At 43.5% G+C, this 71,463-nt stretch overlaps 2 protein-coding genes and 1 non-coding gene across 4 annotated transcripts; 1 reads left to right on the forward strand and 2 right to left on the reverse strand.

The window, feature by feature from the left end:
- Window positions 1-12,876: 12,876 nt before the first annotated feature.
- Window positions 12,877-40,431, reverse strand: RNF168 (ring finger protein 168). Of its 2 annotated transcripts, none has more exons than XM_053565684.1 (6): window positions 39,546-40,431; window positions 30,625-30,707; window positions 28,211-28,390; window positions 22,130-22,251; window positions 19,038-19,119; window positions 12,877-17,379 (listed from the first exon to the last, which is right to left on the reverse strand). In XM_053565684.1, the coding sequence occupies exons 1-6, from the start codon at window positions 39,844-39,846 to the stop codon at window positions 16,429-16,431; spliced, it is 1,719 nt and encodes a 572-aa protein (XP_053421659.1). In that variant the 5' UTR covers window positions 39,847-40,431; the 3' UTR covers window positions 12,877-16,428. The 2 variants fall into 2 exon arrangements, with proteins under 2 accessions (XP_053421659.1, XP_053421660.1); XM_053565685.1 differs by having other exon boundaries at window positions 30,625-30,701; window positions 39,546-40,430.
- A 52-nt stretch (window positions 40,432-40,483) lies between these two features.
- Window positions 40,484-51,143, reverse strand: SMCO1 (single-pass membrane protein with coiled-coil domains 1). Its single transcript, XM_053564636.1, has 4 exons — window positions 50,976-51,143; window positions 46,802-46,951; window positions 44,701-45,140; window positions 40,484-40,704 (listed from the first exon to the last, which is right to left on the reverse strand). Exons 1-4 carry the CDS (start codon window positions 51,023-51,025, stop codon window positions 40,484-40,486), a joined length of 861 nt encoding a protein of 286 aa, XP_053420611.1. The 5' UTR covers window positions 51,026-51,143.
- LOC128568242 (U6 spliceosomal RNA) lies at window positions 40,861-40,963 on the forward strand. Its single transcript, XR_008375063.1, has one exon. It is a non-coding gene; the product is annotated as a U6 spliceosomal RNA (small nuclear RNA).
- Window positions 51,144-71,463: the final 20,320 nt, after the last annotated feature.

Below are 71,463 nucleotides of genomic sequence, written 5' to 3' on the forward strand. Positions count from 1 at the left end.
GGCTGGGTTCAAACCCACCTGCTTGGGTGTATAGCCAGCACCCTACCCACTGAGCTATTGGCGCAGCCCAATTAAATTATTTTTGAAAGAAGTTCAAAGGACTGTATATGTGCATCTGTGGCTCAAAGGGGTAGGGCACCAGTCCCATATGTCAGAGGTGGCGGGTTCAAACCCAGCCCTGGCCAAAAATAAAAAAATAAGTTAATTAAATTAAATTAAAACTTCTTTAAATTGATTATACAAGCATATCATTATTACAATACATAAAAGTTTTGTTATAATAAATGAACACTGGCTTAGTTCTAAACTAGATGGGATGTAGCCTTGAAAAATGAGGTTTTCGGACGGCACCTGTGGCTCAAGGAATAGGGCGCCGGTCCCATATGCCGGAGGTGGCAGGTTCAAAGCCCTGGCCAAAACCCTGGCCAAAAACCACAAAAAAAAAAAAAAAAAAAAAGAAAGAAAGAAAAATGAGGTTTTCAACATGTCCATAGACGGCACGATTTGACAAGGATTTGCTGATGAACACCAATACATATGTCAAAATTATCTGAAGTGGAAAAAAAGAAAGAAATCATCTGAAGTCATCCATGTGACTTGAGCAATTCTTCCTTATGCCTGAAGTAATAAGGAGGTGTAGCTTGTACTGAGTATGTGGTCTCATACTCACTGTCTAAATTTGAAATAGTGAAGTAGCTGGACACAATTACCTTCTCAATGATCGTTTCGAAAATTTTCCAAGTGTGTTTAATTAATACTTGTATTTCTGGCCAGGCCCAGTGGCTCACACTTGTAATCCTAGCACTCTGGGAGGCTGACATGGGTGGATTGCGCAAGCTCATGAGTTGAGTTCGAGACCAGCCTAAGCCAGAGTGAGACCTTGTCTCTAAAAATAGCCGGGCGTTCTGACAGGCGCCTGTAATCCCAGCTACTTGGGAGGCTGAGGCCAAGTGGATTGCTTGAGCCCAAGAGTTTGAGGTTGCTGTGAGCTAAGCCACCCAGGGCAACAGAGTGAAACTCTGTCTCAAAAAAATAAATAAAAGAAGACGTGTAAAAATAACTAATAAATAAATAAAAGAAGAAGTGTCAAACATTTTTAAAAATTCAACATTCTAACTTAGGATTTTTTTTTTCCCTTGGAGACAGTCTCACTCCATTACCCTGGGATTGAGTGTTCTGTAGTCACCATAGCTCACAGCAACCTCGAACTTTTGGGCTTAAACGATCCTCCTGCTTCAGCTTCCTGAGTAGCTGAGACTACAGGCACCCACCACAACTCTCAGTTTTTCTAGGGTCTTGCTCTTGCTCAGGCTGGCCTTGACCTTCTGAGCTCAAGGAACATAATAGTCTCAGCTTCCCAGAGTGCTAGGATTATAGGCATGAGCCAATTTGCCCAGCCTAAATTAGGTGATTTAATTTGTGATGAGGTTTGGTAAAATAAAGTTACATTTTTTGCAGATTTATTTCAGTGTTTTATTTATTTATTTATTTTTTATTGTTGGGGATTCATTGAGGGTACAATAAGCTAGGTTACACTGATTGCAATTGTTAGGCAAAGTCCCTCTTGCAATCATGTCTTGCCCCCATAAAGTGTGACACACACCAAGGCCCCACTCCCCTCCCTCCATCCCTCTTTCTGCTTTTCCTCCTCCCCATAACCTTAATTGTCATTAATTGTCCTCATATTATTTCAGTGTTTTAATACTCTTAATGAGTATTCAGGGAAATCATGAAAATATTCTCATGTCTACAGATAAAATTAATGTTTTTGAAGAAAAATTATTGCTCTGGAAGGAAAGGATTAAAAGAGAAAATGGAGTAGAGGCTCGGTACCTGTAGCGCAGTGGTTATGGAGCTGGCCACATATAGGTGGGTTCGAACCTGGCCTGGGCCAGCTAGGCAATTGCAACAACAACAACAAAAATAGCTACGTGTTGTGGTGGGCACCTGTAGTCCCAGGTACTCGGGACGCTGAAGAAAGAGAAATGCCTAAGCCCAGGAGTTAAAGATTGCTTTGAGCAGTGTTGACACCACGGCGCACTACCAAGGGCGATAAAGCATCTCCACCTCACTTGGTAGAGTGCTGTGGGGTCATAGCTCAAAAAATAAATAAATACATCAGAGGGTGGCGCCTGTGGCTCAGTCAGTAAGGCGCCAGCCCCATATACCGAGGGTGGCGGGTTCAAACCCGGCCCCGGCCAAACTGCAACCAAAAAACAGCCGGGCGTTGTGGTGGGCGCCTGTAGTCCCAGCTACTCGGGAGGCTGAGGCAGGAGAATCGCGTAAGCCCAAGAGTTAGAGGTTGCTGTGAGCTGTGTGAGGCCACGGCACTCTACCCGAGGGCCATAAAGTGAGACTCTGTCTCTACAAAAAAAAAATAAAAAATAAATAAATAAATCAGAAAAGATATACCACAGTTTATTAATCCATTCTTGGGTTGATGGGCATGTAGGTTGTTTCCACATCTTGGCAATTGCAGTAAATTAAGCTGCAATAAACAATCTAGTACAGGCCAGGCACTGTGGCTAGCACTCTGGGAGGCCAAGGCGGGTGGACTGCCTAAAGTCACAGGTTTGAGACCAGCCTGAGCAAGAGCGAGACCCTGCCTCTAAAAATCGAGCGTTGTGGTGGGCACCTGTAGTTCCAGCTACTCGGAAGGACAAGGTAAGAGAATCACTTGAACCCATGAGTTTCAGGTTGCTGTGAGCTATGACATCATAGCACTCTACTGAGGGTGACAAAGTGAGACTCTTATCTCAAAACAAACAAAAAAACCAATCTAGTGCAAATGTCCTTATGATAAAATGCTTTTTTTTTCTTCTCAGTAGATAGATGCGTAGTAATGGGATTGTGGGATCAAATGAAAGGTCTATTTTGAGTTCTTTGAGAATTCTCCATATTTCTTTCCAAAGAGGCTGTATTAGTTTGCAGTCCCACATACAGTTTAAAAGTATTCCCCTCTGAAGGAGTGAGGGGTAGTAATTATGTAATTAAATTAGGTAATTTAATTTGTGATGAGGTTTGGTGTAATAGTTACATTTTTTGCAGATTTATTTCAGTGTTTTAATACTCTTAATGAGTATTCAGGGAAATCATGTGCCACACCTTTTAGGGGCAAACACAATTGAAAGAGGGTCTTTACCTAACAAATGCAATCAGTGTAACCTGGTTTCTTGTACCCTCAATGAATCCCCAACAATAAATTTTAAAAAAAAGTATTCCCGGGCGGCGCCTGTGGCTCAAGGAGTGGGGCGCCAGTCCCATATGCCGGAGGTGGTGTGTTCGGACCCAGACCCGGCCAAAAACTACAAAAAAAAAGAAAAAAAAAAAGTATTCCCTTCTCTCCATTTTTTTTTCTTTTGAGACAGAGTTTGACTATGTCGCCCTCAGTAGAATGCTGAGGCGTCACAATTCACAGCAACCCCTCCAATTCTTGGGCTTAAGCAATTCTCTTGCCTCAGCCTCCCCAGTAGCTGGAACTACAGGTGCTCGCCACCATGCCCAGCTATTTTTTGGTAGTAGTTGCCATTGTTGTTTGGCTGGCCCAGGCTGCGTTCAAACCTTGGTGCATGTGGCTGGTGCCTTAGCCGATGAGCTACAGTCACCAAGCATCTCCACCTCACTTGGTAGAGTGCTGTGGGGTCATAGCTCAAGCAACCTCAAACTTGGGCTCAAGTGATCCTCTTGCTTCCGCCTCCCAAGCAGCTAAGACTACAGGTGTGCACCATAGGCCCAGCTATTTTTAGAGATAGGGTCTCACTCTTGCTCAGGCTGGTCTCGAACGCCTAAGCTCAAGGGATCCACCTGCCTGGGCCTCCTAGAGTGCTAGGATTATAGGCGTGAGCTACCATGCAAAGTCTCTTCCACAGATCTTAATGAGGCTTTCTCTCTCACAGGAAATTTGTGAATAAGCATCATTTCCTTATACATATTTCTTCATGTTGTCAAGACAGGAGCTTTAGGCTCAGTGCCTGTGGCTCAAGCAGCTAAGGAGCCAGCCACATCCATCTGAGCTGGCGGGTCCAAATCCAGCCCAGGCCCGCCAAACAACAATGATGGCTGCAACCAAAAAACAGCCAGGCACTGTGGTGGGTGCCTGTAGTCCCAGCTACTTGGGAGGCAGAGGCAGGAGAATTGCTTGAGCCCAGGTTGAGGTTGCTGTGAACAGTGATGTCACAGCACTCTACCCAAAGAAATAGCTTGAGGCTCTGTCCGAAAAAAAAAAGAAAAAGAAAGGAGCTTTATAGGTTTTCATCTTAGACATTTCAAAACCCCTTAGTACCAGAATTTATTAAAGCAAACATCTCTATGTTTTCTTTCCCCCTCTTCTCTTTCAGCTCCAAACCTGCCATTCTAACCTCTATGACATAAAAAAATTTCCCTAGACTCCTTTGCCAGTTGGCTTCCTATACATTCTATTGATAAGAAGTACTACAGGGCAGGCACAGTGGCCTATGCCAGTAATCCTTGCATTTGGGGAGACCAAAATGAGAGAATTGCTTGGTGCCAAGAATTTGAGACCAAGTTGAGCAAGAGGAAGACCACACATCTCTACAAAAAAAAAAAAAAAAAATAGAAAAAAATTAGACAGCAATCTAATTAGACAGATCTTAATGAGGCTTTATCTCTCGCAGGAAATTTGTGAATAAGCATCACCTGTAGTCCCAGCTACTCGGAAGCCTGAGGCAGGAAGGTCACTTGAGCCCAGGAATTTGAGGTTGTAATGAGTTGTGTTGACCCCCCACTGTATTATGCCTGGTGACAAAGCAAAGTCCTGTCTTAAAAATAAAAAAATAAAAAGAAAGAAAGAAACTAAAAAACTGGGAAGGAAAGGGAAAAGGGGGCTTCTTTCTTTTTTTTTTTATTATTTTTATTCATTTATTTATTTATTTTGAGACAGAGCCTCAAGCTGGCACCCTGAGTAAAGTGCCGTGGCCTCACAGCAACCTCCAACTCCTGGGCTCAAGCGATTCTCCTGCCTCCACCTCCCAAGTAGCTGGGACTATAGGCGCCCGGCACAACGCCTGGCTATTTTTTGGTTGCAGCCATCATTGTTGTTTGGCAGGCCCAGCCTGGATTCTGACCCGCCAGCTCAGGTGTATATGGCTGGCGCCTTAGCCACTTGAGCCACAGGCGCCACCGAGCCAAGGTTTCTTTCTTTTATTGTGTGTGTTGCCCCAGCAGCAGGGGTAGTTGACTACAGTCTCCAAATTCTTTGAACTCTTCCAGAAGTAGACTCATTGGGCCACTTCAGAGGTAGGAGCAGCAGCTGGGAGGTTATTTCCTCCTTAGATGTCTTAAGTGTGCAGGGTCCACTCTCCCCTACACCCTGGGCTCCTACATTCTAGAAACCAAAACCCTTCCCCTTTTTTTCTCAGCCTGGAAGGTGGTACCCACTTCCTGTAGTTATCTTTGAGTCATTTTAGTGTTGCCTTGATCAATCAGCACAGTATAACCAACATTTGCTTAGTATATAACTGTGCAGGGGGCAGAGCTCTCCTGATTCTGGGACTTAGGAAAGTCCATCGTCAGTCTAACCTGAAGTAAAAAAGAGACAACCAGACTTTTATGGGTCTTAGGAGATGGAGAGGAGTGATACAAATGGTGGACCATCAGACTCCGTGTATGATCCTCAACTAAGAGCTTTCTGAACTGAAGTTTTAAGCTTAATTGTAATACCTGGTCCCACAATTAAAGCAAAGCCAAGTTGAAGGGACATGTAAAGCCAAGAGAAAGACCTGGATACACCCCACTAAACACATACACACACATACCCAGTGACCTCAGGGTCCATGTTGTTCCAAGTCCTGGCAAGACAAGGCAAAATATTCTGGAAAACACAGACTCAAAATTTAAAGTTGTGATTGTTCATTACAAATTTTACACAGGAAAAAGAAATAGGTAATTACACAGTACTGGCTCAACCCCCCAGTCTCTTTCATATCTTAGTTTTTAGTGTCTGTTTTCCAAACCTTTAATCCATATCATATATATAGAACAAGTATAAGAACTTGAACAAGTCACAGGTATTTCTGAAAACTGGTTTTCAATAGAGCCAAGGTCTCTTGTGACCCGACAGCTGTGGCTATATCTGGCAGGGAAGTGGTAAGTGGAGTCTTTATCAGCAGAGAGAGGATAATCGAGATTTATTGGATGCTGTATCTAGAGACTTAAGGGACTATGAAGTCATGAGATGACTCGAAAAAGTGAGACATTTCAAAAAGTGGGACTGATGGAGCGCCTGTGGCTCAGTGAGTAGGGCACCAGCCCCATATACTGAGGGTGGCGAGTTCAAACCCTGCCCCAGCAAAACTGCAACAAAAAATAGCCTAGCTGGGCATTGTTGTGGGCGCCTGTAGTCCCAGCTACTCGGGAGGCTGAGGCAAGAGAATTGCCTAAGCCCAGGAGTTGGAGGTTGCTGTGAGCTGTGATGCCACTGCACTCTATGGAGGGCGATAAAGTGAGACTCCGTCTCTACAAAAAAAAAAAAGTGGGACCGATGGAATAGTAGAGGTACAAAATAGCAAGGAGGAACTGTCAATTAAAGATCGTTTTTGTCGGCTCGGCGCCTGTGGCTCAAGCGACTAAGGCGCCAGCCACATACACCTGAGCTGGTGGGTTCGAATCCAGCCTGGGCCTGCCAAACAATAATGAAGGCTGCAACCAAAAATAGCAGGGCGTTGTGGCGGGCACCTATAGTCCCAGCTATTTGGGAGGCGGAGGCAGGAGAATTGCTTGAGCCCCGGAGCTGGAGGTTGCTGTGAGCTGTGATGCCACAGGCACTCTACCTAGGGCGACAGCTTGAGGCTCTGTCTCAAAAAAAAAAAAAGATCATTTTTGTCAGCCCGTGCCAGATACTCTATACTTTAGCTCCCTTAACTCTAGAATGGTTACATTATGATTTCCATTTTACAAATTAAGTAAGGGAGTAGAGACCAAGTCAAGTGAGCAGGGCACCGGCCCCATATACCGAGGGTGGCGGGTTCAAACCCAGCCCCGGCCAAACTGCAACCAAAAAATAGCCGGGTGTTGTGGCGGGCGCCTGTAGTCCCAGCTACTCGGGAGGCTGAGGCAGGAGAATTGCCTAGGCCCAGGAGTCGGAGGTTGCTGTGAGCCGTGTGATGCCACGGCACTCTATCCGGGGCGATAAAATGAGACTCTGTCTCTACAAAAAAAATTTTAAAAAAAGAAGGGAATTTTCTTTCTTCCCTCCTGCACTACATGCCTTGTGATAATCTCGAATTCACATTATACTTATTGGCCAGGCACAGAAGCACATGCCTGTAATCCTAGCACTCTGGAAGCCTCAGGCAAGTGGATCACCTGGGCTCAGGAGTTTGAGACCAGCCTGAGCAAAGCAAGACCCCTGTCTTTATTAAAAATAGAAAAACTAGCCAGGTGTTGTGGAGGGCACCTGTAGTCCCAGCTACTCAGAGGATGAGACAAGAGGATAGCTTGATCCCCAGAGTTTGAGGTTGCTGTGAGCTGTGATAACCATGACACCCAACCCCAGGACAACTGAGTGAGACTCTGTTTCCAATTAAAAAAAAAAAATCTGGGCGGCGCCTGTGGCTCAGTGAGTAGGGTGCCGGCCCCATATGCCGAGGGTGGCGGGTTCAAACCCAGCCCCAGCCAAACTAACAAAAAAAAAATAGCCGGGCGTTGTGGCAGACACCTGTAGTCCCAGCTGCTCGGGAGGCTGAGGCAAGAGAATGGCATAAGCCCAAGAGTTAGAGGTTGCTGTGAGCCGTGTGACGCCATGGCACTCTACCCGAGGGTGGTACAGTGAGACTCTTGTCTCTACAAAAAAAAAAAAAAAAAAAATCTGTGGGCGGCGCCTGTGGCTCAAAGGAGTAGGGCACCTGCCCCATATACCAGAGGTGGCGGGTTCAAACCTGGCCCCGGCCAAAAAATGCAAAAAAAAAAAAAAGTCTGTTTCCACAAAACATAAAAATAAAAACAATTAGCCAGGCATGGTAGTGCATGCCTATAGTCCCAGCCACTTAGGAGGCTGAAGCAGGTTTGCTTGAGTCCTAGACTTTCAGGTGGCAGTAAACTACGGTGTTACTATTTTAGTTTGGGAAACAGGAGACTCACCCCCCACCCCCCGCCCCTCAAAAAAAAGAATAGTAACTGCTTTTTTACCAGAAGTATTCTTTGTATTCACTATTCTTTGTTGTTTTTTTTTGTTTGTTTTTTATTTTGTAGCAAAGTCGCAAGCTGTTGCCCTGGGTAGAGTGCTGTGGCATGATAGCTCATAGCAACCCCCAATTTTGGGGCTTAAGCAATCCTCTTGCCTCAGTTTTTCTATTTTTAGTAGAGACGGGGTCTTGCTCAGGCTGGTCTTGAACCCATGAGCTCCAACAATCCACTCACCTCAGCCTCCTAGAGTGCTAGGATTACAGGCATGAGCCACTGCACTCGGCCAAGAAGTTACTATTCTTATAGTTCAATTCCTTGTAGAATAAATGCTTGTGGAATAACCAAATAACTTAAAAGCCGGCTTTGGCATCTGTGGCTCAAGTGGCTAAGGCACCAGCCACATACACCTGAGCTGGTGGGTTTGAATCCAGCTGGGGCCCGCCAAACAATGACAGCTGCAAATAAAAATAGCCAGGCGTTGTGGCGAGCACCTGTAGTCCCAGCTACTTGGGAGACGGAGGCAGGAGAATCGCTTGAGCCCAGGAGTTGGAGGTTGCTATGAGCTGTGACGCCAGGGCACTCTACCCAGGGCAACAGCTTGAGGCTCTGCACCCCCCCCCAAAAAAAAAAAACACTTAAAAGCCATTTATGACCATTCTTGGCTCACAGGCCCTATAAATACAGACATGTGGGTCAGATTTGGCTCTTGGGGTACAGTCTGCAGACTCATTATTTATTTTTCTGAGACAGAGTGGTATCCTAGCAACCTCAGACTCTTGGGCTTAAGCAATTCTCATGCCTCAGCCTCCCAAGTAGCTGGGACTACAGGTGCCCACCACAACGTCCAGATATTTTTTTTTTGTTGTTGCAGTTGTCATTGTTGTTTTTGCAGGCCTGGGCCAGGTTTGAACTCGCTAGCCCTGCTGTATGTGGCCCGCGCCCTACTCATTGAGCTATGAGCACCGCCTGGCAGACTCCTGTTTTAAGGCTTTCAATTGAGACCCTGGCATGTACAATAGCGTTCCTTCTCCTGGAAGGTCCTGGATACTAATCTTACGATTCATCAGCACTACAATTTTTTTTTTTTTTTTTTGAGACAGAGTCTCACTGTGTCACCCCTGGTAGAGTGCCGAGATGTAGCTCATAGCAACCTCAAACTCTTGGGCTCAAGTGATTCTCTTGCCTCAGCCTCCCAAATAGCTGGGACTACAGGTGCCTGCCACAACGCCCGGCTACTTTTTGTTGCAGTTTGGCTGGGGCCAGGTTTGAACCCACCACCCTTGGTATATTGGGCCGGCGCCATACTCACTGAGCCACAGGTACTGCCCAATGCCAGCTATTTTTAGAGATGGGGTCTCGCTTTTGCTCAGGCTAGTCATGAACCCATGAGCTCAGACAATCCACCCACCTTAGCCTCCCAGAGTGCTAGGATTACTGGCGTAAGCCACCATGCCCAGCAGCACCACAAATTTGATGACAAGTCCTCTGTCCTTTCCAGCCTAGTTTTTAGCTCTGCTCTGAGCAGTTTCAAAACTCTGCAGTTATTTTGATGAGAAAACTAGTTACATAGTTTATGACCCTCAAATCTGTTAACATTGTCTCTTCAGCCTCAGGAGATGTCTAAGAGCTCTGCCAGTTTCTTTGTTCATCATTAGTAGTCTTGATAACTGTCTTACAGACAGGACAGTGGCTCATGCCTGTAATCCTAGCACTCTGGGAGACCAAGGCAGGTGGAATGCTTGAGCTCAAGAGTTCAAAGACCAGCCTGAGCAAGAGTGGGACTCTGTCTCTACTAAAAATAGAAAAAAAAAAAAAAAAAAAGGGCGGCACCTGTGGCTCAAGGAGTAGGGTGCTGGTCCCATATCCCAGAGGTGGCGGGTTCAAACCCAGCCCCGGCCAAAAACCAAAAAAGAAAAAAAGCTAGTCAGGCATTGTAGCGGATGTCTATAATCCCAGCTACTCCGGAAGCTGAGGTAAGGGGATCTGTTGGGCCCAAGATTAGGTTACTGTTAACTATGATGATGACATAGAACTCTACCCAGGACAACAACGTGAGACTGTCTCAAAAAAGAAAAAAAAGAAAAAGAAAGAAAATAAAGAGTAGGCTCATGCTAGCAGGGAAAAAGGTTGCAAACCTGAGTTCACATCTGTCGGTCTCCTCTTTCTAAATTGTAACCACTTTAATACTCATTGTTTTAGTAGATCACTAATGCATTTTTTTTTTTGAGCCAGAGTCTCATTTTATCATCCTCTATAGAGTGCTGTAGCATCACAGCTCACAGCAACCTCAAACTCTTGGGCTTAAGCGATTCTCTTGCCTCAGCCACCCAAGTAGCTGGAAATACAGGTGCCCACCACAACCAGCTTTTTTTTTGCAGTTTTGGGCCGGGGCTGGGTTTGAACCTGCCACCTCCAGCATATGGGGCTAGTGCCCTACTCCTTTGAGCCACAGGCACCACCCACCTGGCTATTTTTTTTAGAGAAGAGGTCTCACTCTGGCTCAGATTGTTTTCAAATTAGTGAGCTCAGGCAATCCACAGGCCTCAGCCTCCGAAGTGCTGGGATTACTGTTTATTTTTTTTTCTGAAAACAGTCTCACTCTGTTGCCCTGGATAGAGTGCTCTGGCCTCAAGCCTCAGCCTCTGGAGTAGCTGGGACTAAAGGAATCTGCCATGATGCCCAGCAGTTTTCTTTTCCCATTTTTTTTAAGCCGAGACAGGGTCTCACTCTTGCTCAGGATGGTTTCAAACTCTGGAGCTCAAGCAATCCACCGCTTGATTGCCCTCTCAGAGTGCTACAATTGAAGGGGCACAGTCCACTGCACCCTTGTGAGTCTCATTTGTGCTCCTTGAAGTCACGAGACCCTGAGAAGGGACATTTCTAGTATTTGGGCTAGGTGTGAGTTTTGGGAGATACTCTCCCCCAACTCACATAAGCGGCTTTGCTGAAAAATGCAGGCAGTCACGCCTTAAAGGAAAGAATATCCAGGAGGGCTCTTGCCAAGTCTTAGCTGGAGACAGACCATCTGCCTGGGGCAATGGACCATTGCACTTAATCCCCTACCTTGATTTACACAACTTTCAGTTAATCATATAGAGAAGTAGGCAAACAGAACAGACAACCCAGCCCTTTGTGGTTCATCTCCATTGTTACCTCTAAACAAGATATTCTTGGTTTAGAAAGGTATGTAGGTACTTTGCTGGATTAACTCTGATAAGGAATCTTTACCTTTTGTCTTCCTTGTTCTTGGATTATTTCTATCTGATGATTTTGGGTATATAAGAAAGTGAATAAGAACGGCCAATTGCTGTTGTGCCTGAGCAAGCACCAGCCATCCCTTAATAAATCATTAATTTCGTCTGCAGTGTCTGCCTCTGTGTCTCTGACTAGGCCAGTGGACAGCAACATACAATTATAGGTATGAGCCTGGCCACAACTTCGTTTTTATCTGACTTTTTCATTCTTCAAACAAATGTATGTGTGTTGCAGCCCTATCTGGAAAGTCTGAGTTTTTGGCCAAATAAAAAGTAAAAAATTCATGATGTTATTTGCTTTCATGCTGAAAAAGCTTTGACTTACAATTTCTAAAAATTAAAAAGGCTGAAAGGGCCACCTAGCTTGGTGCAGTGATGAATGCCTGGCTCAACATCTTGTTTTTAATTTAACTCTGTATTGTATAGTTTTCATCTGTGTTTTTTTAACTGCTGTATAGTATTCCATTTTAGTGTTTATTTACGGACATTAAGGGTTGTTTCTAAGCCTATTATTAAAAACAATGCCATAATAAAAACTTTTTGTACATGCGATTCTGCATACATGTGAAGATAGCTTTATGAAATTCCTAAAGATAGAAATGCCAAGTTTACTTCCACAGGGTATCTTCAAATCTATTCATACTAGGCAGCATATAAGAATGCCTACACTTCCACACCACTCTTGCCAAGATGAAAACATACTACGTGGCAGTGCCCATAGCTCAGTGGGAGGGTGGGGCTGGCAGGTTTGAACCCAGCCCAGGTCAACTTAAACAATGACAACTACAACAAAAAAATAGCCGGGTGTTGTGGCAGGCACCTGCAGTCCCAGCTACTCGGGAGGCTGAGGCAAGAGAATCGCTTAAACCCTAGAGTTGGAGGTTGCTATGAGCTGTGACGCCACTGTACTCTCTACCCAGGGTGACAACTTGAGACTGTCTTAAAAAGCAAACATACAGGGTGGTGCCTGTGGCTCAGTGAGTAGGGCGCCGGCCCCATATACCGAGGGTGGCGGGTTCAAACCCAGCCCCGGCTGAATGGCAACCAAAAAAAAAAAAAAAAAAAACATAGCCAGGCATTATGGGAGGCGCCTGTAGTCCCAGCTGCTTAGGAGGCTGAGGCAGGAGAATCGCGAAAGCCCAAGAGCTGCTTTAATAAAAATAAATAAAAAAAAAAAAAAAAAGAAAGCCCAAGAGCTGGAGGTTGCTGTCAGTCCTATGACGTCATGGCACTCTACCAAGGGTGGTAAAGACTCTGTCTTTACAAAAAAAAAAAAAACATACCACACACACATACACAAACAAGAAAACAAAACAAAAATCCACTGTTATCTTTTTTTTTATTAAATCATAGCTGTGTACATTAATGCAATCATGGCACTGTTATCTTTAGTAATCTGAAGGATGGCAATCATAATTAGTGATGTTATGTACCTTTTCACATATTTTAGAGCCATTTATATTTCCTTTGTTAAAAATAATTTTTTTTTTTTTTTTTGCTTCAGCTGTTGTTTATTGACATACAAGTAGGCTCTATAGCAACGTGCCCAGAGGCAGCTGCAGTAGAAGGGAAAATGGAAGAAAGTGAGGGTGGAATCGTGTCTGCAGCAAAAGGTGAGCGGAGTGCAGGACAGAAGAGCACAGCGCACAAGGTGGGAGCAGGGGAGGCCATGGGACTGGGGAAGCAGGTAAGGGCCAGAGACTGCTTCAACTGGAACCACTGCCCCATGCCCTAAGGCCCCTACTCTTGCTGGCTGTCTCCTGACCCCAGGCCAGGGCTGGGAGTTCTCTGGGCATCATTTTCAAAAATAATTTTTTTTAATTTTAATTTTTTCTTGAGTCTCATTTTGTTGCCCTTGGTAGAGTACCAGAGTGTCATAGTTCACAGCAACCTCAAACTCTTGGGCTCAAGAGATCCTCTTGCCTCAGTTTTTCATTTTTAGTAGAAACAAGGTCTCACTCTTACTCAGGCTGGTCTCAAACTCCTGAGCTCGAGCAATCCTCCTGCCTCGGACTCCCAAAGTGCTAGGATTACAGGCATGAGGCACTACACCTGGCCAACTTTTCTCATTTTCTGAGTTGGTCTTTTTTTCTTTCTTTATTAATGAACTGTCATACACTTTACATAAAGGAAATTAGTGTTCTATCATGAATTGCAACTATTTTTCCCACAGATTGTCATGTCCTTCAACTTTCCTTGATGGCAGTTTGTGTTACACAGAACTTTAAATTTTTACGAAGATTATTTTTAAATTATGGTAAAATATACGTAAGTTTTTTTTTTTTTTATGTTTAACGATCATTTTAATTTTCAGATTCTCAACTTCTGCACACCTTTAGCAATCCTCAAGAAATTAAACATTCTCATATCCTTTCCACAAAAAGAAGCAGCAGTACATTTGTACATTCTAATGACTGTCACAAAACATTTATTAGTCTCTGACAAAAGGCATCCATGGTAGGAATAGCAGAAAAACTAAAATAGAAATTAAAATTGATCTTAAAACCAACTTTAGTCAGGAAGACTTCTTCACAGACAAATAAGTGGTTAAATATATAAATCCTAAATACATCACACTATAGGTTATTTTCCCCACATTTTGGTCATGGACTGTAACACAAAGATTTAATTAGGTGACTTTTAATTTAAGGAGTTCCAACATTGTCTAACCCATAACATAAAGTGATATTGCTCTTAGAAAAATATTGGTTTGGTGAGAGGGTACATTTTAGTCCATTTTAGACATATTTGGTTAGTTTCTAAACCATACGTCATTTCATTACAATCACTACTCAGAAGGCAATCACTTTTTTTGAAAAGGGGCAGACTAAATTTTAAATTAGCATCAGATTTCTATCCATAATTACCCAATCAATATTGACATAGATACCATCAAGTATGCAAAGACTAAAAGAATTTCAATTACAAACTTTGTGGGGGAAAAAACCTTAATGACATAAAAATATTGATAATTCTATCATATTTTTATATTAAAAGAATGAAGGACTGGACATCAGCAGAAAAGCTGTTAAAACTATTGTTCACTGGGTGGTGCTATGGCTTAGTGGGTAGGGTGCCGGCCCCATATACTGAGGGTGGCGGGTTCAAACCCGGCCCCGGCTAAACTGCAACAAAACAGCTGGGCATTATGGCGGGCACCTATAGTCCCAGCTACTCGGGAGGTTGAGGCGAGAGAATCACCTAAGCCCAGAAGTTAGAGGTTGCCGTGAGCTGTGACATCACAGCACTCTACCGAGGGCGATACAATCAGACTCTCTCTAAAACAAACAAACAACAAGAAACCCCACTACTGTTTGTTAATAATTGTTTATATTAATGAAACAGAACAACAATAATCTCTAAGTTAAATTTCACAAAATGAAATCAATATCCTGATTTAACTTTTAGGGGTAAGAAGGGCAAATCCCAAGTGTCATTCTTTCTGTCCATAAACACACATAAAAGCCAATATCCATATAAATGATCAGAAAATAAACACATGGTTATGTTTCAGATTCTACAACATGAGATATTATGATTATCGTAATTGTTCTAGAGTAAACTCCCATTTTTTCTGAAATAGCAGATTAACAGAAATATGAATTTCCAAAAATTCAGGTAATTTAGTAACTAATTTTGATTTTGACACCAGATACCCCAGTGTAAAAAGCTGTAAAATCAAAATGTTCTGTGAGATTTAGCAAAGAATAGACAAGGGAGAATGTTCTGCTGAATTGAACCTGCTACTTCATTCTAGACCCAGTTTCTGCTTACTCTGGACTCATTCAATTCCAAATCTCCCAAATTGTCAAATTTATCCCATCCAGCCTCATCCCAACTCTTAGCTCATTTTATGAGTAAGAGTCTAATTTCCTTTCTGTCGACTAATTCCAAATTTTCTAGAAAACTGATTTTCTGATTTAACATTGATTTTTTTTTTTTTTTTTTTGGAGACAGAGTTTCACTTTGTGGCACCTCGTTAAGAGTGCCATGACATCAGCTCACAGCAACCTCAAATTCTTGGGCTCAAGCAATTCTCTAGTCTTAGCCTTCTGAGTAGCTGGAACTGTAGGCAGCTACCACAATGCCCAGCTATTTTTTAGAGACAGGGTCTCAATCTTGCTCAGGCTGGTCTCAAACCTGCGAACTCAGGCAATCCACCCACCTCACCTTCCAGAGTGCTAGGATTACAGGCATGAGCCACTGGGCCCAGCTTTAACATTGATCTTAATCCATTTAAAAATCAACAAACATGGCTTGGTGCCCATAGCACAGTGGTTACGCCAACCACATACACCGAGGCTGGCAGGTTCGAACCCGGCCCAGGCCAGCTAAACAACCGCAACAAAAAAATAGCCAGGTGTTGTGGCAGGCACCTGTAGTCCCAGCTACTTAGGAGGCTGAGGCAAGAGAATCTCTTAAGCCCAAGAGTTGGAGGTCGCTGTGACCTGTGATGCCACAGCATTCTACTGAGGGTGACATAGTGAGACTCTGTCTTAAAAAAAAAAAAGGCATGCTATAATGCTTAAATCTTAAACTGGAGATAGAAATTAGATTATTTCAGTGATGTAGAAGATACATTTCACACACTCCAGAGATGGGAAAATAGTTAGAAAACTTACACTTTAAACTCTGTATGGATTCCTTAATTACTTGGAATAGTCTAACATTGCTTTGATTACTAGTCATGACAAAAAAGCTAGCAAAGGCCATAAAACATGCACTTTTGGAAATATAATGGCACTTGAAAATTTCTTGGAGTTGGCCAAGGCATTTTCACATCCATAAAGACTGCAAAACTTAGTGATCACAGTTATTAACAATGGAATGATAGAGAGACACTTGCTCATCATTGAGCTCCACAAAAACATATTTGTGTATTCTTCCCGGATAATCACATAGTCCTTTAATTAAAGATATGAGTGTGACTACAAAGCAGAATTAATGACAAATTTATAAATAGTCTATGATAGGAATGAGAGCTTTACAATCTGGCCTTACTAGATCACAAAACACTCCCTTTACTCATGCATTACTTTGAATATTTCTGAAACATTTGAAAAATACTTTTCTGTGAATTACGAGACTGTAGGGAATGAGCACTTTTAGGTATCTTACTATTATTTCTAGTAGAACTTGGCCTCTTTCTCCCATTAATGGAATGCCTCAACTGGATCTTAAAAGAAGGCTGCCAGTTTTCATCTTTTGAGCCTCTCCGTGGTTTTGAATGCTCTGTGTCACTTTGTTTTTTGAAGCTCCTATCTTTGGAATTCTTCCTCTGTCCATTTAGCAATTTGTCTGAAGGTGAGGGTGTAGACCGTAATGGATATTCATCAGGGGATCCTTTCTGCCGGTTTGGCCTCATTTGTTCTTTATCTACTTCTTTTTGAAGCTGTAATGCTAATAACCTGTCTTGTTCTTCTTGTTTACGTCTTTCAAAAAGCAGATGCTCCCAATTTATCAGTTTTTGGGTGAAATTTATTTCTGTTTCCTCTTGGTCAGAGGAACCTCTGGGGAACATTTTTCTTCTTTTTCCAGAAAAGCATGGATCCTTAGCTGCTTTAAACAAAGATTCCTCATTTTTTCTTTTGGAAATATCCATACTGATCAGATGAGACTCTTCATTTTCTGTCTTGACTGTGTTGTTTCCAATTACCTGTGTCATACCTGATACAGCACACCCACTCTCTGTTTTGCCACAAGGCTTACCTGCAGCTTCTTTTGAGTAGAGAATTTTGGTTTGCGGTTCCTCATGATTTAAGACACAGAACTCTTTATCCTGATTGTTTGGTCTTGTTTCGACTTTTCCTTCAAGGCACCACTCTGAACTATAGGCACACAAGCATGGCATAGGTGATTCCATTGAAGACTTTGCATTTTGTTCTTGATTTTCAAGGCCTATTTGTGGGGAAAGTGTTGGCATATCTTCTTCAACTTCTGTGTCTTGCCATGTCGGACTTTTCTCACCACTACTGTCAATTTCCTGTAGAAAACAGAAAAAGACCAAATAAACCAGGGAAAAACATCAAATCATGATATACATATATATGTCTAATTACACTGATACCATAGCTGAACTGTCACTATACATTATTAAGCATTACTAACGAGGCATATCAATTCTTTCCTGGTAGTATTTTTCTTCTGTATGCCAATTTAGATTAAGTCATCACTTTCTTTTCACTCCCATGAAAACCTACAGATTGAAATCCATAAACTAGATTCTACATACAGCTACTAGCTGGCGTAGGGACTAAATATCCCAGCCCCAGAATGCCTCCTCTACCAATCCTCACTCAGCTCCAGTATAAGCCAGACTATATGACCCTCAACATTCTCTTCAATAACTTTACTTGATGGACTTTGCAGAAGTTACTTAAATGCTTTGTGCTTCTGTTTTCTTTTCTTTTTTTTCTAATTTTGAAATTTCTGACACTTTATTTTTATAATTATTAAGACTGTCACTGCTAGTGTCTTCGGGTGTCCTTCTGTTTTCTTAACTGTAAAATGGACACAAGAAGGATAACTGGCTTACCGAGTTAGTGGTTCTGATAAAGATTAAAGGTTAGCTAGATATAGAGGCCGAAACAGGACTGTTTGAGCTTAGGAGTTCAAGATCAGCCTGAGCAAAAGTGAGACCCTGTCTCTACTAAAAATAGAAAATGTAGCTAGGTGTGTCATGCGCCTGCTCAGTGGGAAGCCAAATCTTAGGGCTTCTGTAAGTGATTTATAACTCTTTTGACTGGGTGGGTTCCTAACAAGTATCCTTGGAAGCTACAACCATGGGTTGTTACAAGAAATAACTCTCATGTGGCATGCAGCTTCTAAGTGCAAGTGATTGTCATGATCATGTGACCTTATTCTGAAGCCATCACTTACTTGAGGACTCCTGCTGAACAGACATGCCCGATGCTGTGGAACTAGCTTGTTCTTATAATAGTCTAACTGAACAACTGGTGCCAAGTAATAACCTATTCTATTTTGAAAACTGAATATCCAGGTTAGGGGATCAGTAAACTATGGTCCAGGGATAAAATCTAGCCTGCTTCCTGTTTTTGTAAACTAAGTTGTATTAGAACATAGACAGATGCTTTCAAGCTACAATAGCATAGCTGAATAGCTATGACTGGGACTGTATTGACCCCAAAGCTTAAATATTTATTCTATATTTATTTAAGACAGAATCTCACTATATTGCCCTTGGTAGAGTACCGTGGCGTCACAGCTCACAGCAACCTCCAACTCTTGGGCTTAGGTGATTCTCTTGCCTCAGGCTCCCGAGTAGCTGGGACTACAGGTGCCTGCCACAAAGCCCAGCTATTCTTTTGTTGCAGTTGTCATGGTTGTTTGGCTGGCCTTGGCCGGGTTCAAACCCACCACCCTCAGCTGACACAGCAATCACTATGCTATAGGCACCGAGCCAGCTTAAAATATTTAATATCAGCCCTGTAGAGAAAAAATTGGCTGATCCCTAGTCTTGGTGAGCCTAAAACAACTAAGAAAGGGTACTCCATTAACTACAGTGATTTTATCTATTTTTGCTTGTTTACTGTGAAAGACAGCAGATATAGTGAGGTAAACAAGTTATAAAACCACAAATACTATAATCTATAATATTAAGAAACTTCAGCATCAACATACCTTAGATATGGAGTTTTTCCTGATTTCTTGTACAACTTTAGACTGTGATGCTGACCCAAATTGAGATTTAGGTGACAAATACCTTTGAAAAAAGTTTACCAAAGTTTAAATCATTTGAATGACAGAGGTAGACATCCAATATAATAAAGCCAGATGAACTATCTATGCCTATGGTCATCTAGTTTATCCAAGTATATTTTACATTCTTGCCTCAGGTATTCTGGTATAACTTCAGGGCAAAACTAACTCCTAGACAAAAATGTTAAGTACTGACATTTCAGTGAAAAATAGTAGAAAAGTAAGTAAAAGTCAAATGTGGTTTTTTTTGTTTTTTTGTAGAGACACAGTCTTACTTTATCGCCCTTGGTAGAGTGCCATGGCATCCCATCACTCACACCAAGCTCCAACTCCTGGGCTTAGGCAATTCTCTTGCCTCAGGCTCCCGAGTAGCTGGGACTACAAGTGCCCACCACAACACCTGGCTATTTTTTTTGTTGCAATTTGGCCAGGGCCAGGTTTGAACCCGCCACCCTTGGTATATGGGTCCGGCACCCTACCCATTAAGCCACAGGAGCTGCCCCCAAACCCCCTTTTTAGACAGAGTCTCACTCTGTTGCCCAGACTAAGCTTCAGCCCTGCTCACAGAAACCTCAAATGCCTGGACTGAAGTAATCTTCCCATCTCAGCCTTCTGAGTAGCTGGGGCCCACCACCATGCCCAGCTGTTTTTTCTCTCTCTCTTTTTTTATTTTGTAGAGACAAGAGTCTCATTGTACCGCCCTCGGGTAGAGTGCCATGGCGTCACAGGGCTCACAGCAACCTCTAACTCTTGGGCTTACGCGATTCTCTTGCCTCAGCCTCCCGAGCAGCTGGGACTACAGGCGCCTGCCACAACGCCCAGGTATTTTTTTGTTGCAGTTTGGCCGGGGCTGGGTTTGAATCCGCCACCCTCGGCATATGGGGCCAGCGCCCTACTCACTGAGCCACAGGTGCCGCCCCCAGCTGATTTTTTTCTTTTCTTTTTTTGAGACAGCGTCACTATGTCACCCTCAGTAGAGTGCCATGGTGTCACAGCTCACAGCAACCTCAAACTCTCGGGCTTAAGCAATTCTCTTGCCTCAGTCTCCCAAGTAGCTGGGACTACAGGCACCTGCCACAACGCCCAGCTATTTTTGCTGTTGTTGTTGTGTTTGTCATTGTTGTTTGGCAGGCTTGGGCTGGGTTTGAACCCGCCAGCTCCACTGTTTATGTGGCTGGCACCCTACCCTCTGAGCTACAGGCACCTACGGTCCCAGGTCTCAGCTACTTAGAAGCCTGAGGCAAGAGGATCGCTTGAGCCCACAAGTTTGAGATTGTCGTAAACTTTAAGACCGTGGCACTCAACCCAGGGCAACAATGAGATTCTGCCTCAAAAAAATAAATAAATAAAATAATAGTGTGTATATTCAACAAATTGAGGGCTGGGCACTGTAGCACTCTGGCAGGCCAAGGCAGAAGGATTCTTTAAGGTCAGGAATTTAAAGAACAGCCTGACCAATAAGCGAGACCCCATCTATAAAAAAAATAGGAAAATCGGGCAGTGCCTGTGGCTCAGTGAGCAGGGTGCCGGCCCCATATGCCGAGGGTGGCGGGTTCAAACCCAGCCCCGGCCAAACTGCAACAAAAAAAAAATAGCCGGGCGTTGTGGCGGGCGCCTGTAGTCCCAGCTACTCAGGAGACTGAGGCAGGAGAATCGCCTAAGCCCAGGAGTTAGAGGTTGCTGTGAGCTGTTTGATGCCACGGCACTCTACCGAAGGCAATAAAGTAAAACTCTGTCTCCACAAAAAAAAAAAAAAAAATAGGAAAATGAGGCGAGTATCATGGAACACCTCTCTTAAGTCCCTGCCACTTAGGAAGCTAAAGGAAGATGATTACTTGAGCCCAAGAGTTTGGGGTTGTAGTGACCTAAGAACATCACACTTCCCTCATGCTCAGGCAACAAGAGAGCAAGACTCTGTTTCAAAACAAAAAAAGTGGGGGCTCGGCACCCATAGCACAGTGGTTATGGTGCCAGCCACATACACTGAGGTTGGTGGGTTTGAACCTGGCCCAGGTTCAAAAAACAATAACTGTAACAAAAAATAGCCGGGCGTTGTGGCGGGCACTTATAGTCCCAGCTACCTAGGAGTCTGAGGCAAGAGAATCGCTTAAGCCCAAGAGTTTGAGGTTGCTGTGAGGCCACAGCACTCTACCGAGGGGGATATAGTGAGACTTCATCTCAAAAAATAAAAATCAAAATTAAAAGCTTAGATCCTCATAAAGCCATCAGTTCTATCTTCTAGAGGAATGTTTTGAAAAAGGCAATCACTCTACTATTGGACTATCTGTTTCATGCTTTTTTGTATGGTAGGTAGAGAAGAAATATGATGCTTAAATTGAAAAAAGGCAAGGAGGAGGAAAATGACCTAGATGATAAGTAGTAAACACTTTCAATGAAGATGAGCCTATCATGGTCCAGATTTTTCACCTGAATTTAAACCAAGAGAAAGAGGAATCCAACTGGTTTGTTTTGAGACAATGGGAAAAGCATGGAAATCTTGAGTAAAAAAAAAAAAAAGCACATGGGTGGCGCCTGTGGCTCAGTCGGTAAGGCGCCGGCCCCATATACCGAGGGTGGCGGGTTCAAGCCCGGCCCCGGCCAAACTGCAACCAAAAATAGCCGGGCGTTGTGGCGGGCGCCTGTAGTCCCAGCTACTCAGGAGGCTGAGGCAAGAGAATCGCTTGAGCCCAGGAGTTGGAGGTTGCTGTGAGCTGTGTGAGGCCACAGCACTCTACTGAGGGCCATAAAGTGAGACTCTGTCTCTACAAAAAAAAAAAAAAAAACACAAATCTGCAAAAATTAGTAGCTTAGCAAAAAGCTTGCCATGTTTCACATCTCTCTTCATGTTTCAAAAATAAATTATGTGAATAGCCCTCTTTATAAACATCTCACATTATTTCCACAGTTTTCATGCAGAGTTCATAGACCTAAACTCTGATAATCAGTGGTCTATGTGAACAAAAAAAACCTGGCATACAGTAGGTAGACACCAAACAATAGTCATGTTCACTTACTTCTGAATATCTCCAGCGTTTCTTTGTTTATTCTTACTTTTCTTTTCAGACTTGACTGTGACTGGATCAGATTTTCTGGAATTCAAGGAAGAAGCCAAGATACTTCCCTCATGGAAATTGTTCTTCAAAAAAAAAAAAAAAGTATGACAGACATTATTAAAGAGAACTTCATAAGAAAATAAGCAATTTGACTAATTCAGGAGACACAGAATTTTCCAGCAATTACATTTACATTTAAAATTCTACATATCTTGAGAAGCTAACTGTTTAATGGGAGTTGTTTCCCATTTAAAAAAAAAAAAAAAAGGAAACAACTCCCTTCACCATAGCCCCAAAGAAAATGAAATACCTAAAAATATACCTAACAAGAGATGAAGGATCTCAATAAAGAAAATTATGAAACCCTAAGAAAGGAAACAGCAGAGGACTTAAACAAATGGAAGAATAAACCATGCATAATCATGGCTGGGAAGAATCAACATTGTTAAAATGTCTATACTTCCCAAAGCAATCTACCAATTCAATGTCATCCACATTGAAATATCAACATCATACTTTTAAGACTTGGAAAAAATGATTCTGCATTTTATATGGAACCAGCTAAGGCAGTTCTTAGCAATAAAAACAAATCCAGGGGCATCATCAGCATACGAGATTTTAGGCTGTGCTACAAAGCCATAGTGGTCAAGACAGCATGGTACTGGCACAAAAATAGAGACATAGACATTTGGAAATGGAAAACTAGGAAATGAAACTAACATCTTTTTTTTTTTTTTTTTTTAATTTGGCCAGGGCTGGGTTTGAACCCGCCACCTCCGGCATGTGGGACCGGCGCCCTACCCGCTGAGCCACAGGCGCCGCCCGAAACTAACATCTTACAACCAACTAATCTTCGATAAACTAAACGAGAACATACACTAGGGGAAAGACTACCTATTCAATAAATGGTGCTGGGAGAAGGGGATATCCACGTATAAAAGACTGAAACTGGACCTATACCTTTCTCCACTCACAAAAATTGATTCAAGATGGCTAAAGGACTTAAATTTACAACACGAAACAATAAAAATCCTCAAAGAAAGCATAGGAAAGACACTGGAAGATACTGGCCTGGGGAAAGACTTCATGAAGAAGACTGACATGGCAATTTCAACAAGAAAAATAACTAAATGGGACTTAATTAAACTGAAAAGCTTCCGTACCGCTAAGGAGACAACAACCAACGCAAATAGACAACCTACACAATGGGAAAGGATATTTGCGTATTTTGAATCAGACAAAGCTTGATAACTAGGATCTATAGAGAACTCAAATTAATCCACATTTAAACAGCCAACAATCCCATATATCAATGGGCAAGAGACACGAATAGAACCTTCTCTAATGAAGACAGACAAATAGCTAACATATGAAAACATGCTCATCATCCCTACTTATTAGAGAAATGCAAATCAAAACCACCCTGAGATACCATCTAACCCCAGTAAAGACGGCCCACATCACAAAATCTCGAAACCAGTAGATGCTGGTTTGGATGTGGAGAGAAGGGAACACTTTTACACTGCTGGCTAATACAACCTTTTTGGAAGGAAGTATGGGGAAACCTCAAAGCACTCAAGCTAAACCTCCCATTTGATCCTGCAATCCCATTACTGGGCATCTACTCAGAAAGAAAAAAATCCTTTTATCATAAGGATATTTGCACTAGACTGTTTACTGCGGCTCAATCTACAATCGCCAAAATGTGGAAACAGCCTAAATGCCCACCAACCCAGGAATGGATTCAACAAGCTGTGGTATATGTACACCATGGAATACTATTCAGCCATTAAAAAAAATGGAGACTTTAGAGCCTTTGTATTAACCTGGATGGAAGTGGAACACATTATTTTAATAAATTATCACAAGAATGGAGAAGCATGAATCCTATGTACTCAATTTTGATATGAGGACAATTAATGACAATGGCAGAGGGGGTGGTGGGTCTTGGAATGTGACACACCTTTTGGGGGCAAGATACAATTGTAAGAGGGACTTTACCTAACAAATGCAATCAGTGTTATTTGGTTTCTTATACCCTCAATGAATCCCCAATAACAACAACAACAAAACCTACATATCTTTTGAAGAATACTAACCATGTAAAACTCTAGTAACAATAAATTAAGTCTATCCAAGTTGGTCTAAATCAATTACATTTTTAGTGTTCATTAAGCACAGAAAAAGCATGATGATACTAATCTTATTAGCTGATAATTTCTATTGATTTTTCTAATAAGTAGTTTCATGTAATCTTTTTTTTTTTTTGGAGACAGAGTCTCACTATGTTGCCGTGGCATCATAGCTCACAGCAACCTCAAACTCTTGGGCTTAAGCGATTCTCTTGCCTCAGCCTCCCAAGCAGCTGGGACCACAGGTGCTCGCCATAGTTCCCAGCTATTTTTTAGTTGTTGCTCTCATTGTTGTTTGGCAGGCCCAGGATGGGTTTGAACCCGTCACCTCTGGTGTCTATGGCTGGCGCCCTAGCCACTGAGCTACAGGTGCTAAGCCAAGCTTTATATAATTTGCAATACCTTGGTACATAGGGGAAAATTCAAAGAGCTGTGTATATACCTGGAGTGGAAGTTAATTTTACATTAACTTTATGGACTTTAAAGACATATCAATAAATATCACAAATATTTACTTGCCATACCAGTTTCATAAGTGTCTTACTACACTATCAGCAAAGTTCATATAAATTGGGCGGCGCCTGTGGCTCAGTGGGCAGGGCACCGGCCCCATATACCAAGGCTGACTGGTTCAAACCCAGCTCTGGCCAGCTAAAACAGCAGTGGCAACTGCAACATAAAATAGCTGAGCGTTGTGGCGGGCACCTGTAGTCCCAGATACTCAGGAGGCTGAGGCAAGAGAATCACCCTAGCCTAAGAGCTGGAGGGGCAGGGTTGCTGTGAGCTGTGATGCCACAGCACTCTACTGAGGGCGACAAGGTGAGACTCTGTCCCCCCATGCCCCCCCCAAAAAAAGTTCATATAATTGGTGATGGTGAACATTTGGTCTGAACAATCAAACTTTCACAAGTAAATCAAAAATTATTCTAAAGTATCGATAAATCTATTCTTATAATCCCATATGAAAACTAGGATTAGAAGAATAGACACTTACAGATGACCCTAAATTCTCCTCTTCAACGTATTTTTCACTATTCCATTTATCATTCCATATCATTCCATTGGTTCATATCTTTAATTTCCTAACTATAGGAGAGAATAGTGGCTCATGTCTATAATTAAAGTATTTTAGCAGGCTGAGGTGGAAGAACTGCTTAAGCCTAGGAGTTCGAGGTTGCAGTGAGCTAAGATGACACTACTGCACACCAGCATGGATGAAAGTGAGACACTTCCTCCCCCACCCCCCACCCCCGCCAAAAAAAAATCTAGGCCAGGTGCAGTGGCTCTTGTAATCCTAGCACTCTGGGAGGCCAAGGTGGGTAGATCGATTGAGGTCAGGAGTTCAAGACCAGCCTGAACAAAAGTAAAACTCCACCTCTACTAAAAAACACTAGCCAGGCTTCAGTACGCACCTGTAGTCCCAGCTACTCAGGAGGCTGAGGCAAGGGGATCACTTGATCACAGAAGTATGAAGCCATAGCCTTCTACCCAAGGCAACAGAGTGCCTCTGTCTCAAAAAATATATAATTAAATAAATAAATCCTGACTGTGTATCTTTCTAACGCTATTATAGTCTAAAAAACACAATATTTAAAAGGGGCATATAACCCAAAACTTGACTGTTATTAAGAATGGCTGGGCTTGGTGCTCGTAGCACAGTGGTTATGGCGCCAGCCACATGCACTGAGGCTGATAAGTTCAAGCCCGGCCTGGGGCAGCTAACCAACAATGATAACTGCAACAAAAAAATAGCTGGGCATTGTGGTGGGCACCTGTAGTCCCAGCTACTTGGGAGGCTGAGGCAAAAGAATCACTTGAGCCCAAGAGTTTGAGGTTGAGGTCAGCTGTGACGCCACAGCACTCTATCGAGGGCAACACAGTGAGACTATGACTCCAAAAAAGAAAAAAGAATGGTTGGCCTCTCAATAAAGAAAAAAAAAAATCCCAAATTATGGGTATACCTTATTTGGATAAGTATATTTTAAGATATTTGCTGATTAAAATAGCCGGGCATTGTGGCGGGCACCTGTAGTCCCAGCTGTTTGGGAGGCTGACTCAAGAGAATCGTGTAAGCCCAAGAGTTAGAGGTTGCTGTGAGCCGTGTGACGTCATGGCACTCTACCCGAGGGCGGTACAGTGAGACTCTGTCTCTACGGGGGAAAAAAAAAAAAAGATATTTGCTGATTGAAAGTATAGGAATTATTTCAAAACGCTCTCAAACATGAAATGTCTGACATTCCTAGGTACCTCTGGAAATTGGTATTCTCTAAGTTCCATCCCTAGAGAGACGGATTCATTACATTTAGATTAGTTAAGAGAATATATATATATACACTTTTTTTTTTTTTTGAGATAGTCTCACTTTATCACCCTTAGTAGAATAATACCATGCTACTGAGGAGAGTTTGTATTTTAAAAGAATCCCAAGTAATTCTGTCAGGCTCTTTAAAACCACTGGATCTCATTATATCTTTTTTGTTTTGTTTTGTTTTGTTTTTGAGACAGTCTTGCTCTGTCACCCAAGCTGGAATATAGTAGCAACAATCAGTTTACCGTAATCTCAAATTTCTGGACGCAACTGATTATGCCTCTCAGCCTTTCAAATAGCTAGGACTAAAGGTGTGTGCTGCCCTGCCCAGGTAATTTTAATACATTTTTTGTAAAGAAGGGATCTCATTATATTGTTTAGGCTGGTCTCGAATTCCTAAGCTCAAGTGATCCTCCCAAAGCACTGGGGTCACAGACATCAACCAACCCATGCCTGGCCTCTTTTGGTCTTTATTTTATTTATTTATTTTTTGAGACAGAGTTTCTGTCTCTCACCCTGGATAGAGTGCTATGGTGTCATAGCTCCTCAGTCTCTATGGCTCACAGCAACCTCAGTCTCTATGGCTCAAGTGATCCTAGAGTGCATCAGCTTCCCAGGTAGATGGGACTACAGGTCCCTGCCATAACACCCAACCATTTTTTTCTATTTTTAGTAGAGATGGGTCTCACTCTGGTTCAGGCTGGTCTTGAACTCCTAAGTTCAAGCAATCCTCCTGCCTTAGCCTCCCAGAGTGTTAGGATTATAGGTGTGAGCCACTGCCTGCCTGGCCCCTCTTTTGGTCTTTAAAAGTATGTGTTTTATCATTCTTCCATTCATTTTTTTCTCATAGGCAGTCAGTATAATAAAATCCAGGTTTAACATATTACCTAAGAATTCAATGTGTTTCACACTGAAAAAGTGATTTCATCCACCAAATGTAGTATTTTGCTCTAAAAGAATTAGATAGAGTATATGTAGTAATATGAAAAATCTCTAAGACACATTAAGTGGAAAAAAATCCAAGGAGCAAAATAGTATGATTGATATAATCCTTTTTAGATGAATAAAGAGAAATAAACTGCTAATAGTGGTTACCTTTGGTGAAAGAGACTAATGTAATGGAATAGGAATGGGAGCAGAGATGTAGAGAAGGAGAAAGAAGTTTTTATTTTCTTTGGTTTTTCTACAGTATTTGAGTTTACTAGTATCTTTTTAAAAAAAGTAACCTGGTTTATAGCAAATATGCAACACACAAAAATAGTTTTGTTTTAAAAGTACAGCAAAGATATTAGGAATACCTTCCAACTATGGTGACTGCCGCTTTGTTATTCTTTGATAACCAATCAAAGCAACCAGTCAAAGGAATATTAATCGTTAGCCTTCCATATCCACAGGTTCCACATAAATGGATTCAACCAACCTCAGGTGGAAAACACAGTGAATGTGGGATGCAGAACACTCAGATATAGAGCTGACTTTTCATACTAGAGGGTTCTGCAGGGCTGACTGCAGGACTTGAGCATCCACAGATTTCGTATCCACAGGGGGTCTTGGAACAAAGTCCCCACAGGTAGTACTTCAAAGTTCTCTCCTAAAACTTACAATATTAATGCTTAGCTTTCTTGCCAGCTCTTCATCCCTTTTCAGTTGTTCTTCCATCTCCCTTTGCCTTTTTTCGGACTGTCTTTTTTCCTCTTCTTCTTCCTCTGCCAATAATCTCTGTATATATTCTTCACTGGCTTTGTTTTCTTCTTCTTCACTGGCTCGTCGCTCTGCCTCCATCTTAAAAATGATTACAAAGAACACTTCTCTGAAGGTTTTAGTATACTTGCAATGTTATACAATAAGAGTAAAATAAAAGTAAAGTAAGAATAAATTGGCAGAAATTTAAATACCTCAAATGAGGTGCAAATCTGGAGAGGCAAATTTCTGCATAAGAGTGCAAGTATGCTCTCTGAGGAAGCCTACCTCAGTCAGCTCAATGAAACCTTGCACAAAGACTCAATCCTTCTCGCTTTATTCCTTATCACAGTTTCTACTACACTGCCACACATTTATGGAAGCGTTTCTTGGTAATACTTCTATCAGTTATGGAATGACATGTACTGACTAATTTAAATCTAGCTCCCTTTGTTTGAGCTCAGGAGTTTGAGATCACCCCGAACAAGAGCAAAACTCCATCTCTACTAAAAAATAGAAAAAACAGGGCATGGTGGCAGGCACCTGTAGTCCCAGCTACTCAGGAGGCTGAGGCAACAGGATTACCTGAGCCTAAGAGTTTGAAGTTGCTGTGAGCTTGGATGTCACAGCATGCTAGCCATGGCACAGAGTGAGAGACTATCTCGAAAATAAAATAAAGATAAAAATAAAATGAAATAAAACAAATCTAGCTTCGTAAATCAACTAATCAGAGGTTATCCTTGAAATCAGTATAATCCTTAAACACAGTGGTAGGAGAAGAATGGATGCTGAAGAAACCACCACTATAGGTATTATATGATTTACAGACGAAGAAACAAAAACAGAGAGTAATATTCTTAGATTAGTAAGTGGCATTCTAGGACCTCAAGTCATGCCTATGTTCATTTAAAGTATACTTCCTAACAGAAATAATACATGTATAAGAACTAAACAATACAAAGAATATGATCCAAGAATAAATCCTTGATATAATTCAAGTGAATGAGACATGGAGGAAAGATTGTTAAAAAACTTTTTTGTTGTTGTTGTTGAGACAGAGTCTTACTGTGTCGTCCTCAGTAGAGTGCTACGGCGTCACAGCTCACAGCAACTTTAAACTCTTGGGCTTAAGCGATTCCTTTGCCTCAGCCTCCCAAGTAGCTGGGACTACAGATGCCTACTACAACACCTGGCTATTTTTTGGTTGCAGTTGTAATTGTTGTTTAGCAGGCCCAGGCCAGGTTCGAACTCGCAGCCCTGGTGTATATGACCAGCACTCTAACCACTGAACTATGGGCACCAAGCCTAAAAAACTTCTGACTTAAGTTTTCTTGCTCTTAAAGCAAAGCCACAAGAAATTTCTCCTCTGCATGTTGTGTATGCATCTGAAGTTGAGAAGTAACCATCTTGCTGTTAGTCTGAGTTTAAAGCCAGCTCACTGAAGTCAGCGAAGAAAGGAGCTAGAGGTCTGAAAGAAACCAACCCTAAAGCCCAATCCCCCCTCTGGAATTCTAGGTAAAGCATCATGACAGGGCTTCTTCTTATATTGTTACAAGAATTAACTTATTCCTTTAAAACCTTTACTTAGGACACTGCTTTGACAGTATGCTGACAATTATTTAACTAGCATAACTATTAGATCTTCTAAACCTGCACAGTCCAATACAGCAGCCACTAGGTACATGTGGCCATTGAACACACTTATGTGGTTAGTTCAAACTGAGATGTATTTCAAGTGCAAAATATACTAAAAATTTTAAAGAAAAAAATTTACATGGTAAAATTTCATTTTAGATATACTGGGGTGTTAAATTAAATATAATATTAAAATAATTTTACCTTTAAAAATATTTAAAATGTTGTAGCTACTAGTAAAACTTAAATTCCACATGGGCTCACAACATGTTGCTACCAGGCAGCACTGATCCACACAAAGCCGGAGTATAGGAAAAGTATACAGGTCTTCCAGTACCAGTTAATTTCAATGACTACCTGTTCCCTCGTTTCCCATTTAGGTACTTCAAAATTAGCCCTAAACACTTTCCTCCTCTAAAGTTATAATCTACTATCCTTCTTACATCCCTTAAGCTCAAAACTTCAGGGAAATGAATAAGTCCCTTCATGCTTGAAGGCTTATAGGGATAGCTATTACAAAAGAAGAGCACCAATCATGTGTAAATTAAAGCTGGTTTATTAACTAATATAGAAAATAGCACCTTTATATGTACAATAGAATTATTCACATTTTAAGATATACTACTTATATGAGCACATAAAACTATATGTAAACACAGCAAACAAAATTTCCAAAAAAAGACAAACTACTTAGCACTTACCTTGCTTACCTCCTCTTCATATTCTCTTCTTAATTCCCCAGGTTTACTTAACAGATGAACTGGCTGATAGTCATCAACTGTTTCTTGTCAAAAAGAAAACAGTATTATACGTAACACAGAATATTATGGGTAACTATAGTCTTCCATTAAAACTATAATAATATAAAATAAACAAGGCTGGGCGCAGTGGTTCACACCTGTAATCATAGCACTTTGGGAGGCCAAGGTGGGTGAATCGCCTGAGCTCAGGAGTTTAAGACCAGCCTGAGCAAGAGGTAGACCCCATCTCTAAAAAAAAAAGCCATGTGTTGTGGTGGATGCCTGTAGTCCCAGCTACTTGGGAGCCTGAGACAAGAGAATCGCCTGAGCCCAAGAGTTTGAGGTTGCTGTGAACTATGATGTGTGCCACAGCACTTTACCAAGGGCGACAAAGTGAGGCTCTGTCTCAAAAAATATATATATGTAAAAGCAAAATTAAAGTAAAATGTACAATTATTAATAGCTAGAACAGTACCTTCTTTTGTAATTCCATTTTAAAACCATGGGTTTGGGGTTCAAAATGGTACACGAATGCATATACTTAATAGTACAATCCTTCCTCTTTAATCCTTACTTTAATCCTCCATTAAAGTAACAGTGAAGGAATTTTTTTAAAAATGTAATCTATCTGGCTGGACATGGTGGCTCACACCTATAATCCTAGCACTCTGGGAGGCCAAAGCAAGTGGATTGCTTTGAGCTCAGGAGTTCGAGACCAGCCTCAGCAAAAGCAAAGACCCATCTCTAAAACTAGCCAGGCATTATGGCAGGCACATGTACTCCCAGCTACTTGGAAGGCTAAGGGAAGAGGATCACTTGAGCTCAAGAGTTTAAGTTTGGCTGGGGGCTCACACCTGTAACTTCAGCACACTGACAGGCTGAGACCACTGATCCTTAAGCTCATGAGTTTGAGACCAACTTGAGTAAGAGTGAGACCTCCATCTCTAAAAAATAGCCGGGCACTGTGGCAGGTACCTGTAGTCCCAGCTACTTGGGAGGCTGAGGCAAGAGAATTGCTTGAGCTCAAGAATTTGAGGTTGCTGTGAGCTATGACTCCATAGCACTCTACTGGGGGTAAGAAAGTGAGACTCTAGACTCTCACTAATATGCTGGGTGCAGCGGTTCATCAACATAATGCCAGGAACTGGGGAGGCTATCTAGGAGTTTGAGATGGGCAGTAGGGAACAGAGTGGAGAGGGTGACAGGAGGAGACAGGAAGAGAAAAACAAGCCAGGCAGGGTGGTCCGTGTCTACAGTCCCATCTACTTGGGAGGCTGAAGCAGAATTGCTTGAGCCCAGGAGTTTGAGTCTTCAGTGAGCTATGATCACGCCACTGCCCTCCAGCCTACATGACAGAGTAAAACCCCATATGTTATAACAAAAAAGTAATTCTACAATAGCAGAATTAGTTGAGGGAATTAACCCATAAACAAATTTTAACAGTTTCTAGAAAATGAGAAGTCAACCAAAGAGGTGACTGATACAGCAGAATAAAAAGATAACCCTTAAAAGGGAAGGAAAACTATAGCTGAGGTGGGAGGGAATCTACCTCCTATCTGCCCAGAGAGCGGCTTGGCTGTGGCCCAGAAACATAAGGCACAACAGAGTCTGGAGTGAATATGTATGGGACTGAAAACAGGAGAATTCAATGTTTATAAACTGTTAAATCAAAATACTATCCCTTTGCAATCTGGCCATTAGGGAGAACTAAGCGAAAAGGCTCAGGTTTCTACCTGCCTAACATAACAATGTCTGCCAGTCACCATTACCCCTCCATGCACACAAAGTTTATGATGAGGACGTCATTTTCAAATACGAAAGCTATTCCAAGCATCATAAGACATTTGAAATATATCTATGGGATTAAAAAGAAACAGTAAACTATGGGGGAGAGGGAAGAATCACCCTGCAGGTAAAAAATAATTCAGGAATAGAAAATAACCTAAGAGAGTATGTGTGACTATGTATGTGTGTCTTCAAGAGATTTGATAAGAATTTTATTCCACAAAACAAGAATAAGATAATATAAAAAGGAAACAACCAGAAAATGGGAACAGGGCGGTGCCTGTGGCTCAAGGAATAGGGTGCCGGTCCCATATGCCGGAGGTGGCGGGTTCAAACCCAGCCCCGGCCAAAAACCACACAAAAAAAAAAAAAAAAGGCATAAAGCTCCCCAAATAGCCATGTAAAGTAAGTAAATGAATAACAGCAAAATATGTTTACGAATGAGGATGATCTTACACCAAGTGGTACACTTATGAATGGCAACTGTGGTAGGAGTGGGGATGTTAAGATGCCTACCTCATCCGACACTCAAATTTCAGGTGGATTAAAATGACTGGGAAGAAAATATAAATTTAAAACCTTAAGATAGGGTAGATTTCCTGAACGAGAGAAGAATTCCCAAAATAGTCAAAACTTCTATCCGGGCTCGGTGCCCGTGGCTCAAGTGCCTAAGGAGCCAGCCACATACACCTGAGCTGGCGGGTTTGAATCCAGCCCAGGCCTGCCAAACAATGAAAGCTGCAACCAAAAATTAGCGGGGCATTGTGGTGGGCGCCTATAGTCCCAGCTACTTGGGAAGCTGAGGGAGGAAAAGTGCTTGGGCCCAGAGTTTGAGGTTGCTGTAAGCTTTGACACTGTAGTACTCTACTGAAGGTGACAAAATGAGACACTGTCTCAAAAAAAAAAAAAAAAAATTATATCCAGAATATAATAAGAACTTCTGCAAATCAATTAAGCAGATAACTGCAATGTTTTAAAAACATGGAGCCATTCATAAAATTATTCTCCCATCAATTGACTTTGCCTGTGTTACAAGAAAGTTTCTCTCCCTGCTTTCAATATTTATTTTGAAAACTTTGAGATCTACAGAAAAGTTGCAAAAATAGAACAATGGACTCCCATTTATCCTTCATTTAGATTCAAAAAGTTTCAAATTCACCAAATGTATGTCTTTCTAGTGCGTAAGTATATTTTCTGACCCACTGAGAAAACCAAATAGATGGAAAACCCTTCACCAAATATTTAAGCATGTTCCTCCTAAGAGATACTGCCCTCATGCCTATAACAATGATCAAATTAAAGAAAATTATCATGATATGCTATTATCTATATAACAAAAATTTGCATATGAAATTTCCATGTGCAAATTTCACCAATTCTTCCAAAAAATGTCTTTAATAACAACCTTTTTCCTAATCCATGATCATACATTGCATTTAGTTGTCATTTTATTTGTAGTTATCATTCTCTCTCGCACGTCATAACTCACAGCAACCTCCAACACTTGGGCTAAAGCGATTCTCTTGTCTCAGCCTCCTGAGCAGCTGGGTCTATATAGGCACCTACCACAATTCCTGGCTATTTTTTAGAGATGAGGTCTCACTCGGGCTCAAGCTGCTCTCAAACCTGTGAGCTCAGGCAATCCACCCACCTCAGCCTCCCTACTGCTAGGATTACAGGTGTGAGCCACATAGCCCAGCCCTTATCACTCTTTTAATCTCCATTAATCTAGAATATTTCATCAGACTATGTGACTCTTCTGATCTCCAACAAATTTTCAAGCAGGGCTTTTGGCATCCATTTGTGATTCTTGTCTACATCAATTATTACAATGACAGTTGCAAATGGGAAGAAAATTTACACATTCTAAGGTTGATTCTTTCCTCCTGTGGGATTCTTTTTTGAGAAGTTCAGATATAAATTCCACCTCTATCAGATTAATTCACTTTCAAACAATTCATTTTTAAACCTACCTCATATACATATGCTTTCTTACTATCTATAAGTACATACAAAGTGAATGAGTAGGTACAAAGTTAACAAATATTTTTATAAACTACCAGTGAACTGAACTTGTTTTGCAGTTTTTGGCCAGGGCTGGGTTTGAACCCACCACCTCCAGTATATGGTGCCGGCAGCCTACTCCTTTGAGCCAGAGGTGCCACCCCGAACAATGAAATTTTTTTAAAACTTAAAAAAGTTTTTAAATGAACTAGCCTGAGCAAAAGCAAGACCCTGTCTCTACGAAGAATAGAAAAACCGAGTCAAGAGGATAGCCTGAGCCCAAGTTTTGGAGGTTGCTGTGAATTATGAAGTCATGGCACTCTAACCAGGGCAATAGCTTGAGACTCTGTCTCAAAAAAAAAAAAAAAAAAAAATTGACACCTGCCACAATGCCCAGCTATTTTTTATTTTATTTTATTATTATTATTATTTTTTTTTTTTGGCCGGGGCTGGGTTTGAACCCGCCACCTTCGGCATATGGGACCGGCGCTCTACCCCTTTGAGCCACAGGCGCCACCCTTTATTTTATTATTTTAATTATTTTATTTTATTTTATTTTTTGAGACAGAGTCTCAAGCTGTCGCCCAGGGTAGAGTCGTGATGTCATACCTCACTGCAACCTCGAACTCTTGGGCTTAAGTGATCCTCTTGCCTCAGTTTTTCTATTTTTAGTAGACACGGTGATAGTTGTCATTGTTGTTTGGCAGGCCCGGGCTGGATTCAAACCTGTCAGCTCTAATATATGTGGCTGGCACCCTAGCCGCTAAGCTACAGGCACCAAGCCTTTAATGAACTTTTTAAAGTGTGCTACTACTAGCCAGATGTAGTGGCTCATGACTATAATCCTAGTACTCTAAGAAGCTGAGATTCGAAGATCTCTTGAACTCACTAGTTCCAGATCAACCTGAACAAGAGCAAAGATCCCATCTCTGCTAAAATTAGAAAAATTATTCCAGGCGAGAGGGCTCAAGCCTGTAATCCTAACTAACCCTTGGGAAGCTAACCCAAGAGGATCTCTTTTTTTTTTTTTTTTTTTTTTTTTTTGTGGTTTTTGGCCAGGGCTGGGTTTGAACCCTCCACCTCCGGCACATGGGACCGGCGCCCTACTCCTTGAGCCACAGGAGCCGACCAACCAAGAGGATCTCTTGAGCCCAAGAGTTTGAGATTGCTGTGAGCTATGACGACATGGCACTCTACCCAGGGCGACAGAGTGAGACTGTCTCAAAAACAAAATTAGCTAGGTGCTGTGGTGGGCACCTTAGTCCCAGCTACTCAGAAGGCCGAAGCAGAAGGATAGCTTGAGCCTAAGAGTTTAAGCTTGCTGTGAGCTAGAATGACACCATGACACTCTATCCTGGGCAAGAGAGTGAGACTGTCTTAAAAAAAAAAAAAAAAAGGGTGCTACTTAATACACCACCACCCCTGATGCGTACACTGCACACTACCTAGGTGAGGGGCAAGACGCTGGCTGGCACCGTGGCTCATGCCTGTAATCCTAGCACGCTGGGAAGCCAAGACGGGTGGACTGCCTAAGCTTACAAGTTTGAGACTAGCCTGAGCAAAAGTGAGATCACCGTCTCTACTAAAAATAGAAAAACTGAGGCAAGAGGATCACTTAAGCCCAAAGAGTTCAAGGTTGCCATGAGCTATGACATCACGACTCTCTACCCTGGGAGACAGCTTGAGACTCTTGTCTCAAAAAATAAAATAAAATAAAATAATTTAAATAATAAAATAAAATAAAAATAGAGCTATAGTCCCAGATACTGCTCAAGAGTTTGAGGTTGCTTGGTATATAAAACCAGCACATTGTACCCCATGATAGCATTAATGTAGATAGTCATGAATTAAAAAAAAAAAATTTGAGGTTGCCCTGAGGTATGACACCACAGCACTCTATCAAGGGTGACAAAGTGAGACTCCCTAAAGAAAAAAAAATTAATAATATAGTAAAAAACATTAAATTGCACTTTTTTTTTTTTTGAGACAGAGCCTCAAGCTGTTGCCCTGGGTAGAGTACCATGGCATCACAGCTCACAGCAACCTCCAACTCCTGGGCTCAAGAGATTCTCTTGCCTCCGGCTCCCAAATAGCTGAGACTACAGGCACCCACCACAACATCTGGCTATTTTTTTGGTTGCAGCTGTCATTGTTTGGTGGGCCCTGGCTGGATTCGAACCCGCCAGCTTTAGTGTATGTGGTTGGCGCCTTAGCGGCTTGAGCCACAGGCACAGAGCCTAAATTGTACATTTTTAATGGATAAATCGTATGGTACTGCAAATATCTCAATAAAGCTATTTTAAAACAACCATTGTTTAAAAATGGTTAATACTGGCAGGGGAGGTGGCTCTCACCTGTAATCTTAGCATTTTGGGAGGCCAAGACAGGTAGATTGCTTTAGCTCAGTAGTTCCTGACCAACCTGAGCAAACTCTCAGACCCTGTCTCTACTAAAAAACGAGAGAAATAGGTGGCGCCTGTGACTCAGTGGGTAGGGCGCCGACCCCATATACCGAGGGTGGCGGGTTCAAACCCAGCCCTGGCCAAACTACAACAAAAAAATAGCCTGGTGTTGTGGCACGCACCTGTAGTCCCAGCTTCTCAGGAGGCTGAGGCAAGAGAATTGCCTTAGCCCAGGAGTTGGAGGTTGCTGTGAGCTGTGTGATGCCACGGTACTCTAGGGAGGGTGACAAGGTGAGACTCTGTCTCTACAAAAAAAAAAAAAAAAAAAAACTAGAGAAACTACCCAGGCACTGTGACAGATGCCTGTAGTCCCAGACACTTGGCAGGCTGAAACAAGAGGACAGCTTGAAACTAAGAGTCAGAGGTTGCTGTGAGCTATGACGATGCCATGGTACTCTACCCAAGATAATAGAGTGGGACTCTGTCTCAAAAACTAAAATCAAAAATGGTTAATACGGCAATTTTATTTTTTGAGACAGAGGCTCACTATGTCGCCCTCACTAGAGTGCTATGGCTCACAGCTCACAGCATCCTCAAACTCTTGAGTTTAAGCTATTCTCTCATTTATTTATTTATTTTTATTTTGCAGTTTTTGGCAGGGGCTGAGTTTGAACCCCCCTCCTCCAGTATATGCAAACAGGGCCCTACTCACTGAGCCACAGGCACCACCCTTTTATTTATTTATTTTGAGACACATCCTTAAGCTATTGCCCTGGGTAGATTGCTGTGGCATCACAGCTCACAGTAACCTCCAACTCCCAGGTTTATGCGATTCTCTAACCTCAGCCTCCCGAGTAGCCGGGACTACAGGTGCCAGCACTACAGGCGCCAGCACTACAGGCGCCAGCCACAATGCCCAGCTATTTTTTGGTTGCAGTTGTCATTGTTTTGGCAGGCCCCAGCCGGATTTGAACCCGCAAGCTCTGGTGTTATGTGGCTGGCACCTTCGCCACTTCAGCTACAGGCACCCAACCTTAAGCAATTCTCTTGCCTCAGCCTCCCAAGTAGCTGGGACTACAAGCACCGGCGATAACGCCGGGTTATTTTTTTGTTCCAGATGTCATTGTTCAACTGGCCGGGGATGGGTTTAAACCCACTAGCCTCAGTGCATGTGGCCAGCGCCGAACTACCGGTGCCAAGAATATGGCAATTTTCGTTAAAAATTTTTTTACCACAAGAAAATAAACAAAATTTTAAAAGGCAACTACACCAGAGTACAGGCACCACATTCAAAGCCTGGACAGAAAATACTGCATGGCTTTTTTACTGCTCATTAGTAGAGGCAAGCTGCTAGAGACAAGTGTTCAGTTTGGGGTCCTTTAACGCACAACGCATGGGACTTTAAATAAAAATGACTGATCGAACTGGATGAAATTGGTAATGGAAAGGTATTTTAGACTCTTTGCAAGCTTAAGAGATGAGAATAAACAATTAAATAGGCCAGAGTGGCTCATGCCTGTAATCCTAGCATTTCAGGAGGCCCAGGCAGTAGGATGGCTTGAGCTCAGGAGTTGGAGACCAAAATGAGACCCAATCTCTACAAAAAAAACTACAAATAGAAAAATTAGTCCCAGCTGCTTGGAAGGCAGAGGCAGGAGCATTGCTTGAGCTCAAGTTTAAGGTTACCTAAACTAGGTGGAGACCATAGCACTCAAGCCCAAGTAACAGTGAGACTCTGTCTCAAAAAAAGAAATGGATATTCATATAAATAAATCAGAAAAAGTAATTTTAAGTAAAAGAAATATTAACAGAATCAGTCTCATGTTGCTACTATACATTACATTGCTCATTATGAATATTTATACAGCTTTTTATTTTTTTTGTAGAGACAGAGTCTCACGCTTTACCGCCCTCGGTAGAGTGCCATGACGTCACAGGACTGACAGCAACCTCCAGCTCTTGGGCTTCCGCGATTCTCCTGCCTCAGCCTCCCAAGCAGCTGGGACTACAGGCGCCTGCCACAACGCCCGGCTATTTTTTTTTTTTTTTTTGTAGAGACAGAGTCTCACTTTACTGCCCTCGGTAGAGTGCCGTGGCGTCACACGGCTCACAGCAACCTCCAGCTCTTGGGCTTACGTGATTCTCTTGCCTCAGCTTCCCGAGTAGCTGGGACTCAGGCCCCCGCCACAACGCCCGGCTATTTTTTTGTTGCAGTTTGGCCGGGGCTGGGTTTGAACCCGCCACCCTCGGCATATGGGGCCGGCGCCCTACTCACTAAGCCACAGGCGCCGCCCTCGCCCGGCTATTTTTTTGTTGCAGTTCGGCCGGGGCTGGGTTTGAACTCGCCACCCTCGGTATATGGGGCCAGCGCCCTACTCACTGAGCAGGCGCCACCCCTATACAGCTTTTCATTTGACTCAAAGCTCCAAATGAGCAATTTTTTTTCTTCTTCCTTTTTTAACCCAACAAAAACCTATCAAACACTGAGCGAGCAGCATAACAAAGGACAAAACTTGCCCTTGTCTTTAACCAACGTTTGGGAGGTCCATGAAAACCAAAATCTCTTAAAACTCTTTAGACAAATACTAGTCGGGTTTCTCTCTCTCTCTCTTTTTTTTATGGAGAAATGATGATTCATTTTTTAAAGAATGTTAGGTTTTTAGCCAATAATCAAGCAGGGTTTTTACTCACCGATTTCCTCCGATTCTTGCCCAGAAACTCTAAGCTTGCATTCCTTTGGGTAGTGTTTTTGAATTATCTTCCACAGTTCCATATTGATAAGAGAATTTTTTCGGGTATGGTACCGAGTCCACGAGGATACCCGGCGGCGACAAAAGGGACAAGATAAATTTGCTTTCTCGACGGTCGATTGGAAACACGGATTACAGAGTGTGTGATTACAAGGCAGGGTTACAGGCTCGATCAGAATTTCCATACAGATTTGGCACTGGCAATCCGACAGGGAAGGGATGAAATCCTTGGGCACGGCCATTTTAATATGCTAATGAGCCTTATTTAACATAAACAGTTTTTTTAAAAAAGAATTTTCGGCCAACTACACGAAAGCAAATTAAGAGTTTTGCGTTTAAATATTATGAGAACAGGAGCATCAAACACGTCATGAAACAAGACGCCCGTAGGGTCATGCAAACAGTAATATCGTGGAAGGTGGTGTGTTTTGTCCATTTTTAGGACAAAGTCCGAGAAGAAAATAAATGAACGTTTTCATCCGGAGAGCTTGGCTGCATTAACACCACGCAGGGCAGACAGGAGCCCGGGCTCCCGGGCGCTGCAAGTGATAGCCGCCAAGCTCCCCTCCTCCCTCTTACCCGGTGAGGATGCGCTCTTTAGTCCCGGGCCACGGCTCCCAGGACTCCACTCCCGCCCGGAAGCGGGCTCCGGCTGCAGCAGGACCTCCGTTTTACCGTTGCTATGCTGTAAGAGTAGCGCGCGAGCCCCTGTGTTCCAATTTTCCTGCACCCTGCGCTGCTTCCCGGGGCTCGGCACCTGATCTCCGCAGCCTCTTCTGTCAGCCAAATAGTCCATTCGTGAGGGCGGGACCGCAGCAACAGGACACGCACTAGTGACGTCACAACCGACCGCCAAAACGGCACGTCACGCCCAGAGAACTACTCCTGGACTGAGCGAGCCGACGTTAGACCCGGCGGGACTTCCGGGACCTGCGCGCGCAGCTCTGCCGCGTCCCGCCTTCTCAGCCTGAAAGAGAGTCCCCGCGGCCCGCAGCCGCCCGCCCCTATTCGTTGGTGGTGGGTGGAGCCCAACTTTTCTCCGAGATTTTTGCTCTTTTGTAGGGCTGCAGAAAAGTCCTTGAGTGTCGCAAAATTGGTCCCTGGGTAGAAAAGGGAAACTTCAAAACAAATTACAGACCCAAAGAGTAATTTTTGAAATTCATTACTCAATACTCTTAAACGTACCTTTTTGTTTCTACTGATTTGTTACTAAGCTTCTTAGATTCCTTTCCAAAGTTCTTAGAAAAACATCTCTAGCGCTCGCTTCGGCAGCACATATACTAAAATGAAACGATACCGAGATTAGCATGGCCTCTGCACAAGAATGACATGCAAATTCGTGAAGCGTTCCGTATTAAAAAAAGAAAGAAAAAGTATCTGTGAGAAGGGTGATCTCTGAGAAAGGCTGTGGTAGAATCCACACACCTGGGACCGTTAACAGACGCTTAATACTTCCCACTGTGTCGCCTAGCCCCTTAAAGTCTGCAACACAGAGATAGATTATATTGGAATTGCCTTGCTTTCAAAGGCTTGAAGCCTATTGACTTGGGCAGCGAACTTGAATGCTGCCTCAGTTCTGGGGCTTAGATGTTTATGTCATGTACATCAATTGTATAATACACTGCTTTATTTGGCGGCACCCGTAGCTCAGTGGGTAGGGCGCCGGCCACATACACGGAGGTTGGTGGGTTAGAGCCTGGCCTGGGTCTGCCAAACAACAATGACAACTACCCAGCTACTTGTGAGGCTGAAGCCAGAGTTAGAGTTTGCTGTGAGCCATGATGCCATAGCACTCTACCGAGGGCGACATAGTGAGACTCTGTCTCAAAAAAACAAAAATTGTATATATATATATATATATATTGCTTTATTATATATATACATATATATAATATAATTATATATATATTAATTGCTTTATTAAGTTTCAATCTAGATCAAAATTATGCAAAGGAGGTTAACGAGTATATTTTCAGCTGGATGCGGTGGCGCATTCCTGTAATCGTAGCACTATGGAAATCAGTCTGAGCAAGACCTGATCTCTACTAAAAATATAAAAATTAGCCAGGTGTCCTGGCATAGGTAGTGCCAGCTACTTGGGAGGCTGAGGCAGGAGAATAGCTTCAGCCCATGAGTTTGAGGTTGCAGTGAGCTACGATGACACCACTGCACTCACCTGCGCCACAGCAAGACGGTCTCAAAAAAAGGGGTGGGTTGGGGGTGGGGCTGTGCGACAAGGTAGAGTTAGCGCAGATCCTGAAGCGTAGGGTGCAGCAGGTCAGCTGTCACGGCATCCTCCACGGCTATCTATGGATTTTTTTTCAGGGTAAATGATATGAGGATTGGTACGTTAGTGGGGAAAGACAAATAAGGAAACAAATACTGTAAAGACAACAAGCAATTTAGGGGCTGTCACTGATTGGTTATATATATACTGAAATCAGTGGCCAAACCACATTCTGGTGGCTTGGCGCCAGTAGCTCAGTGGTTACAGCGTCAGCCACATACACTGAGGCTGGTAGGTTGGAACCCGGCCCAGGCCAGCTAAAACAAGGACATCTGCAACAACAACAAGAACAAAAATAGCTGGGTGTTGTGGCAGGTGCCTGTAGTCCCAGCTACTTGAGAGGCTGAAGCAAGAGAATTGCTTAAGCCAAAGAGTTTGAGGTTGCTGTGAGCTGTGAGGCTACAGCACTCTACCAAAGGCGGAATAGTGAGACTCTGTCTCAAACACACATACACACACATATACATTCTGGGCTATGGATGGAAGCATGGTGCCTCCTGAATGGCATCCTTGCCTTTACTGTATGATTGATGATTCTACAACAACAAAACTTCCTACTGCTCATAAATTTATTTGCACAAACCATAAATTCAGCATGGTACCTCAGAACTGTGTGTACCTTATTCCACCACTAGAAAGAAGATCCAGGGCCAAGGAGTTGTGGCTGAGGCCTGTATCCTAGACTTTGGGAGTCTGAGGCAAGGAGTTGGAGACCACCCTGAGCCAAGAGCCACATCCCCATCTCTACACCTGTAATCTTAGCATTTGGGAGGCTGAAGTGAGTGGATTGCCTGAGGTTACAGGTTCCAGAGTAGCAAGAGCCAGACCCAGACCCAGACCTTGTCTCTAAAAATAGCCTAGCATTCTGATGGGCTCCTGTAGTCCCAGCTACTGGGGAGGATGAGGCAAGAGAATCACTGGAGCCCAAGGGTTTTTTGTCTTTTGTTATTTTTTTTTTTTTGAGGTAGAGTCTCACTATGTTGCCCTCAGTAGAGTGCAGTGGCATCACAGCTCACAGCAACCTCCAACTCTTGGGCCATTCTCTTGCCTCAGCCTCCCACATAGCTGGGACTACAGGTGCCCTGATATTTTTTGGTTGCGGTTGTCATTGTTGTTCAGCAGTCTCAGGCTGGGCTTGAACCCACCAGCCTCAGTATATGTGGCTGGCACCCTACTCACTGAGCTACAGGCACCACTGAGCCCAAGAGTTTGAGGTTACTGTGAGCTATGAGTGAAATTCTGTCTCAAATAAATAAATAAATAACTAGCTGGGCTTAATGGTCCACACCTATAGTTCCAGCTACTGAGGAGGCTGAGGCAAAAGGATCACTTGAGCCCAAGAGTTTAAGGCTGTTGCTGTGAGCTATGCCACCACCACACTCTACCCAGTGTAAGACTCTGTGTCAAAAAGAAAAATAATAACTCAGGAGTGGGTCCCACTTTCAACACCTTACAAGTAAAGACAGTGAAAAGCAGTTTAAATATGCAAAATATGGGGCTTTTCGTGTAATTGCACTTTTACTACTGATCATTAACTTAATAAAATTGTTTGAAAGTATAGTTTCACATTTTATGCATTTTTTTTTTTTTTGAGACAGAGTCTCACTTTGTGACCCTCGGTAGAGTGCCATGGCATCATAACTCGTAGCAACCTCAAACTCTTGGGCTCAAGTGATCTTGCCTCAGCCTCTCAAGTAGCTGGGACTATAGGCACCTGCCACAATGCCCGGCTATTTTTTCTATTTTTTAGTAGAGATGGGGGTCTCACTCTTGTTCAGGCTGGTCTCAAACTCCTAAGCTGAAGAAATCCACCTTCCTTGGCCTCTCAGAGTGCTAGGATTACAGGTGTGAGCCACCTCACCCAGCCAAGGTCTACATTTTTTTAATGTTTCTGTTATTCACAGCACCTAGCACATGCCATTTGATGTTCAATAAATGTTATAAATAAATGGTCAATGTGTGAGAATTCCCTTCTCAGTATAAATAACTATGGTACTGTACGAGCAAATATACCACGTACATCAACATATAATTAGCATTTCATGATACATATGTTAGGTGTTTTTATTGTTTGTCTTTTAACAAGTAATACTGTCACATGGTTCAAAATACAAAATGTACGAAATGATTTAACAGTGAAAAGACTATTTCTTCTTAGTTTTCTTTCCAATGACAACTAGTATTATCACTTTCTATATATCTCTGTAGACGACGTTTATGGATATATAAACTAAAACGCATTATATACATGTTTGGTTTTTTGCCCCCTTTTCCACTTAACAATAGGTATTGGAAATAAATCTTTTAAAACAGGAATACATCTTAGAGATAACTTCATATTACACGAAGTGCTTCTACATTCTTTTATATGGCTATACAGAAAGTAACCATCATATCATTTTATCAAAACTTGACATTCCCTCACATTGTACTATAAAAATAATCCTGTAACAAATAGATCATGCATGCTTTTTTCCATTTGCCAGATAGATTACTAAAAGTGGATTCACTGGGTGGTAGGGTGACAGGTTAGTTTTTGACTGATGGCATCAACTCTTTTTTTTTTTTTTTTTTTTGCAGAGACAGAGTCTCACTTTATGGCCCTCGGTAGCGTGCCGTAGCCTCACACAGCTCACAGCAACCTCCAACTCCTGGCCTCAAGTGATTCTCTTGCCTCAGCCTCCTGAGTAGCTGGGACTACAGGCGCCCGCCACAACGCCTGGCTATTTTTTGGTTGTAGTTTGGCCGGGGCCGGGTTTGAACCCTCCACCCTCGGTATATGGGGCCGGTGCCTTATCGACTGAGCCACAGGCGCCGCCCGGCATCAACTCTTTTAAGGAAGACTGTTGCTCTTCAGAGTTCCTTACTGCTTTTCCCTTCTCAATTATGTGAACAGCTCTCAGCAAGCCCTGCTGTAGAGCCTGGTTCTTCACCATGTTAGTAATCATGAACGTGATGTCCCTGATGTACATCTGTCTCACTTTAGCAGCATAGTGCTCTGCCTTGTTACCATGTGCAATAAAGAAGGTGCAAAGTGCTGTGATGTCTCCTTCTTGCAGCCCACACTCCTCTAGGACAGACTCCCACACAACCCTAATACGCTTATTCTTGACTTTCCGTCTAAGGACAGAGGCTAAGGTGGGAAGACCTCTCACCAGGTCCGGCAGTTTCTCAAGTACATGAGTGTGCAAACAGGTAAGTACTTCAATGACATAGCTGTATACAATATTCAATTCCATTGGTGTGAACCTGCAAAAAATGAGGAGAGATTCTTAAGCTGTTGAATACTTTATGTACAAACATTAAATTAATTCTATCAGGATAAGTCAATACAAAAACCCACTAGGATAAATAGCTGTTGTGGTTTAGAAAATACTCTTGAATTAGAGTCTACACTAAAGTAGATAGCCAAGTTCTCAGGCCACCCATACTCTAAGTTCCTCAAAGGCAAGGGAGTTACATTATCCATCTCTGTATTAGTGGACTTTGGCAAGCAAGAGACTGTGATGAGATATGCACCATAGTGCCTCCTTAAATTAATCTTATTTGAATAAATGAAGAAAATGTAATTTTCTGGCCAAGTACTGTGGCTCACACCTATAATCTTAGCACTCTGGGAGGCTAAGGCAGGAGGCCTACTTGAGCTCAGGAGTTTGAAACTAGCCGGAGCAAGACTCAGATCCTATCTCTACTAAAAATAGAAAAACTAGCCAAGTGTTGTGATGGGTGACTGTAGTCCCAGCTCCTCAGGAGGCTGAGGCAAGAGGATCACTTGACCCCAGGTGTTTGAGGTGGCTGTGAGCTATGACACCACAGCACTTTACCCAGGGCACAGAGTGAGACTCTGTCTCAAAAAGAAAAGAAAAGAAAAAAGACAGCCATGGGAGGTAGCTCATGCTTGTAATCCTAGCACTCTGGGAGGCTAAGGCGGGTGGATTGCTTGGGCTCTGGAATTTTAGACCAGTCTGAGCAAGAGTGAGACCACATCTCTAATAATCGCCAGGCACAGGGTGGCGCCTGTGGCTCAGTCGGTAGCACCGGCCCCATATACCGAGGGTGGCGGGTTCAAACCCGGCCCCGGCCAAACTGCAACCAAAAAATAGCCGGGCGTTGTGGCAGGCGCCTGTAGTCCCAGCTACTCGGGAGGCTGAGGCAAGAGAATCGCTTAAGCCCAGGAGTTGGAGGTTGCTGTGAGCTGTGTGAGGCCACGGCACTCTACCGAGGGCCATAAAGTGAGACTCTCTCTCTACAAAAAAAATAAATAAATAATAATCGCCAGGCACTGTAGCAGGCACCTCCTGTAGTCTCAGCTACTTGGGAGGCTGAGGCAAGAGAATCACTTGAGCCCAAGAGTTTGAGGTTGCTGTGAGCTCGGATGCCACAGCACTCAACCTAGGGTGACAAAGTGAGACTCTGTCTCAAAAATTTAAAAAAAATATGCAATCCTGGGCAGTGCCTGTGGCTCAAAGGAGTAGGGCGCTGGCCCCATATGCTGGAGGTGGTGGGTTCAAACCCAGCCCCAGCCAAAAACTGCAAAAAAAAAAAAAAAATGCAGGGCGGCGCCTGTGGCTCCACGGGTAGGGCGCTGGCCCCATATACTGAGGGTGGTGGGTTCAAACTCAGCCCTGGCCAAACTGCAACAAAACAATAGCCGGGCGTTGTGGTGGGCACCTGTAGTCCCAGCTACTTGGGAGGCTGAGGCAAGAGCATCACCCAAGCCCAAGAGTTGGAGGTTGCTGTGAGCTGTGTGACGCCATGGCACTCTACTGAGGGCAACAAAGTGAGACTCTGTCTCTACAAAAAACAAAACAAACAAACAGAAAATGCCATCTATTGTTGGAACCAATATTGAGAAATTCAATTTTGGAATGACCACTGGAAGCTACCACAAAGTCATAATCCATACTCACGTAAGTTCCAGAACTGCTGTCCACATCTCATCTTGGGCTGCTTGGATTGCCAAAGTCTTACTATGATTTTCAAATTTCTGTGTCAGATTATCCTTAGTGAAATCCAATTCTTTAAACTGTGCTTCTAAAGCTTGGAGTTTGTGGTCTACTCTGTAGGATAAAAGAATCAAGGGTTAGTTTAGATTGGGGACAAAACAAGTTTTCCTTTAAGCTAAAGGCTCAATCCATTATTTAGAACCACTACCAAATTTGTGTTAACTATTTATTTATATTTTAGAGACAGGGTCTTGCGCTGTCACCCAGGCTGGAGTGCGGTGGCCCAATCATAGCTCACTGCAGGCTTAAATTCCTGAGCTCAAATATCTTCCTGCCTCAGCCTCCTGAGTAGATGGGACTACAGGTGTGTACCACCACACCAGTATAATTTTTAAATTTTTTGTAGGGATAGGGTCTCATAATGTTGCCCAGCCTGGTGTCCAGCTCCTGTCCTCAAGTGATCCTCCTGCCTTAGCCTCCTAAAGTGCTGAGATTACACTCAGCTTGTGTGGCTTGAGTCACCGCAGCTCAGGTTAACTATTTAAATTTAAAATTATAAATAGTAATTGTATTCACATTAAGGTAATCACCTGTAATTCTAGCATTCTGGGAGGCTGAGGCAGGTGGATTGACTGAGCTCACAAGTTCAAGACCAACCTGAGCAAGTGCAAGACCCCGTTTCTACTAAAAATGAAAAACTGAGGCTAGAGGATCACTTGAGCCCAAGAGTTTGAGGTTGCTGTGAGCTATGATATCACAGCACTCTGCAAAGGGCAACAAAGTGAGACTCTGTCTCAAAAAAAATATTATGAACAGGGTGGCTCCTGTGGCTCAAAGGAGTAGGGCGCTGGCCCCATATGCCAGAGGTGGCGGGTTCAAACCCAGCCCTGGCCAAAAACTGCAAAAAAAAATATATATATAGGGGTGGCGCCTGTGGCTCAAGGAGTAGGGCGCCGGTCCCATATGCCGGAGGTGGTGGGTTCAAACCTAGCCCTGGCCAAAAACCACAAAAAAAAAAAAAAAAAATATATATATATATATATATATAACAGATATTATCATTTGCCATTCCCTCTAGCCATCATCCTTGTTCTTTCATTCCTTATATTGCCACACTTTTGAATCATTTAAGAACTTGAATTATCTGCCATGTCTAGTCTTTGTATTATACTTTCTATTTGACACTTTAAAGAATATTTTATATAAGCATTACTTCGAGTCTCACGATAGCCACAAGAAGTGAAACAGTTATTTCTACTATTTTACAGAAAAAGAAATTGAGTTTCAAAAAGACTGAGAACTGGTGGTGCCTGTGGCTCAAAGGAGTAGGGTGCCGGCCCCACATACTAGAGGTGGTGGGTTCAAACCTGGCCCCAGCCAAAAAAAAAAAAGACTGAGAATTAATATCACAAAGCTAGCTAGTGATAAGTCAGGTGTGGTGACTCACACTTCTAATCCTAGCACTCTGGGAGGCCAAGGCAGGAGGATCCCTGACCTCAGGAGTTTGAGAACAGCCTAAGCCAGAGTGAGACCCCTGTCTCTACTAAAAATAGAAAAAGTAGCTGGGCATAGTGGCAGGTGCTTGTAGTCCCGGCTACTCATGAGGCTGAGGCAAGAAGATTGCTCAAGCTCAAGAGTTTCAGGTTGCTGTGAAGTATGATGATGCTATAGCACTCTATCTAGGGTGACAGAGTAAGACTGTCTCAAAAAACAAAAAAAGAAGCTAGCCATTTCTGGAACTAGCATATACTAAAGGTGACTTTTTTCTACCCTATTCTGATCACCTAAATTCCTATCCTTTCTTCACGGATCAACCCAAATTCCACTGCCTTCTTGAATCCTCCCTCCATCTGGAGATCTCCCCTTCCTACTTTGCTTTCATAGGGATTACTTCAACCATCCATCACTCCCTAATCCCTGGCATGTTAGAGGATTGCTTTATTTTTAGAGTTAGCTTTTCATGAATTGAATTGTAAGTTGTTGGAGGGAGGGGCTGAGAGACCATATCTAAGCTGCCTTTATGCCTGTTCTCAAATACCTAGCAAAGGTCTTTGCAGATGTAACAAAATATTTCCCATAGGATTGGCATCTGTGATATGAATGAGATGCTGAGTTGTGTAACCCAAAATAGGGGTTTGAAGAGCTCTGAACAGCCGTGATCATGAGAATTAAGTCCAAACAGAAAGAACTGCAGCAATGAAAGTCACTTATTTGAGGCACCCCCATTGTTTTCCATGAAGGAAGTGATGTACAAACTCACATACCACTCCCATTAGCTTCTATGACCCCCCATGACTTGAACATCTTTGTGGTCACCCAGGGTTCTATTTTTGACCATCTTTACTTCTTGGTCCTCAATTTCTTTTAAGGCCTATTTAGCTTCAGGTTCTTCCAACTCCTAAGCTCTAGACTTGTATTTTAAACTAAGTTTTCCAAATCTTCATCTGAATGGAGATGTCAAATTCAGCAGTCCTAAGCTAAATCCACTACCATCCCCCATTTTTAGAAATTACTATGGGGAAATTTTCTCACTGCTTTGGATTCTGTTTACACGTAGATAAGACTCAGTATGAAATGTGTAGGAGTATTCATCTGCAAGACCTACTATGCCAGCAGTCTCTATCTACAAGTCAAAACCATGTCATCTGGCATAGAATTTGTATTAACTTTTAGACTTCAAAGACTATATTGGTTATAGGACATTTCTAGCTTTAACTCTAGGGATGAACTCTAGCTTGTCAATCAGTATAAAAGTTTACAGTTGCGGCACTTCTTTGGAATCCTCTCACCAAAGGACATTCCAGACTACTCCAGGTAAGTCTGAAACAACATGAAAATTTGAACTCAGTCTGTTTTTTACAATTGCCTAGCTCAGTAAATGACCTCACCGTCTATCCAGTTGCTTGAACTAGAAATCTCAGAATAATTCTCAATATTTTTCTTCCCCCCATTAATGTCTCCCTAATCCATCCCCTCCTCCTTAACCCCACTAAATGAGTTTCTCATAATCTTTCACTGGGACCTAGGGTTACTGTAGCCTACGTGGACTCTTGCTTTCAGTCTCAAATCCATCCTCCAGATACATTCTTCTGCAACACAATTCTGATCACGTAATTCCACTGATAATAAGCCTTTGTTGCCATCCTGACTTGCCCGGTGATGTCCTACAGCATATCATACCTCCTCAGTAGGAAAGGTACAGCCCCTTTCCTTCTGCCCCCATCTTCTCCTAATCCTCTCACACATCCTGATTGCACATTACTGGCAGACACCTTAGTTAAGTGAGGTATCTAGCCGCTAACTAAATGCAGTAGGTGATTCCAAGCCTACATAAGGCTTATATGTACTGTTTACTCAGCCTAGAATTCTTTCCCATACTTTTCTTCCTCATAAACTCCTACTTGTGCTTAAGATCCAGCTTGAACATCTCCTCCATGATGGGTTCTTTTTCTTAGTATCGAAGGCAAAATTGATCCTCCCCTCATGTTCCCATAGCCCTTTGGGTACATCACCATTATAAGGTTAATCACATTACATTTTAAGTATTTTTGGATACTTCTGTCATTCTTACAGGCTGTGAGCTCCTTGAGGACAAAAACTACATTTTACTTGTTTTTATAAATCAAGCCTTTATTGCATGCATAAGTTGAATAGAGTTATACTACCTGGGAGATTTTTCTTGTATTACTAATTTTGGACCTGGAAGATTTAAGCCACTTTACCAGAGACAAATTCTACTTAGCATGTCTGTAGTTTTTTTGTTTGTTTTGCTTATTCCTATTCTTCATTTTTCTTAATTTATTATTATTATTTTTTTTTTGTAGAGACAGAGTCTCACTTTATGGCCCTCAATAGGTGCCATGACATCACACAGCTCACAGCAACCTCAAACTCTTGGGCTTATGTGATTCTCTTGCCTCAGCCTCCCGAGTAGCTGGGACTACAGGCGCCCACCACAACGCCCGGCTATTTTTTGGTTGCAGTTTGGCCAAGGCCGGGTTTGAACCCGCTATCCTCAATATATGGGGTCGGCGCCCTACTCACTGAGCCACAGGCGCCACCCTTCATTTTTCTTAAGGTACCCATCTTCCCAGAATAGCAAACCCAGGCTAGTTCCCTCCCGGTAGCCCTTAGCAACCTTTTCATTGCCTCCTTCAAGGACATCAAGGTTGTAGTTTCATTGTTCATCTTCTAAAGGCAAAATGAAAAAAAAGAAAAAAAAAAAACCAAAGCAAAACAAAAACCCAATAGATATTTGAATCCAGGGTTTTCTTCTGTCTTCCACTTAGCAACAAGCAGGGGTAGCATGAGCATTGGATCTGAATTCTGCCTGAAAGGTCACTCAGTACAAGAAGCTTTTAATAGCTTGTACATCCAAATATAGTTTCAAGGACTGATCTGTGAACACAGGTGTCCTGCAGTGCACTATAACATTTGCCTTTGGGCTTGGCGCCTGTAGCCCAAGGGGCTAAGGCGCCAGCCACATACACCTGAGCTGGCAGGTTGGAATCCAGCCTGGGCCCACCAAACAACGACGCCTGCAACAATAACAACAAAAAAATAGCTGGGCGTTGTGGCAGGCACCTGTAGTCCCAGCTACTTGGGAGGCAGAGGCAGGAGAATCGCTTGAGCCCAGGAGTTGTTGGAGGTTGCTGTGAGCTGCGATGCCGTGGCACTCTACCCAGGGTGACAGCTTGAGGCTCTATCTCAAAAAAAAAAAAATTTGCCTTTGAAAATTGAGCCATTTATCAATATAAATAACATATCAATATAAATAACAACCATGTATAATTATAATTCTGTGTATTCTGAAAAATGTATGTACAGATATATAATACAAATGTATACATATTAAGGATTAAATATGATAGAAATGTTACTCTCATATTTTAACAGCCTCATTATTCAATTGCAACCTAAATTGGCTTTAAAGATTGACCCAGATCTTTTTTTTTTTTTGGTTTTTGGCCGGGGCTAGGTTTGAACCTGCCACCTCTGGCATATGGGACCGGCGCCCTCCTCCTTGAGCCACAGGCGCCGCCCTACCCCAGATCTTTTATGATGACGACATCAAAGCTAAAAATCTAACTAACTCCTATGAACTACTAATATTTATTGAAAGTTTCTAGTATTAGATCATAAACTGAATATAAAAAAGATATTAAACAGGATTCCTGTTTTCATGGAATTTAAAATCTTATTGGGAATATAGAAACTTAAAAAGACAAAGTATAGGCTGGGAGCGGTGGCTCACACCTGTAATCCTAGCACTCTGGGAGGCTGAGTCAGGACAATCCCTTGCACTCACATGTTGGAGACCAGCCCAAGCAAGAGTGAGACTCTGTCTCTACTAAAAGTAGAAAAATTATCTGAGTGTGGTGGCAGGTGCCTGTAGTCCCAGCTACCAGGGAGACTGAGGCAGGAGGATCACTTGAACCTAGGAATTTGAGGTTGCTGTGAGCTAGGCTGACACCACAGCACTCTACCCAGGGCAATGGAGTGAGACTGTCTCAAAAATCATAATAATAAAATAAAATAAAGTAAAATCCTTGTCCTTAAGGAGCACACAGTAGGATAGACAGTAAATAGGATTACAACGGAGGGGATGGGTTTGGACATATGTGACTGTAGTCATCCACCACCACACCTGACTAATTTTTCTATTGATTGATTGATTGATTGTTTTTCTTTGAGACAGAGTCTCACTTAGTTACCCTCAGTAGAGTGCTCTGGCGTCATAGCTCACAGCAACCTCTAACTCTCGGGCTCAAGCGATTATCTTGCCTTGGCCTCCCAAGTAGCTGTGACTACAGGCGCCTGCCACAACACCCGGCTATTTTTAGAGACAAGGTCTTGCTCTGGCTCAGGCTGGTCTCCAATGTGAGCTCAGGTGATCCGCCCACCTTGGCCTCCCAGAGTGCTGGGATTACAGATTTGAGCTACCATGCCCGGCCTTAATTTTTCTATCTTTAGTAGAGATGAGATCTCACTCTCACCCAGGCTGGTCTGGAACTCCTGAGCTCAGCAGTCCTCCTGCCTCAGCCTCCCAGAGGGCTAGGATTATAGGTCTGAACCAGCATGCCCGGCCTATATTCCCATTGTTGTGGACCCATCACCACTATTAATCTCCAGAACTTATTCATCTTTTAACCACTGATACACTGAACCCATTAAACACTAACTACACTTTCTCCCTCCCCCCCCCAACACTGCAAACACCATTCTACTTCCTGCCTTCATAAATTTGACTATACTAAGTCCTCATAGTATAATACAATACAAATAGTAGAATATTTGTCCTTTTGTGACTGGGAGAAAAGTTATTCTTTTTTTTTGTAGAGACAGAGTCTCATTTTCTCGCCCTCAGTAGAGTGCCATGGCATCACACAGCTCACAGCAACCTCCAACTGCTGGGTTTGGGCGATTCTCTTGCCTCAGCTTCCTGAGTAGCTGGAACTACAGGTGCCCACCACAACGCCCGGCTATTTTTTTTTGGTTGCAGTTTGGCTGGGGCTGGGTTTGAACCCGCCACCCTCGGTATATGGGGCCGGCACCCTACCCACTGAGCCACAGGTGCCACCCCAGAAAAATCATTCTCATGACAAAAAGAGACACATAGGAGAAAGTGGTCTCTCTTCATCAGTCAATATTGTTGAATCTTCATGTGAAGCCTGGAACTGCAGCAGCCAGGACCATGAGGAAAACCAGCCTTAAAGAACAAGCCAGGACAACAGAGCAGAATGAGGCAAGGAACTTGTCACTAATTAAATTCCCATGGAACTCTTCTACTGCGGGAGTTCTCGTTGTGAGGAACAATAACTTTGCCTTACTGATTGAACATTTTATAATTGGGACTGCTGTATTGAAGGAGCTAACAGTTCACTGAATGGGACTTTATATTAGGCTCTTCTTTGCTGGGGTTTCTTCTGAAGCCCTTGTTTCTCTGGAGATGATATTTTTCTTCTGGGTAGATCTATAGCCTCAACCCTAACAAATAAAACAGAGAAGGAAGAAGAGAATGGTGGAGCCTCTGATGTAACTTAGTATGTGTTTCCAGCTCACTTAGAATAAGTCACTTAGAATTGTAGTCTCTCTCAGAAGTGCCATGTAAGTATTAAATTGGGAAAAAAAAAAAAGCCAATGTGGGATCAGCCCCTAGCTCCTGGAAGAAAATTTAGAACAATTTTCTAAGGGCAAAGAGTTAATAGATCTTTTCCAGCCTGGCAGAAGAGATCAAGAAATTGCAGGCTGTAATCCCAGCACTCTGGGAGACCGAGGCTGGTGGATGGCCTGAGCTCACAGGTTCAGAGACCAGCCTGAGCCAGAGCAAGGCTCTGCCTCTAAAAATAGCCGGGGGTTATGGCAGGCGCCTGCAGTCCCAGCTATTTGGGAGGCTGAGGCAAGAGAATCGCTTGAGCCCAAGAGTAGAGCTTGCTGTGATCTATGATGCTATGGCACTCTACTGAGAGTGACAACATGAAACTCTGTCTCAAAACAAACAAACGAAAGACAGAAATTGCAAAAGACCATGCAGACAAAAGGCCAAGTACCAGAGAGGTGGACAAGGGTCGAATAATCAGCAGGTATGTTTAGGTCTTCACAGATACAAGGCAATCAGTGAGAGCGGGCAAAAGGGAGGAAGCAGTGATTTATATAGACAGGCCATCCACCTGCCTCGGCCTCACAGAGTGCTGGGATTACAGCCTGCAATTTCTTTTTATTTTTTTTGTAGAGACAGAGTTTCACTTTATGGCCCTCGGTAGAGTGCCGTGGTGTCACACAGCTCACAGCAACCTCCAACTCCTGGGCTTAGGTGATTCTCCTGCCTCAGCCTCCTGAGTAGCTGGGACTACAGGGGCCCGCCACAACGCCCGGCTATTTTTTTTGTTGTTGTTGTTACTGTTGTTGCAGTTTGGCCGGGGCTGGGTTTGAACCCGCCACCCTCGGTATATGGGGCCGGCGCCTTACCGACTGAGCCACAGGCGCTGCCCCAGCCTGCAATTTCTTTCTTTCTTTTTTTTTTTTTTTGTAGAGACAGAGTCTCACTGTACCGCCCTCGGTAGAGTGCCGTGGCGTCACACGCGGCTCACAGCAACCTCCAGCTCTTGGGCTTATGTGATTCTCTTGCCTCAGTCTCCCGAGCAGCTGGGACTACAGGCACCCGCCACAACGCCTGACTATTTTTCTTTTGTTGTTGCAGTTTGGCCGGGGCTGGGTTTGAACCTGCCATCCTCTGTATATGGGGCTGGCGCCCTACCGACTGAGCCACAGGCGCCGCCCCCAGCCTGCAATTTCTTGATCTCTTCTGCCAGGCTTATCTTCTGGATCTTCATTATCTCTTGCACTGCTATCCAAAGCTTTTTTAACTAATACATTTTATTTCTTAGAATAGTTTTATATTTATGTCAAAATGAGTGGACAGTGCCAAAACTGCCTATATTATAATAATGTAAAGTTGTAAGGTGAAAATAGTGATACAATTCTGCAAGTTTGATCTTTTCTTTTTTTCTTTCCTTTCTTCTTTCCTTTTTTTCTCTTTTTTGACAGCATGTCACTCTTCCTCCAGCTAGATTGTACTTATCATAGCTCACAGCAACCTCAAACTCTTGCATTCAAGCAATCATCCTCCCGCTGCCTCCCCGTAGCTGAGACTCCAGGTATACACCACCATACCCAGTTAATTTTTCTATTTTTTATAAAGACAGAATCTCACTTTTGTTCAGAGTGGTCTCAATTTCCTGGCCTCAAGTGATTCTCCTGCCTCAGTCTGTCAGAATGCTAGGATTACAGGATTGAGCCACCATACCTGGCCAAAAGTCTGCTGTCTGGAAGAGAATATGTGTAGATATATAGTTAGAAGTTAACCAGATTCTTTCCTAACTTTCTTACTGGTATAACAGCTTAATGGCACATATCCTGCCTGACAGGTGCAAGGCTTGTGACTTCCCCAACTGCTTCTATAAATAGCATTAGCTATGTAAAGCCTAAAACAATTTTTTGAGATATTTTGCAGACTCTGCATTGGGGTGGGGAGGGACCCATTGACATCAACTGAACTCATAGGCTGAGAATAGATCCAATAAGCTTCGAGATCCCCTATCCAGGAAATCTCTCTGCTGAGAAGATGATTTCTGCTTCCTACCCCTACGAGTTCACCCCCAGCCAATCATCAGGCCCAATTCTCTAGCTTTTTTTTTTTTTTTTGGTCAAAACATGTTTAAAAAATCTTAGCTCCAAAATTCTCAGAGAGATGGATTTAAGAATTACTCCCATCTCCTTGCTTAGTGCCTTGCGAAATAACACACCTGCTATCTCAGCATGTTAGCTTTTGCTGGGCAGTAGACAAGGGACCCGGTTGGGCTGTATCAAAATTAGGGGGTGGGGGCACTTTCCAGTGGTTCAGCAGCCTCTCACCAGTGAAGGCAGACTTAGGGGTGTGCCCTTAGGGCCACACAGTCCTTTATGGACAGTGGGTCATCTCTGGACTGTGTTGGCAGGATGTTGTGGACCCATGGTTCTTAGAAACTTGGCTTGTGGTGGAAAAAAAGTTGCTGGGACTGAAAACCGCCTCTGGTCAGTGTTCTATGCACATCCAGTACCCTTTCCTCTCCCTTCTCCTGATTTGTTAGCCTCTTTTGGAAGCACGTGGCCCTTTGGGGGTTTTGGTCATCTTTCCTCTTAACAAAAAGAGGAGTGTCTTGTTTTGGGGAGGTTTCTCCATTTGGACAGAGTGTAGGGAGCCTTTTGGAAGAATACCCTTGAGAACTTTTCGTTTGGAACTTTGTTTTGGAAGTGTGTTTTTCAGTCCCATTTGTTTCTTTCTGATCTGCCCACTATGTGTCTAAATCTGTTTGTATGCTCCAATTATTTGCTTGATTGTCGCGCCCTCTTGTGTCCTTGTGTCTCCCCTAAATTTTATTCCCTAAACTGTCTCCTAAGTGAGAGGGCAGGGGCTCTGCGCGGATCCTAAGGAAACTTTTTCAGGTATCCTCTCACTTGCCCCTACCAGAGCGGAGGGGAAGGGCTTGAAAAAGAGGAGCGGGTCTGTGGTTCTTACTTGCCGTCTTTAAAAATCTCCCCCCTCGGCAACACAGAGCCGACTGCTTCTAGTTCTCCAACCCAGCAAAGTCCTTCCCTGTGGTGCTTTGGTTTTGCGGTGAGAACTGCCAGACTGCGGTGAAGCCTCCCAAGGCCCCCTCTGGGACTTTGGGCTTCTTATTAGGCAGGGAGAATTAAATATTTGATTTGGGATCAGACATTCCTACAAATCACTGGGGATTGCCTATCAGGAGCTGGGGACAAATTTGTGACAGCTAAGTCATAACATGGGAAACCAGGGATCAGGAGGAGAGCCCACTGGGATGCCTTTTTTTTTTTTTTTTAGACAGTCTCACTTTGTCACCCTCAGTAGAGTGCAGTTACATCACAGCTCACAGCAACCTCAAACTCCAATGCTTAAGCAATTCTCTTGCCTCAGCCTCCCAAGTAGCTGTGACTACAGGTGCCCGACACAACTCCCAGCTATTTTTAGAGACAAGGTCTCGCTCTTGCTCAGGCTGGTCTCCAACTGGTGAGCTCAGACAATCCATCTGCCTCAGCCTCCCAGAGTGCTGGGATTATAGGCGTGAGCCACCACACCGGCCCTGGGATGCCTTCTTAAGAACTGGAAATTTGGGCCGCGCCTGTGGCTCAGTCGGTAAGGCGTTGGCCCCATATACCGAGGGTGACGGGTTCGAACCCGGCCCTAGCCAAACTGCAACCAAAAAATAGCTGGGTGTTGTGGTGGGCGCCTATAGTCCCAGCTACTCGGGAGGCTGAGGCAAGAGAATCGCTTAAGCCCAGGAGTTGGAGGTTGCTGTGAGCTGTGTGAGGCCACAGCACTCTACAAAGGGCCATAAAGTGAGACTCTGTCTCTACAAAAAAAAAAAAAACTGGAAATTTCTAGCACTCTGTGAGGCCCAGGCGGTGGATTGCTTAAGCTCACAAAGTCAAGACCATCCTGAGCAAAAGCAAGACCAGTCTCTAAAAAGAAAAATAAAAAATAGCCGGGAGTCCCAGCTACTTGGGAGGCTGAGGCAAGAGGATCATGTGAGCCTAACAGTTTGAAGTTGCTGTGAGCTATATGACATGATGGCTCTCTCCCGTGGGTGACAAAGTGAGACTCCATGGGAAAAAAAAAACTGGAAATTTGACTTGCTTTTGATTATCTGTGGGGACAGGCAGGATGTCTGCCAGGCTGGGGACAATCCCTGAGTTACCACCTCTTTGGCTGTGTGGAAGGGGAGGAGAAGATTCTCTTCATTGGTAAATAAGGAGAAGCCATGAGATTGTCACCCCAGGTCCCACTTCCCACTGCACATCTCCCATAGCAGGACTCAGTAATACAGGGTGTCTTTCGCCTCAGCCAGCTCAGCTGAACTGTGGGGAGGACCTGTCACCTGCGCTCTGGTGGTGTTGGTGCAGTGGCCGTGGGAAGAGGAACCAGCAGGTTGGGGGCGGGGGTGCAGCAGGAGGCTCCAGTGGCCAGAGGGGCCGGGCAACTGCTGGGGAGACACCAGCACTTTGGTGTCTCCTTCCCCTTGCACTTGGCTAAATGGGAACTTCCCCCCATTTCCTACACCTAGGTCAATTTCATGTAAGTTTCCTAGGCCTGGCCAATTTCAGGAATGGATATTTCTGGACATTGATTTGTTACCAAGTTCTGGCCTAATGTAACTACAAAGGGCCAATGTGACTATATATACCCCTAGAAACAGAGAGAGAGAGAGAGAGATTTAATAAATCCTGTCTTACCACTGATCTGTGGTCCATGGATATATTCTTCAAATCACCCAGACACCAGGGACCTACTGAAGAAGAAATTCTGGTATCATCAGGGTGGCAGGGAAGTTGGGGGGGGGGTAGGTTTAGCACTTCTACCTCTTCTTTCTTGGGCCTCCCTCACCTCCATGGGTCCCAAAGAGTGTCCTGTGCTGGGGGTGGGGGGCAGAAGCAAATACTCTCAGATCACACTTGAGTAGGGGGACTGGGTGGAAAGGGGGAGAGAAGGAGGAGGAGGGAAGAAGGAGTCCTTGTGCCTAGAAAGGTCACTAGGCAGTGGGGGAGGAGAAGGGAAGAAAGCAGGAAGAAACTAGAGCAGGTGGGCTAAGGTTTGTCTGGGATTCTGTGGTGAGGGGAACCAGGCCCAGGGCTGAGACCATCGAGAGGGGGTGCTGGATGGGGCAAGTCTGGAGGGATGGTGCAAAAAACAAAAAAGAATAAAAAAACATTGGAAATCTTTTGGATACAACCTCCCCTGCCACACAGTTTTCCATTGTAACAGATTGGCCACAATAGTCATTGGGGTCGGGATAACAGTGACCAGTAAATGGACCCCTCAACTATAATACAATTCCAAAGTTGGATTTATTCTGTAAAGGCAAGAAAAATAGGATGAGATCCCCTATATACAGTGTTTTATGCTACTTTGGCAAAACAAACCAATGCAAAAGGGATGTAAAGTTGTGATGCAAAAAGCCTGTGTTGCCTGAAGCCCAAGAAAAGGACAACAATACTCAGATTGGTCAGTTAAATGAGCTGCCAGCTCTCCCTCTTCCTTCTTATGGAAGGGCTAGAGCATTGCCCTCAGATCCTGCACCAGGGTCCCCACCTCCACAGGACCAGGGACAACAGGAATGATTTCCCTGTCCCAACCCAAGAGGGAACTCCGTTTGATGAAGATTCCACTGGGCAATTTCCTCTTTGGAAGATACCTGTAGGGGGCATTGATGGTGCCACAGGTCAGCCAGTGGGGCTTATGTCTACTCTCCACTCTGCATTTCTGATTTATTTGATTGGATAAACAACAGCCTATGTATCGGGATGACCGGAAAGAAATGAAGAGCTTTTCTTCCCTTCAATATTTGTTTTTTTTTTTTTTTTTTTTTTTTTGTAGAGACACAGTCTCACTTTATGGCCCTCAGTAGAGTGCCATGGCATCACACAGCTCACAGCAACCTCCAACTCCTGGGCTTAAGCGATTCTCTTGCCTCAGCCTCCAGAGTAGCTGGGACTACAGGCACCCGCCACAACGCCCAGCTATTTTTTGGTTGCAGTTCAGCTGGGGCCGTGTTTGAACCCACCACCCTCGGTATATGGGGCCGGCGCCTTACCGACTGAGCCACAGGCACCGCCCTTCCCCTCAATATTTGTAATCCACAACCCTACTTGGGCAGATGTCCAGAATCTGCTTAATACTTTACTGACCTAGAGGAACGGAAAATGGTTCTAGATAAGGGCAAGAAAGAAGCAGACCTTGTGTGTGCTGACTCTCCTGGTAGCCTGGCTTCTTACCTGGCAACTGCTCAGATCACAGAGCACACCTCAGATCTGGGATGGAATATTAACAACAGAGAGGGGCCTAAATTTGAACATCACAGAGACTGCATCTTGACTGACCTTTGCAAAGGAGAGTACCAAAACAGACAAGTCTTTTTTTTTTTTTTTTGAGACAGATTCTCACTCTGTTGCCCAGGCTAGAGTGCCATGGTGTCATAGCTCACAGCACCCTCAAACTCCTCTTGTCTCAGCTTCCTGGGTAGCTAGGACTACAGGTGCCCACCACAACCCCAGGGTATTTTTAGAGACGAGGTCTCACTCTTGCTCAGGCTGGTCTTGAACTCTTGAGCTCAAGCAATTCACCCACTTTGGCCTTCCAGGGTGCTAGGATTACAGGCATGAGCCACTGTGCCTGACAGAGATCTAAACTGTAATACATTAGGATAAATTAGGCAGAGGACTAACAAAGGCCCCTCAGAATTCTTAGAATGAACTTTTGAAGCATATAGACAGTACATGAACATTGATCTAGCAGCTCTAACAAATTCTCAAGTGGTGAATGTGAGCTTCATCAGCCAAAATGCTCCTTACATCTGGAGAAAATTATGAAAAATAGACAGAGATTTGGGCATGCGTATATCTCAATTAGTGGAAATTGTTCTTAAGGTGCTCACTGTTTGAGATGAAGTGACAAAGAAGAGAGAATAACAGAAAATGAAACAGCAGGCCAGCCTTCTGGCTGCTGTTTTGACTCAAGGAGTTCTATGACCACTGTGTAGACTTCCCTCAGGTGCTGTCCTAAGTAGGACTTTCTAGGGCCCAGACTGCCAATGAAAAGAGACATCCCCGGGGGCGCCTGTGGCTCAAAGGAGTAAGGCGCCAGCCCTATAGGCCAGAGGTGGTGGGTACAAACCCAGCCTCTGCCAAAAACTGCAAAAAAAAAAAAAAAAAGAAAGAAAGAAAGAAAAGAAAAGAGACATCCCACTGTGGGTCCCGATCAAAGTGCCCATTGCAAATAGGAAGGGCACTGAAGGGAGATGACACATATATCAGAAAGGCCAGGGTGGCGCCTGTGGCTCAGTGAGTAGGGTGCTGGCCCCATATACCGAAGGTGGTGGGTTCAAACCCAGCCCCGGCTGAACTGCAACCAAAAAATAGCCGGGCGTTGTGGTGAGCACCTGTAGTCCCAGCTGCTTGGGAGGCTGAGGCAAGAGAATCGCGTAAGCCCAAGAGTTGGAGGTTGCTGTGAGTCCTGTGATGTCATGGCACTCTACCAAAGGCGGTAAAGTGAGACTGTCTCTACAAAAAAAAAAAAAAAAAAAACCGAAAGAAAGGCCAGTGCTGCGAAGGACCCCCCTCCCCCTCCTTCACCAGGTGTGTTGAAAGCACATGTAGTGACAATAAGGTGCAGTCTGTCCGGCTAAGGCAGACATGACACAGTTCGTCTGGTCATTTTAGGTCCTAAGTGACCTTCACCTCCTGTCTCTCATTCTTATTGTTTTATAAATTTAGCTCTCACCCTAAAGATGCTCATCTTGAATAGTTTAGGAAGATTGATTTAGGAAATTGACTTGCTTTATTTTATTTATTTATTTATTATTTTTGAGACAGAGTGTTACTTTGTTGCCCTTGGTAGAATGCTGTGGTGTCACAGCTCACAGCAACCTTAAACTCTTGGGCTCAAGTGATTTTCTTGGCCTCAGCCTCCCCAGTAGCTGGGACTACAGGCACTTGTCACCATGCCTGTCTAGTTTTTCTGTTTTTAGTAGAGACGGAATCTCGCTCTTGCTCAGGCTGGTCTCCAACTCCTGAGCTCAGGCAACCTACCTGCCTCAGGCTCCCAGAGTGTTGGGAGTACAAGTGTGAGCCACCAGCTGAAAACTGACTTTTTTTTTTTTTTTTGAGATGGAGTCTCACTTTGTCACCCACAGTAGAGTGATCTGGCATCATAGCTCACAGCAACCTCTAACTCTTGAGCTCAAGCCATCCTCTTGCCTCAGTTTACAAAGTAGCTGGGACTACAGGCAACCACACAACACCTGGCTATTTTAGAGATGGGGTTTCGCTCTAGCTCAGGCTGGTCTCAAACTAGTTAGCTCAGGTGATCCTCCCACCTTGGCCTCCCAAAGTGCTAGTATTATTTATTTATTTTGAGACAGAGCTTCACTTTGTCACCTTTGGAAGACTGCAATGACATCATAGCCCACAACAATTTCAAACTCTTGGGCTCAAGCAATCCTCTTGCCTCAACTTCCCAAGTAGCTGGGCCTACAGGCATCTGCCCGAGTACCTGGCTATTTTTAGAGACAGGGGTCTGGCTCTGGTTCAGGCTGTTCTCAAACTCCTGAGCTCAGACAATCCACTGGCCTCCACCTCTCAGAGTGCCAGGATTATAGAAATGAGCAAATGCACCCAACCAGTACCGATTATTTGTTTTAAATAAGATTTAATGTGGTCTTTGCTTTGAACCTTTATGGATAAAACTTTGATTTTGGAAATGGCAGAAGACAACAGTATTGGAGAGGCTACTCTCACTGTTCTCCAGAATTGCCATTCTTCTGACAAAGTTAGGTGAACCTATCCCTGTTTCTGTATTTTTTTCTTTGTTTGTTTGAGACAGAGTCTCACTATGTTGCCCTCAGTAGAGTGCTGTGGCATCACAGCTCACAGCAACCTCAAACTCTTGGGCTTAAGCAATTCTCTTGCCTCAGCCTCCCAAATAGCTGGGACTACAGGTGCCCATCACAATGCCCAGCTATTTTTTTGTTGTTGTCATTGTTGTTTGGCAGGCAAGGACTGGGTTTAAAACTGCCAGCTCTGGTGTATGTGGCTGGTGCCCTAGCTGCTGAGCTACAGGTGCCGAGCCCCTGTTTCTGCATATTTATTGGCTGACAGTGACAGGCAGCTGGACCCTCTTCATCCAGTAACAGTGTAAGCTGGCCGAGAGACCAGATGACAGGGCTCAAGGGTTCTTCCTGACACAAACAACACCCTCCATATTTCCCACATGGAGTTCTGGATCATGATAACAGTGGGAAATCAACTTTTTGGACATTTTGGTAGATAATGACACCATTTACTCTGTGATAAACACCCAACTATCTAAACTCTAAGAGCGACTGGAGTCTCAGGAGAAACCTTGACAAGGCCATTCTTCCAACCCATGGAGTCCCAGTTATGCCAAACCCACTTAAAACATAATTTCTGGTATACTGCTGAGTGTCCCACATATTTCTGGATGTTCTGTTCCTTTGCTGGGACAAGATCTTTTAACCTACTCATTGTTAAGGTTAGCTTCAGCCCAGGATGACTGAATATCAGGATGCCTCCAAAATAGGCTTGTGCCTTACAGGCTACCGTACTCCAACTGGAAGCTGTTGAACCTGCTCCCCTTCCTGAAGAGATACTCCAAGAGCTGATTCTGCAGGCATGGGCAGGTGGGAGACCACCAAGGGGCTAAAACTGCCATCCCAGTGCAAGTCAGGTTATCGATGGGAATAGCACCACCACATTTAAAGCAATACCCATTAAGGGAACAGGAACAGGCATGACAGAGACTCCAGCTTCTGTTGTCTGCTTTCCTTCAGTTTAGACTTGCTAGACCAGAGGTTCTCAACCTGTGGGTTGTGTAACAATGAAAATACATCCCTTTGCAACAATGAAAATACATCCTGCATATCAGATATTTACATTACAATTCATAACAGTAGCAAAATTACAGTTATGAAGTAGCAATGAAATAATTTTATGGTTGGGGGTCACCACAACATGAGGAACTGTAATAAAGGGTCTCGGCATTAGGAGGCATTAGGAAGGTTGAGAACCACTGCTCTAGGGGGTATTACTTGTGAACCCCCTGTGTATACTTTTGTCTGTGGCGTGGGATGAGATCCTTACTTGAAAGGATGGGCCTGTCACTGCCTACATATAAAAGGTTTTTGTTTATTAGGAGACTGGTGACCCCATTTTCTATTCATTCTCATTAGAAAAGGTTCCAGCCATTGCCTCGTAGATTGAAGAGAAGGTTGCCAGGAGGATACCAGAACACTTCGTGGCAGAGACTTTTACGAATAACTGTTCCTAGCTATGGATTTTATACTAACGGAGACATGATCGAATCTTGTCTGCCACCTTGGGGTTAACTGCTGAGAAAACCACAAAAAAAAGCCTACATCTCAACAGAAGTCCTTTAATTCACTGTCACACGTAGTCCTTGGACACAACCAGCCAGCCCTAGATTTTCTATTAGCTAAACAACGGGGAGTTAGTGCAGTACTAATTACCACTGCCACACCTATATAAATATCGCAGAAGTTGAAACTTGAATAAAAAAGATTTCCCAACAACAAATTGCATGGCTACAATGGGTTCCTATGAGTGAGCCCATGATTGACGGGTTCTCGGTACTATTCGCCTGGATCCCCCAAGATTTCAGATGTCTTCTACAAGACCTTTTAAAGTTGGGCCTCTTCTTCTGATAGGGTTCCTTATTTGCCTTATCATCTGCTACTCCCTTAAGTATTATACTAAAGAAGTGGATAAGAGCACAATGTCTTTGTCATGCAAACCTTGAGTCCCTAGCTAGGCCCCCATGAATACTTACAGATAACTGCAAAGTAGTTTCATTCCTCTCACTTCAGGTCCAACCCCAATTACACCTCTTGTCAACAGGAAGAAGCAGAGTGGTATTTGACCCTTTTCCACTCCATTAGCCTACACCTCAGGGATGAGGTATAATTAAGTCCAGGGGGGACTAAAGCCACCTATTATTAAAATAATGTAATGCCATAAGGTAAAAATAGTAATAAAAGTCTGATTTCTATAAAAGTATAGATATAGCTAGCTCCACGCCTGTAGCTCAGTGGCTAAGGCACCAGCCACATACACTGGAGCTGGCAGTTTTGAAGCCCGCCCAGGCCTGCTAAACAACAATGACAGCTACAACAAAAAAATGGCCAGGCATTGTGGTGGGCACCTGTAGTCCCAGCTACTTAGGAGGCTGAGGCAAGAGAATTGCTTAAGCCTAAGAGTTGGAGGTGCTGTGAGCTGTGACACCATGGCACTCTATATAGAGTGACAGCTTGAGACTCTGTCTCAAAAAAAAAAAAAAGAAAAACATCAGCCAGACCCATGGATAGGCTGAGAACAGATCCAACAAGCTTTGAGATCTCCTACCCAGGAAATCTCCCAAATGAGAAAATGATTTCTGCTTCCCAACCCTATGAGTTCATCCCCAGCCAATCACCAGACCCAGTTCTCTAGCCCTTTGTTCAACAAACCACCTTTCAAAACCTTAGCTCCCAAAATTCTTGGTAGATGAATCTGAGAAATTATTCCCATCTCCTCATCTGGTGCCTTGCAAAACAAAACTCTATTGCAACACTCTGTCTCGGTGTGTTGGCCTTTGCTGGGTGGCGGGTGGGCAAGGGACCTGGTTGGGCTGTAATGGTCCAGAGAATTCTTACATATATCTCCTTCCTCCCCCACCACTCACAGCCTCCCCTGTTACCAACATCTTCTGCCATAGTCACAGTGGTATACATGTTACAATCAATGACCCTACATTGACATGTTATTAGCATGCAAAGTCCATAGTTTACATAAGAGTTCACTTGATGCTGTTCATTCTATGGGTTTTGATGAATGTATACAGAATTGTTTCACCGTACACATTCCTCTCACTCCAGGTCCAATCCCAACTACGACTGACTCCATGGTCTGCCTACTCATTTCTTCCTCTCCCTAAGTCCCTTGCAGCCACTGATTTTTTGACGATCTTCATAGTTTTGCCTTTTCCAGGTGTCATAAGGTTGGAATTATAGAGTGTGTAGCCTTTTCGGATTGACTTCTTTCACTAAATATGCATTGAAGTTTCTTCTATGTCTTTTTGTAGCTTGCTAGCTCATTTCTTTTCTTTTTTTTTTTTTTGAGACAGAGCCTCAAGCTGTTGCCCTGAGTAGAGTGCTGTGGTATCTCAGTTCATAGCAACCTCCAACTCCTGGGCTTAAGCAATTCTCTTGCCTCAGCCTCCCAAGTAGCTGGGACTATAGGCACTAGCCACAGCTATTTTTTGGCTGTAGTTGTCATTGTTGTTTGGCAGGCCTGGGCTGGATTCGAACCCACCAGCTCAGGGGTATGTGGCTGGCGCCTTAGCCACTCGAGCTACAGGCGCCGAGCCTAGCTCATTTCTTTTATGCTGAACCATTCTATTATTTATTCATTCACTTATTGAAGGACTCTCTTGGTTACTTCCAAGTTTTGGCAAGTAGGAATAAAGTTGCTATAAACATCTGTGTGCATATTTTTGTGTGAAGATAAGTTTTCAACTCCTTTGGGTAAATGCCAAGGAGAGTAATTGCTGGATCATATTGTAAGAGTATGTTTAGTTTTGTAAGAAACTGCCAAACTGTATTCCCAAGTGCCTGTATCATTGTACATTTCTGCCAGCAGTGAATGAGAGACTTCCTGTTGCTTTATGTCCTCACAAGCATTTAGTGTTGTCAGAGTGTTTTGGATTTTGCCCATTCTTTTTTTTTTTTTTTTTTGTAGAGACAGAGTTTCACTTTATGGCCCTCGGTAGAGTGCCGTGGCCTCACACAGCTCACAGCAATCTCCAACTCCTGGGCTTAAGCGATTCTCCTGCCTCAGCCTCCTGAGTAGCTGGGACTACAGGCGCCCGCCACAACGCCCGGCTATTTTTTAATTGCAGTTTAGCCGGAGCCGGGTTTGAACCCATCACCCTCGGTATATGGGGCCGGCGCCTTACTGACTGAGCCACAGGCACCGCCCTGCCCATTCTTTTTTTTTTTTGGCCAGGGCTGGGTTTGAACTCTCCACCTCCGGCATATGGGACCGGCGCCCTACTCCTTGAGCCACAGGTGCTGCCCAGGATTTTGCCCATTCTAATAGGTGTGGTATCTTGCTGTTTCAATTTGTTATTCCTTAATGACATATGGTGTTGAACATCTTTTCATATGCTTAATTGCCATCTGTATATTTTCTCTGTAAGTTGTCTGTTCAGGTCTTTTGCTCATTTTTAATTGGATTGATCATTTTCTTTTGTTGAGTGTTAAGATATATATATATAATACATATACATATAATTTTTTGTTTTGAGACAGAGTTTTTCTTTGCTGCCCTCGCTAGAGTGCCGTGGCGTCACAGCTCACACAACCTCCAACTCCTGGGCTTAGGCAATTCTCTTGCCTCAGCCTCCCGAGTAGCTGGGACTACGGGCATCCACCACAATGCCCGGCTATTTTTTGTTGTTGCAGTTTGGCCGGGGCTGGGTTAAAACCTACCACCCTTGGAATATGGGGCTGGCACCCTACCCACTGAGACACAGGCACTGCCCAGAAAAAGGGTTCTTCAAATTGGGAATTTATAAAGAATAGAGAAGGATTCATTGAGGATGTCTGAGCCCACGAGAGTTTCACATGTTTTACCAGTTCCATCACCAGACTCAAATTTGCACCTCGCCTGATCATCATATGAAAGTAAGATTCAAACAATACCAATTCTAGGCAATTGCTCCATTTACTTGCAACTTGCTTGTGTTATAACTTCCTTCTATCTCACTTTTAGATACAAGGTTCCAAAACCTGGTTTTGGTGTTTTTCAAACCAAACTATCCTTGGGCTCTGATAACATTGGTATATATTCCTATCCTACCACTTATTAGCTCTGTGAGCCTGTATAGGTTATTTAATTTTCTATATTTGTAAAATGGGGAAGGCCTCAAGAGAGGTGGGTTGAAACTCAGTTATTTACAGGGAGAACCTATGGTCAGTACAACCTATATCAGCTTCTTTCTCTTTTTTAGAAACAAAGTCTCACTTTGTCACTGTAGGTAGAGGGCCGTGGCATAAAAGCTCACAGCAACCTCAAACTCTTGGGTTTAAGCTATCCTCTTGCCTCAGCGTCCGGAGTAGCTGGGACTACAGGTGCCCGCCACAACACCGGGCTGTGTTTAAAGATGGGGTCTCACTCTTGCTCAGGCCGGTCTTGAACTCCTGAGCTCAAGTGAACCACCTGCCTTTGTCTCCCAGAGTGCTAGGATTACAAGAGTGAACCACAATTCCTGGCTATGTGGAATTTTCATCTTAGGTCTTGCTTCTGGGGTAAACCAAATTAAGATTGTACCCTTACTGCCGGAATGCATGAGACATTTCTTGTTCAAACATTAATCTTAAATAACTCTCTATCAGCTATTTAACCCTAAACATATGTGCATCAGTTAAAAATTTATTTTACGGTTCCGCGTCTGTAGCCCTGTGGCTCAAGCAGCTAAGGCGCCAGCCACATACACCAGAGCTGGTGGGTTCAAACCCAGCCCAGGCCTGCCAAACAACAATGACAACTGCAACCAAAAAATAGCCAGGTGTTGTGGCGGGCGCCTGCAGTCCCAGCTACTTGGGAGGCCGAGGCAAGAGAATTGCTTAAGCTCAGGAGTTGGAGGTTGCTGTGAGCTGTGATGCCACAGCACTCTACCCAGGGTGAAAGCTTGAGGCTCTGTCTCAAAAAAAAAAAAAAAAATTATTTTACATGCACAGGGCATATTTATAGACAGTGGGGTTTTTTGTTCTTTTTTTTTTTTTTTTTTTGGCATCATAGCTCACAGCAACCTCCAACTCCTGGGCTCAAGCGATTTTCCTGCCTCCACCTCCCAAGTAGCTGGGACTACAGGCGCCTGCCACAATGCTTGGCTATTTTTTGCTACACCCATCATTGTTTGTTGATCCCAGGCTGGAATCGAACCCGCCAGCTCAGGTGTATGTGGCCGGCGCCTTAGCTGCTTGAGCCACAGGGTCCGAGCCCAAATCTAGTGAATTTTTAATAAATATTATTATTTGAGACAGAGTCTCACTCTGTTGCTTAGGCTTCAGTGCTGTGGCGTCAGCCTAGCTCACAGCAACCTCAAACTCCTGGGTTTAAGCAATCCTCCTGCCTCAGCCTCCCAAGTAGCTGGGACTACAGGCACCTGCCACAACACATGGCTATTTTTTCTTTTTCTTTTTAGTATATACAGGATCTTGCTCTTGCTCAGGCTAGTCTCAAACTCTTAGCCTCCTAGAATGTTAGGATTACAGGCTTTGCCATGATGCTTGGCCTGATAATGTTATTCTCATTTTATCTATTTTACTCCACTCCATTTATATTGAAAACATAAGTTTTTGAGGAGAAGTACTGCCTGCTGGACCAGAGAGATAGAGTCATGCGCCAAGCTGGGGTAAAAAGAACTGATCTGGACAAAGCGAGGACTTTTGTTGGGACGTGTCCGGACACATGTCCCAAGAAGGAGCGGTACATGTGGGAGACCCGGAGCCAGCTGAGTGTGTTTGGAGTGGTCCCAAGGACTGACCAGGCGGACCATGCAGCAGCTGTGAAGGAGTACAGCCGGTCCTCGGCGCATCAGGGGGAGCCCCTGCCACATGAGCTGCGGCCCTGGGTGGTGCTGAGCAGGACCATGGACTACCTGGTGACCCAGTTCACGGACCAGAGGGAAGGCAGCTTGTGGGACTGGTACGACTTCGTGTGGAACCGCACGCCGGGCATCCAGCAGTTATCAGCTGCCTCCAATCTGAAGATTAGCAAATGCATGTCAATTCCAAAGTCAAAGTGATGGCTGCTTTCCTTTTACTTAGTAATATGTCATTTGTAATAAATACATGCTTTTGTTTCAACCATAAAAAAAAAAAACAAAAAAGTTTTTTAGTTGGAATACTTTATGGTAGTCCCTCAGTATGTGTGGGGGATTGGTTCCAGAACCCCATGGATACCAAACTCCTGAAATACTCAAGGTCCTTTTAGTCAGCCCTCTGTTTCAGGGGGTTCCACATCCATGAATTTAATCAACTTCTATCTGCAGTTGGTTGAATTCTCACAGCTGCAGAACCACAAATAGGGAGGGCCAACCATATAATATATGCACAGAAATCTGTACATCATGGGCCTTAAGGGTTATTACAATAAGGCATCAAATAGAATATTGTCAATATTCCAGAACACCCAATGGCCCTTCCTAATTATTTTTTTTTTTTGTAGTTTTTGACCGGGGCTGGGTTTGAACCCGCCACCTCCGGCATAAGAGGCTGGCGCCTACTCCTCTGAGCCACAGGCGCCGCCCTGGCCCTTCCTAATTATTATACTCCCTCTCTTTCCAAAAGGTACCTGCTATCTCTCATTATGCAATACTGTTACCTGTCCTTAAACTTTTTTGTAAATGGAATAGTACAGTTTGTGTTTTAACAGCTTTATTAATTCATGTATCTAACAATTGGCTTATTTAAATACACAATTCAAGACCATTTTGTGTATTGACAGAGTTGGGCAACCATGAACAGTTTGGCAACATTATTATCACCACAAAAAGAAACCTTGTACCCATCAGCAATCACTCCCATTCCTTTCTGTTTGCCTCACTCTCCCTCTCCCCCCAGGCCCAGGCAACTACTAATCTATTGTCTTTATAGACTTTGCCATTCTGGGCATTTCATATAAGTGGAATCATTCAATATGCAGTCTTTGTGGCTACCTTCTTCTTCTTTTATTTTTTTTTTTTCTGAAACAAAATCTCACTCTGTTGCCCAAATTAGAGTGCCATGGTGTCAGCCCACCTTACAGCAACCTTCAAATCCTGGGCTCAAGTGATTCTTCTGCCTCAGCCTCTCTAAGTAGCTGAGACTATAGGCACCTGCCACCATTCCTAGATAATTTTTTGTTTTTTTGAGACAGTCTTACTATGTCGCCCTTGGTAGAGTGTGGTGGTGTCACAGCTCACAGCAACCTCAAACTCTTGGGCTTTAGGCGATTCTCTTGCCTCAGTCTTCCCAAGTAGCTGGTACTACAGGCGCCTGCCACAACACCTGGCTATTTTTTTGTTATAGGTGTTTAGCTGACCCCAGCCAGGTTGGAACCCACCACCCTTGGTGTATGTGGCTGGTGCTGTAACCACTGTGCTATTGATACCAGAATTTCGGGTTCTCGGTCTAGGTAATTTGAAGAATAAATCCGTGCACCACAGGTGGTAACAGAATTTATTTACAGAAAAGAATACAAAAACACTAAAGATCCCGGAGAGAAAACCCAAGTTGGAGAGAAAAGTTCTCTCTGTCTCTCCTTCCCGTCTCTCTCCCTCTCCGATATATGTAAGTGCACAGGTTCCTTGGCCAGGAAATGAATGGACACAGTCCCTTCCGCTGGGGCACGGTGAATGAATGTATAAATGAATTGACACAGTCCATTCACGGAATTGAGGCCTATGAAACTTACCTGAAATTTACCTAGGCATAGGAAATGGGGGTCCCATA

Source organism: Nycticebus coucang, chromosome 16 (genome assembly GCF_027406575.1).
Source record: "Nycticebus coucang isolate mNycCou1 chromosome 16, mNycCou1.pri, whole genome shotgun sequence".
Classification (NCBI taxonomy): Eukaryota; Metazoa; Chordata; class Mammalia; order Primates; family Lorisidae; genus Nycticebus; species Nycticebus coucang.

Excerpts from the sequence above, each read along its gene's own strand:
- RNF168 (XM_053565684.1), bottom strand. The coding sequence starts at position 39,846 with ATGGCCGTGCCCAAGGATTTCATCCCTTCCCTGTCGGATTGCCAGTGC. Across the intron at positions 28,391-30,624 it reads ATGAAGAGGAGGTAAGCAAG|ATGGAGGCAGAGCGACGAGC; the intron begins GTAAGTGCTAAG and ends ATCATTTTTAAG. Across the intron at positions 17,380-19,037 it reads GGAAAAACTCCATATCTAAG|GAAATTGACAGTAGTGGTGA; the intron begins GTATGTTGATGC and ends TGTTTTCTACAG.
- SMCO1 (XM_053564636.1), bottom strand. The coding sequence starts at position 51,025 with ATGAACAATGAAACTACAACCTTGATGTCCTTGAAGGAGGCAATGAAA. Across the intron at positions 45,141-46,801 it reads ACAGCAGTTCTGGAACTTAC|GTTCACACCAATGGAATTGA; the intron begins GTGAGTATGGAT and ends CATTTTTTGCAG. Across the intron at positions 40,705-44,700 it reads GTTGATGCCGGGCGGCGCCT|GGACCAATTTTGCGACACTC; the intron begins GTGGCTCAGTCG and ends TTTTCTACCCAG.